Source organism: Lissotriton vulgaris, chromosome 10 (assembly GCF_964263255.1).
Source record: "Lissotriton vulgaris chromosome 10, aLisVul1.2, whole genome shotgun sequence".
Classification (NCBI taxonomy): Eukaryota; Metazoa; Chordata; class Amphibia; order Caudata; family Salamandridae; genus Lissotriton; species Lissotriton vulgaris.
Genome location: NC_141698.1, coordinates 629,999,560 through 630,071,648, shown reverse-complemented (window position 1 = coordinate 630,071,648; position 72,089 = coordinate 629,999,560).

Below are 72,089 nucleotides of genomic sequence, written 5' to 3'. Positions count from 1 at the left end.
GAAAATCGTCCATTGGACCTAGCAGTTTTTCTCCTATCCCGTTTTTTTTGGGTTTTCTTTGCTTACTTGATCTCGTGTTCATTTTCAATTGCAAGTTTATTGGAAGAACTTTAGTTGGCAATTGTTGACTATAGAAAGCTTCTGAGAAGTGATAGATACCTGTGTTTGAATGTCCAGGATATAGAGCTTAGGGGAGTGGGCCGGACCGGACTCTCACGTTCTCGAACGGCCTCAAACGGCCCGCTCTTTGCCCGGTCTTCGTCCCGGGCTGCGACCCGCGCGCGTCCCGCGTCGCGGTTGAAATGCTGTTGTTAATGTACTTGTCGGCGGTGGGCGTGTCCGTGGCGTGGCCGCCGGGGGAAGAGGAACCAGCTGAGGAAGGTGGAGGATGCTGGTCCTCGCAGTCCCCCTGCTAGCTGCTGGTAGTTCGCCCAAGCCTCTACCCTCGGGTCTCAAGCCGGGAGCGCTAGGCTAGCTCTGCCGATTGCAGAGCTCGCTCCCACCAGCGAGTCCTCGGCAGGGGAGGCAGCAATCCGCGATGCAAGGGACTTTGTGAAACGGACCTTCAAAGCGTCCTAAGCACAGCAGGCAACAGCGTTCTGTTTGGCAAGTGAGTGGCACCCGCGAAGCGGGTGTCACGAAAGGTTTTGAAGGCAGTCGGCGGTGGGCGTGTCCGTGGGCGTGGCCGTGGCCGCCTGGGGAAGAGGAACCAGCTGAGGAAGGTGGAGGATGCTGGTCCTCGCAGTCCCCCGGCTAGCTGCTGGTAGTTCGCCCAAGCCTCTACCCTCGGGTCTCAAGCCGGGAGCGCTAGGCTAGCTCTGCCGATTGCAGAGCTCGCTCCCACCAGCGAGTCCTCGGCAGGGGAGGCAGCAATCCGCGATGCAAGGGAGTTTGTGAAACGGACCTTCAAAGCGTCCTAAGCACAGCAGGCAACAGCGTTCTGTTTGGCAAGTGAGTGGCACCCGCGAAGCGGGTGTCACGAAAGGTTTTGAAGGCAGTCGGCGGTGGGCGTGTCCGTGGGCGTGGCCGCCGGGGGAAGAGGAACCAGCTGAGGAAGGTGGAGGATGCTGGTCCTCTCAGTCCCCCGGCTAGCTGCTGGTAGTTCGCCCAAGCCTCTACCCTCGGGTCTCAAGCCGGGAGCGCTAGGCTAGCTCTGCCGATTGCAGAGCTCGCTCCCACCAGCGAGTCCTCGGCAGGGGAGGCAGCAATCCGCGATGCAAGGGAGTTTGTGAAACGGACCTTCAATGCGTCCTAAGCACAGCAGGCAACAGCGTTCTGTTTGGCAAGTGAGTGGCACCCGCGAAGCGGGTGTCACGAAAGGTTTTGTCGGCGGTGGGCGTGGCCGCTGGGGGAAGAGGAACCAGCTGAGGAAGGTGGAGGATGCTGGTCCTCGCAGTCCCCCGGCTAGCTGCTGGTAGTTCGCCCAAGCCTCTACCCTCGGGTCTCAAGCCGGGAGCGCTAGCTCCCACCAGCGAGTCCTCGGCAGGGGAGGCAGCAATCCGCGATGCAAGGGAGTTTGTGAAACGGACCTTCAAAGCGTCCTAAGCACAGCAGGCAACAGCGTTCTGTTTGGCAAGTGAGTGGCACCCGCGAAGCGGGTGTCACGAAAGGTTTTGAAGGCAGTCGGCGGTGGGCGTGTCCGTGGGCGTGGCCGTGGCCGCCGGGGGAAGAGGAACCAGCTGAGGAAGGTGGAGGATGCTGGTCCTCCCAGTCCCCCGGCTAGCTGCTGGTAGTTCGCCCAAGCCTCTACCCTCGGGTCTCAAGCCGGGAGCGCTAGGCTAGCTCTGCCGATTGCAGAGCTCGCTCCCACCAGCGAGTCCTCGGCAGGGGAGGCAGCAATCCGCGAGGCAAGGGAGTTTGTGAAACGGACCTTCAATGCATCCTAAGCACAGCAGGCAACAGCGTTCTGTTTGGCAAGTGAGTGGCACCCGCGAAGCTGGTGTCACGAAAGGTTTTGAAGGCAGTCGGCGGTGGGCGTGTCCGTGGGCGTGGCCGCCGGGGGAAGAGGAACCAGCTGAGGAAGGTGGAGGATGCTGGTCCTCTCAGTCCCCCGGCTAGCTGCTGGTAGTTCGCCCAAGCCTCTACCCTCGGGTCTCAAGCCGGGAGCACTAGGCTAGCTCTGCCGATTGCAGAGCTCGCTCCCACCAGCGAGTCCTCGGCAGGGGAGGCAGCAATCCGCGATGCAAGGGAGTTTGTGAAACGGACCTTCAAAGCGTCCTAAGCACAGCAGGCAACAGCGTTCTGTTTGGCAAGTGAGAGGCATAGAAAACAGGCCTAGTTCTTAGGGAATAACCACGTTTTTAATTTATTTCTGAAAGCAAGAAGATCATCATGTTGTCTGAGTGCAATAGGTAGATTATTCCACAGCCTGGCCGCAGCGACCCCAAATGATCTACCCCCGCTTAGCTTTTTTGAAACGGGGGACTTTTATAAGCTTGCCCCCAGCGGAGCGAAGCATTTTGTTGGGAACGTACCATTCAAATTTTTTCTGAAAAGAGACCGGTCCTTTCCCATGTAGAGCCTTAAACACTAGGCATAGGGATTTAAATTTAATTCTTTGTGTCACGGGGAGCCAGTGCAGCTCCGCCAGTGCTCCAGAGGCAGAAGACCTCCTCGGCCAGCCTAGTACCAGTTTGGCAGCGGCAGATTGCATCCGCTGTAACCTGTCTAAAAGGAATGAGGGGGATTCAAGGAGCAAAGCAATACAATAGTCCACCCATCTAAGGATCGTATGGCTTGCTATCAGGACGCGGGCTTGATGGGGTAAAAGAGGAAAAATCTTCCTCAGTGAATGAACAATAGCCAGGCAGCAGCTCAACACCTTCGCCACATGTGCCTCCAAGGAGAGGTTGCAATCAAATGTTACCCCCAGGTTGCGCACTGTCTTGACCGGCTGGCCAGGATTGGGGAACTCTGGGGGCCAAATGTTCCTGGGCGGCCCTGCTGTGTGCCTGCGCACCTCAAAAAGCATTATCTCTGTTTTGGCTATATTAAACAGTAATGAATTCTCCCTCAGCCACTGTGACATGTCTTCTAAACATCCTTGAAGCCCTTCTACTGAGATGGACTGGTCTCCCTCCAGGGAGAGAATGAGTTGCGTATCATCAGCGTAGTTGATGACCTTGATGTTAAATTGCTTGATGATCGCCAGCAAGAGTCTCAAGTAGACATTAACAAGAATAGGGCTGATGGCCGAGCCCTGACGTACCCCATGTAGAACCTGAGTGGAGGCAGATTGGTAAGGGGGAAGAGAGACCGCCTGCTGTCTCCCTGAGAGAAAAGAGTGAAACCACCTAATGGCCACTCCAGTCACTGCCACCTCTCTCAGCCGGCTCAGAAGGATGTTGTGGTTTACCGTATCGAAGGCGGCAGACAGGTTCAGCAGAATCAACACTGCTGCCTAACCCCTGTCTGCCCGCCCCCAAAGCTCATCCATTACGGTCACCAATGCCGTCTCAGTACCATGAGCCGGTCGGAACCCAAACTTCTCCTCCTCCAGATGTTTAGCCAGTTCTAAATGTGCGGACAGTGTGCCACTTACTACCCGCTCAACTATTTTGGCCAGGAAAGGGAGAAGAGATATTGGTCTAAAGTTTTTTAGGCATTCTGAGTCAAGGGAGGTTTTTTTTAGCAGTGGCGTTACCAGCGCCTGCTTCCATTGGCATGGCACCACCCCATCTGCAAGAGACTGATTACAGATCTTACACAGTGGTGGAAAGAGTTCTGCCCCGAACTCCTTCCAGATTTTACAAGGCAGTGGGTCCAGGGGAGAGCCAGACACCATACTGTCTGCTATCTTGTAAAAATCCTCAATCTGTAGAAGGGGAAATTCCGAAAGTTCCCCCATGGCAACCTCTACCGTGCTGTCATTCTCTGCTTGTTGATGGCTTTGGGGTCCGCCTTGGGCGTCTTGAATAAGGCGTTGATCTCCGTGTCTTTCCAGCTCTCCGGGAAGGTCGCTGTCTCGAAGGAGATGTTGATGGCTTTCAGGGGGTGGGGTGCCATGGTGCTGCTGGCTTTGTTGAAGATGTGGTGTGGGCAGGGGTCTTCCGGGGATCCGGAGTGGATGGTGCTCATGATCTTGATGGTGTCAATGTCGTTGATGTTGGTCCAGGCGAGCAGGCAGTTGGTGCAGGTGGTGGTCGTGGGAGTGGGGGTCTCGTGGTTGCCGGGGTGGTGGCTGCGTCGAAGCTGTCGTGGATGACTGTGATCTTGCAGTGGAAGAAGGTGTCCAGCGAGTCTCACAGGTCTTGTGACGGTGGGATGTCGTTGGTGTTGGATCTGGGATAGGAGAGTTCCTTCACGATGCTGAAGAGCTCTTTTCTGTTGTGTGCGTTCTTGTCTAGGTGGTCTTTGAAGGAGGTCCTTTTGGTGGATCTGATGAGGTGGTGGCGCATGAGTGGCGCGTCAGTCTGCCAAGGTTGAGAGACTTCAATTGGGCTTCGATATGTCAAAACCTACAGCCAAGATCAAAATTGAATTAAAAATCCAAACGCTGATATGCGAGGAGGTAAAAGCGTTGCAACCCTGACTAAGGTGGTGCCTTACCTCTGGAATTGCCAAGTGAATTCTGGCTCGAATACTTAAGGGAGCGCGAAGGCTTCAAGAATAACACTGGTGCGGCATATGTCGTGAGTCACTCTCCCGGGGTTAGGAGACGTCAGTGGGGCTTGGGACCGATCGGTAGTTTTGTTAGGCACAGAAAAGATCTTCAACACTATTTTGCGGCAATATCTGTTTTAGCAGGGGTATTGGTGTGAACTTCTCGGATGGGTACCGTTGCTATATGCTCATCCCCTAGGTAGGGTATGAACAAGGTGGATGTTCTCTGAGAAATAGTTCATACAAAGGGGCAGGTGACAAGGGTGCCCCCTATCTCTGCTCTTATTCCCCCTGGCCATGGAACCATTGGTGACTAAAAAGTACGAATCTGTTCATTAGAGATGGAGCAGCTGCTTTTTGCTCATGTTTGCTCCCTTCTAACCATCCCCTGTACTCTGGTGTAGTGTAGTACCTATTTCTCTAATAGTATCTGCGCATTGGAATAATATACACTATAGGTTGGGCATAGGACTGAGGTCAGTATGCCCCTATCGAGTATATTAAACTTAATTACTTTGTGTGCCAGCTAACTCAGAGCCCTATAGAAACTCCTTGTAAATAAGAAGGGAGTAGTTTCTGGCAACCGCATAAACATGACAATTTTGCTTCCCTTTAGAATCGGAACACTCACAATAATGGAAATAATAGATAAGTTTCACTCAGCTAATTGTGCATGCTTAGTTTCTTCAGAGTTACACAGAAGGAGTAGACAGGCATTTCAATAAAAAGGATTTATTTATCAGTCTTATTTTTCGTGTAGGAGATATGAGTTGTTACTAGCATAAGACAGTATGCGAGATATATTGTGTACAGCGTAAGAAAGAAATAATACTGCACTAGCATTATCTTTTAGCTATGACACATATATTCATATACATAAATAAACATAGGTTAAAATGTGAATACTCATAAGAAGCGTTCTCTACTAGTTCTACCCCAGTTTACCTAAGTGTAGTACAAGGTAAGAAATAGGTGCTGTATTCTATAGTATGGTAAGCTATAGTTTGTATGCTAAGTGTAGGAGATATGAGTTGTTACAATCATAAGACAGTATGCGAGATATATTGTGTACAGCGTAAGAAAGAAATAATACTGCGCTAGCATTATCTTTTAGCTATGACACATATATTCATATACATAAATAAACATAGGTTAAAATGTGAATACTCATAAGAAGCGTTCTCTACTAGTTCTACCCCAGTTTACCTAAGTGTAGTACAAGGTAAGAAATAGGTGCTGTATTCTATAGTATGGTAAGCTATAGTTTGTATGCTAAGTGTAGTGTGCCAAGTGTGTATGCCAAGAGTCCCTGAAGGTTCTTGTCAGCTCCATACCTTGAGAATGAGAAAGGTTGGAATCTCTTTCCGGGTCTCGAACTCTAACACCCCGCGAAGGGAGTCAGAACACTGGAAGCTGGATTCTCTGCGAGCAGGGATGACAGCGTATCAAGAAAACCTATATATGGACACCTAAAGCGGATAACAACACTGGGGGCTGGTCTGCTTATCCCTTTCATTCTCTGTGCCTCTGACGGCAACACAACTGTCATTGGGGAACATCAGCTCTCCCTCTCCTAGGAGACAACATGCATGTCAATACCGCAGCAGATACCCACACTAGCGCTGCCCTCCTTTCCCTCCTTACATGGCCCTGGTCCGTGGTGGGGTTGAGAGAGTTCGGGCCCACTCTAACATCCCCACTCAACCAGATGATCTTTTTACCTTCTTGAGAGGTAAGAGGGAGGAAATAATCACAATTTAAATTTCAATACAGTGTAAACAATTTAGTCACACAATAACCCACTCTACTCCTAAATCTGAGATTAGTAAGGTTTAATTATGAATAAAAAAATAGATTGATATAAACCAATCTCAGCATCACAGTATAGAAATACAGGACAAACAGAATGAGTCAAAATCTCCTAAAGAGATTTACCATATATAACAAAAAGCATACAACTAATTCAGTTATGATAATGCAGGTAATAAAGAAAAAGAATTGAACATTAAATTGCATCAAAGAATGTGCTCAAAGTATTACGTGATAACGGTGAAGGATTATCAGCGTACGTGCTCGACTGTGATTGTGACAATGGATGGGCCAGGGGGTATCTCATTTACCTAGAACCGGTGGAGCGGGTCGAATGAGGTCCCAGAAGCGAACAACCTATCAGTAAGGTTATGCTACCGTGGGGCGTGATGAGCCTGTGGAAATTAGGACATGGTAATTTTAGGGTGAATGGTGAGCCTGGTGAGCCTGGAGCGAATTAGGAGACTGGGGAGAGGAGGCTTACTTTGCCCGTCAATGGTCAGCCTCAGCGCGATGGTGATTACGAGGACTGGTTATGGGACGAGGTTGGAAGAGCCTGTAGGAGACTAAGGAAATAGGTCCAGAGTTGAGTAGGATTCCCAACCACGGATGGGGCTGAAGTGACTAGTGAATAGAGGGGCATACCTCGCGGCTTGGGTGCCTTGAGGGGCGCGAGGGTAGAAGAATTATTGCAGGTGGCGCATGAGTGGCGCGTCAGTCTGCCAAGGTTGAGAGACTTCAATTGGGCTTCGATATGTCAAAACCTACAGCCAAGATCAAAATTGAATTAAAAATCCAAACGCTGATATGGGAGGAGGTAACAGCGTTGCAACCCTGACTAAGGTGGTGCCTTACCTCTGGAATTGCCAAGTGAATTCTGGCTCGAATACTTAAGGGAGCGCGAAGGCTTCAAGAATAACACTGGTGCGGCATATGTCGTGAGTCACTCTCCCGGGGTTAGGAGACGTCAGTGGGGCTTGGGACCGATCGGTAGTTTTGTTAGGCACAGAAAAGATCTTCAACACTATTTTGCGGCAATATCTGTTTTAGCAGGGGTATTGGTGTGAACTTCTCGGATGGGTACCGTTGCTATGTGCTCATCCCCTAGGTAGGGTATGAACAAGGTGGATGATCTCTGAGAAATAGTTCATACAAAGGGGCAGGTGACAAGGGTGCCCCCTATCTCTGCTCTTATTCCCCCTGGCCATGGAACCATTGGTGACTAAAAAGTACGAATCTGTTCATTAGAGATGGAGCAGCTGCTTTTTGCTCATGTTTGCTCCCTTCTAACCATCCCCTGTACTCTGGTGTAGTGTAGTACCTATTTCTCTAATAGTATCTGCGCATTGGAATAATATACACTATAGGTTGGGCATAGGACTGAGGTCAGTATGCCCCTATCGAGTATATTAAACTTAATTACTTTGTGTGCCAGCTAACTCAGAGCCCTATAGAAACTCCTTGTAAATAAGAAGGGAGTAGTTTCTGGCAACCGCATAAACATGACAATTTTGCTTCCCTTTAGAATCGGAACACTCACAATAATGGAAATAATAGATAACAGTTTCACTCAGCTAATTGTGCATGCTTAGTTTCTTCAGAGTTACACAGAAAGATTAGACAGGCATTTCAATAAAAAGGATTTATTTATCAGTCTTATTTTTCGTGTAGGAGATATGAGTTGTTACTAGCATAAGACAGTATGCGAGATATATTACGTGCAGCGTAAGAAAGAAATAATACTGCGCTAGCATTATCTTTTAGCTATGACACATATATTCATATACATAAATAACATAGGCTAAAATGTGAATACTCATAAGAAGCGTTCTCTACTAGTTCTACCCCAGTTTACCTAAGTGTAGTACAAGGTAAGAAATAGGTGCTGTATTCTATAGTATGGTAAGCTATAGTTTGTATGCTAAGTGTAGTGTGCCTAGTGTGTATGCCAAGAGTCCCTCTAGGTTCTTGTCAGCTCCATACCTTGAGAAAGAGAAAGGTTGGAATCTCTTTCCGGGTCTCGAACTCTAACACCCCGCGAAGGGAGTCAGAACACTGGAAGCTGGATTCTCTGCGAGCAGGGATGACAGCGTATCAAGAAAACCTATATACGGACACCTAAAGCGGATAACAACACTGGGGGCTGGTCTGCTTATCCCTTTCATTCTCTGTGCCTCTGACGGCAACACAACTGTCATTGGGGAACATCAGCTCTCCCTCTCCTAGGAGACAACATGCATGTCAATACCGCAGCAGATACCCAAACTAGCGCTGCCCTCCTTTCCCTCCTTACATGGCCCTGGTCCGTGGTGGGGTTGAGAGAGCTCGGGCCCACTCTAACATCCCCACTCAACCAGATGATCTTTTTAACTTCTTGAGAGGTAAGAGGGAGGAAATAATCACAATTTAAATTTCAATACAGTGTAAACAATTTAGTCACACAATAACCCACTCTACTCCTAAATCTGAGATTAGTAAGGTTTAATTATGAATACAAAAATAGATTGATATAAACCAATCTCAGCATCACAGTATAGAAATACAGGACAAACAGAATGAGTCCAAATCTCCTAAAGAGATTTACCATATATAACAAAAAGCATACAACTAATTCAGTTATGATAATGCAGGTAATAAAGAAAAATAATTGAACATTAATTGCATCAAAGGATTTTCAAAGGTAAGCATGAGCACGCTATCTCTGCCTACACTACTTTGAAAGGGACATCCCTAAACTAGGAAGCATTGAGAAAGAATGAATAATAGAATGATTTCATCTGTCAGAGTTTTAAGTAGAAGATACTTTAACCAAAGGTCATGTAGCATGAAGTCACACAAAGCAGAAGAGGTCTGTACCTCATGAGGTCCTAAGATATCTCTCTGCTCCTCACTATGTTACAGCATAAGACATTAGTTGCAAGGTAAATCACATGATCATCTTCAGTAACTGTCCAGAATTCTAGTACAAATTGGTAACTAGAACCACCTTTCCCACATTGATAAGTTGTTGCTCCATTCGTCCTTGGTTATTCTTCTCTTCCTCTATGAGAACTCGCCTCCTTGCTCGTTACTATATTTTTCCTTGCCAAGATAACACAAAAAAACAACCATTTGATAGAGACTTCTAGCTGCAGATCCCTTACCTTTGAATTTCCCAGGCGTCTGAATGGACCCAGAAGCTTTTGCATGAGCAGTACCCCTGGGCGCTGTTGGGTGGGTCTGTTCGGTTCTCCCGACTTCGCTGGCACATTGTTGGCGTTTGTTTTTATGACATGGTCACCTATATAGGCGCTACCCAGGTGCACAGATGTCAGTTTTTTTCTTTGTGCACAAGTTAAGCACTGATAAGGAGAAGAGCTACCCCTCTGTTTCTTTTTGACAGACTTTTTTTTACATTTTGTCGAGAGATTTTTTTCTTGTGTGTCAAATAAGGATAACCTCTAAGCGTACAGGGTTCAAGCCGTGTGGCGCCTCTCACTGCGCCATATTGGGAACTGACCCCCATCTTGTGTGTTTATGGTGTCTTGAATGCGACCATGACTCGAAGTTGTGCTCGAATTGTCGGCCCTTTCTGCCAAAGGCCTCGCTGGAGCGATCTTTGAAGCTCCTTGTGGCCCGGCAGTCAACACTTATGAGCATGACTCCTCGGAGATCCCGGTCCAAATTGAGGACGAGAAGGTCATTAGGTTGCTCCAGGACCCCCAAGTCCTTTTCTTTGCACTCAAGGTCCTCTTGACACTCGGGGAAGAGGCATTTGAAGAAGTCAAAACAGACTTTGACTCACCTCGTCTGTCATCCGTTGATGAGACAGTAAGGAGCATTAACGCTCTAGTCACAGGTCCACGGAATTGTTGTCGGGTTCAACTCTGTGCCTCTCCCCATTTCTGGGAGCTGGAGCGAACTGCGCTCAGATTAAAGACTTTTACAAGGCCATGCACTGCATACTTGAGTGGGCCGACCCCCCTGGTGCGACTTTGGGCCCGGCAAGGTTGGAGGAGGCCCCACCTGGTTCCACACTGATAGCTCTTGCCCCGGCAAGGTCTCATGGTGTCAGGTGCCCCACAAGACTTACCTCTGCTTGTGAGACAATTTCCGCAGAGATAACAAGAGCACCCGTCCCTGTACCCACCTGACCCTCGTGGAATGTAGAACCCAGCAGGGATGAGATGGATGCAGGGAAGGGAGCCAGTATGTAGAGGCTTGGTGTGGGTGTGGAGCTTGCGGGGTATCTCGGTGCCAGCTGTAAACCGGAAAAGAACCAGATCAGGAAAAGAACCACACCTCCCGCCTTCTGAGCATGAGCAACCCCTCAAACACACACAGAATTAGTCCCACTCCGGGAACTCACCAGTGCTTCAGGAGACTACGGTACCCAGACATCACTACTGCTCCAAGGAAGGACAACTGAGGTGAGGCGCTCCTGCGCAAAGTACTTTAGCAAAACCCAAAGGAAAGCGCTCCTGCGCGTGTTGCAAATACATACTTAGTCACTGCTAAACTGTGGCATCCCTGGGAACCAAGGTGAGCTAATGTACAATACCCCCAAGCAGCGCTCCTGCGCGATGGGGAACTAACAACTAAAAGGAAAAACCCAAATGTAAGCACTCCTGTGCCAAGACCCTTTAACCCCAGTACAGCGCTCCTGCGCGGCAAGGGTTAATGTGGGCAGAAAATGGATTGCCCTGGATAGCGCTCCAGCGCGGTGAGAACAGAAAACAAACAGCGCTCCAGCGCGGCCTGAACAGTTTCAAACAGCGCTCCAGCGCGGCGTACACAGCATCAAACAGCGCTCCTGCGCGGAACAGGCCAGCTGGGTCCTTCCGCGTCTCAGCACCGGGAAACGAATCTCGCGTCTTGGAGATTCTGGAAAAGATTCGAAGCACGGAGCCGGCGGGAAACGCGATGTTTAAGCGTTTCCCCCGGAAGTGCTTCCGTAGGCCAAGGTCAGCTGCCCAGAACTAGACCGGGACTCCACTTCCGGCCGGAAGTGAGTATCCCGGCATTTCTGTGTGTGTTAGCGGGGATGGCGGGGAGCGGCAAGCGCCGCGAACCACGACACATGGATCCGATTCCCGATCCGCGCCTGCATCTGTAATGCCAACACAACATTCTCCATTACCAAACCCAAAGTTTATGCCTCCGGCACCGCCAGGGCCCACTAGTGGAGCCAGCCACATTCTGATACCCAAAGACTCGTAGTCAGATTGACAGCATTGCTTGTTCATTTTGAAGAGATTTCAGGCATGGTTAAGGAATAGAAGGGGACCTTGGACCCTTTAGAACACTAGTTGGCCCCTTATGAACAACTGACTGGTATGAGAACTTTGGAGAAGCCAGTGGACTGGACACATCTCCTGATACTACCATGTTCTTTCCACCTAGTATGGCAATGGAGGAAAGGGCATATTACGCATTGGTGGTGAGAAGGGGCGGCCGAGGTGCTTGACCTGGAGCTACCCTCGGTGCAGGCCAAGACTAATCTCTTGACTGACGTGCTTCAACCTGAGGCGTCCTTGTGCAAATCCATTTTGCCCTTTAATAAAGCACTAACAGATGTCGTTCTAGACACATAGTCCAAGCCTATCACAGGGACTCCTGTGACAGTACAATAGCACACCACCATCGCCCTGCACCAGGCGATCCAGGTTTCCTCAGCCAATACCCCAACCCTGAGAACTTGGTGGTTCAGGCTTCAATGCCCCATGGCTCGTTCCCTCCCTCTACTCCAAAAAGGGAATCCAAGGGGCTTGATGCACTTGGGAAGAAGATGTTTTCTTCCACCAGCCTGGCATTGTGGTTGATGAACACTGCTGTTTCTCGCTCACACTTTGGGAGAGGTGCAGCAAAAGTGTTGCTCAGATACGACTGACTCACTGGGTAGATCCGGTTTGTCAACAGTGGCCTTATGGTGCCATGCCTGGCGGAGAACATCTAGCTTCTCGGGTGACGTCCAGCCTGACCTTTTGGACATGCCTTTTGATGGGTCTTTTTGGTGAGAAAGCGGATTCAGCTTTAGAGAGCTTCAAAGAATTTTGTGCCATAGCCAGATCCTTGGGCCTCTCAGCTACACCTCGTGGCCTGTCTAGCTTTCCCCCCTTTCGTGGCAGTTGAAAGGGTTATCAACCGCGTTAGTCATATCCCAGCCACCATCCTGTGCAGACACTCAAAGTTGTACGAGGACATGGATCGGTTCATTGCGACCTCGTGGGAATGGTAGCCAGAAGTAATCTGTCACCTAGCCCCCGGCAGCTGCAGCCTCCAATCCTTCTAGTTTGGTTCTGCAAGGCCACCCAACTCCAGTTGGAAGGAGAATTGAACACCATCTCCTCCACCGGTGTCCATAACATCAGACAAATGGGTCTTGCAGATCATTTTGGATGGCTATTATCTTCCCTTTCTTTCTTTTCCTCCTCCTTTACTGCCAATTTAGGAGCAGCCTGTGGAGTATCCTCTAGTTATACTCCAAAATGAAGTTGAAGCTCTCCTGGCTAAGGGAGCATTAGAAAATATTTCAAAGTTACAAGTAGGCTGTGGTGGTTACTCCTGCTATTTTCTGATACCAACAAAGAACATTAGCTCATTCTGGACTTTTGGATCATCATTCTCTTCCTCAAAAAGGAGAAATTCAAAATGTTCACGTTGGCTAAGGTCTTGTCTGCCATAGACCAAGGAGGTTGGCTGGTAGTGCTGGTCTTGCAGGATGCGTATTTTCACATTCCCATCCTGCCTGCCCGCAGGTGTTTATCTGTGATTCTTTCTTGTGTGAAAAACATACTGGCCGACTAAAGTGGTACATGCAATTGCTTTACACCCTCCTGGATAAGCCTTGGCTGCTCTCCACAGCTCCTCATTGAGAGCTTTGGTTTTCAGGGACCTAAACACTATCACTAAGGGTTGCCTAGACTCAGTGCACAGTGCCTCACTATAGATGTACACTATATACTGCGCCAGCCTCCTAAACACAGCCTCATCCTGCTTGCCCACAGGATTTACCTGAGGTTCAAGGTAGGCCATGAACACTTCAATCCACTGTGCTACCACTTGGCCTTAACAGCACCCCTCAGGTGTTCACCAAGGTAATAGCGGTGCTTGTAGCTCATCTGCGCAGGATAGGGGTGTCAGTCTTCCCATACTTCGACGACTGGCTTTTGAAGGCGTTTTCACCACAGGCTGTCATCTTCCACATTCAGACAATGATGGACCTCCTGTATATGCTGGTGTTCACTATAAACATGCTGAAGTCACACCGCACAGTTTTGTGCACTGGAATTTTCAAGGAGGCTATCGCTTGGCGACACTTTTCATCGTTAGTGGTGATCAGGCCTCCTGTACGCCTTTCCGCCCATCCCACTTCTCTCTATAGTTCTCAAGAAGATCAAGAATGACTGGGCCTAAATCCTTCTTGAGGCTCTGGACTGGACATGGAGGTCCTGTTGTCCAGAGCTTCTTCGTATGAGCATTGATCCTCCGATCAGGCTGCCCCTTTGGGAGGATCTTCTGTTGTAGCAGCAGTAGTGGAGGGTTTCCACCCAAACCTATCAACTCTCTGCCTACTTGCGTGGAAATTGAGCAGGAAACATTGACCTTCCTTCCATAGTATCTAATGTTATTTTGGTGGCCAGGCATCCCTCCACTAAGACAGTATACGCCTTCTGTTGGCAAAATGTGTAAAATATTGCACAGAAAGGTCCATTGACACTCTTTCTGCTTCTATATCTAATATTTTTCTTTTCATTCTTACCCTTGCCCAGCAAGACTCTGCTTTGGGTGCTCTTGAGAGTTAGCTTTCTGCTCAGTCTGTTTTCTTGCGACCTCCAGACCAACCCTCCTTGTTCAAATCCCCTATTGTAAATAGGTTTTTAAAAAGGCATGTACATATGTTTCCACCTATGCTCTTTAACATGCCACAGTGGAATCTCCAATTGGTCCTCCCATATCTTATGTATGCTCCCTTTGAACCTTTGCACAACTGTCCCCTACAGCTTCTTACCATCAAGACAGTCTTTGTGGTAGCGATAACATCGGCCCGAAGAGTAAGTGAATTGCAGGCTTTGTCATCATAGCCTCCCTATGTGATGACATTTTTGGATAAGGTGGTGCTTCGCTCCCATGCCTCACTCCTTCCAAAGGTGGTGACCCCATTCCATCTGGGTCAATTAGTCACGCTGCCCACCTTTCAAGCTCCCCCGCATCCCTCTAAGGAAGAGGAGCACCTCTACCGCCTGGCTCCAAAAAGAGCATTTTCATTCTACCTTGACAGCACAAAAGAGTTTCAGCTGGACGACCAACTCTTTGTGGGTTGCATGGGAACTAAACAATGTTGGGCAATGCAGAAGTGAACTATTTCGGACTGGGTCGTTATCTGCATTGAAATCTGCTACACCCTGGATGGGAAGCAGCCCCCTTAGGGCCTACGAGCCCATTCCACCAGGAGGAAGGCTGTTACCATGGCATTGTCTCATGGTGTTCCAGTTCTGGATATCTGCCTGGCAGCAACGTGGGCATCTCTGCACACGTTTGCCCTAGCAATACTACCTTGACAGTCAGGTCTGTAGGGACGGACATTTCGCCCATTCAGTACTGCAGGTGTTTTTAGTCTAGCAAATCTGTCTGCAGCCCAACTTCAAGAGGGTATGACTTGGGTATCTATTCAAAGTTAAGGAATCTGTAGCTAGAAGTCTCTATTAGATAAACAAGTTACTTACCATCGGTAATGCGTTCTATGGTAGAGACAATATCTAGCTGCAGATTCCTTATGGACCCATCTATGCCTCCTACTCTGCGACTCATTCATAGGGCTAAGATTGCTCCCTTTGCAGGGCCCTAGTTGTGACATACACAAGTCAGTTTACTTCACAGCTCTTTGCTTCTGGCGTGGCAAAAGTGAAAAGGAACTGATGTTCACCCACCTGGGTGGTGCCTAAATAGGTGATAGAAACATCACAACCGGCGCCAGATCCAGTCTGATGCCTGGGAAATTCAAAGGTAAGGAATCTGAAGCTAGATATTGTCTCTACCAAATAATGCATTACAGAAGGTAACTTGTTATTTTTTACCATATAATGAAGCCTTGTACGCATCTGCAGTTAAAACAAAAATGCAAGCAAACACATTGTACATTGAAGGTTAAATGTAGATTAAATGTTAGACTTAAACATGAGTTTGTGCAGAAACTTTGCCTGAGGCCGCAAAATCATGGCAACTTAATGGTACACAGGGTTACAAACACATGCACCTTTCTAAAAACATAGAAAATGCAGTCCATTAACAAATGAATAAAATGCAAAGATTATGAAAAAATGGCATCTCATAATACACCGACATGAATATAATTTCTTGTTACTTGTAGAAACGTCTAAACACTAGTCTGCATACATATCATACCATTAACTTTACATTGAGACACCTTATGAGCTTAATTTTCTCTCAAAGTATTAATATATCAGTATTGTAGAAACTCTAGTAGTCACATTTCTAAGCACATAGTTTATATTTCTCATGAGTTTTCACGTGGAATACTCAAAATATACAATACCTTATCTTCAATTTATAACGTTAATCACACAGAATATATTAGTGTAAAAGTCTTCAAACATTTTGATGTCAAGACCCCACTGTCAAACACCTTTAGGCGTGAGGACCCCCTCCTGACAAAATATTTCCAGAACTTGGGCCTCCTCATCATTGACAACTATTGACAACCATAAACTCCCCCAATTACCACAGCCAATCATTTATACATTGATGAAATAAATTAAACAGTGTTTAGCAAACCAAAGGTACTGGTTTGGGGCGGGGTCAAAGGTCTGGCTAAAAACAAAGGGCCTAATTTATGAGGCATTGGCGTAGCGCAGCGCCGCAAGTCTTCTTGCGGCGCTGCCCCACACCAATATGAAAAGGCAGGAATGCACCTTATTTATGAAATATGGTGCATTTGAGTCCTTTTCCCCCTATGTTGTCACACAAATTGCTGCCTAGCACCAACATAGGCCGGATGATTTTTGTGCAGGAAGGGGCACCGTCATGCTCAAAAACAATCCTGAGAGGGGTTTTCCTGCAGCACACATGGAAAGAGGAAAAAACAAGGAGAAATGAAAACATTTCCCCTCGTTACGCCTGCTGCGGGGAGGCATAAGGTTTGGCGCTGCCACAGGTTTACATGGGTTTGTAAATCTGGAGCAGTGTCAAAATCCATTTGCGTTGTGTGGGAACACCCAATGCAACCACTATGGAACGCTTACCTAGAGTAAGGCAACGCTGCCACTTGCGTTGTTTTGTCTTACTCCATATCTATAAGGCCATGCAAAGCCACAAGGGTGACTTAGCCTCGCCTCATAGAAATGATTGAGATGCTTGTGCCACCGAAGCTTCAAAAAACACTAACGCTTCAGTGGCGCAAGCCTCTCATAAATCGGCCCTAAAATATTTAGGTCATTTTTAGGTCTTCCATCATCAGGTAGCTAAATATAAAATAATGGGTAGCTTAAATGAAAAATGCTTTTAAAAAGTTGTTAATCTGTGGGAAATGCTCTATATAGTACACTAGCTTACCCTTCGCGCGTTGCTGCGATCTCAGAAGAAAGGAAATTTAAGGAAACTTGTTATGATAACATTCAATTTACATTGTGTCATTTTTATTGAAACTTATTCATTTTAATATGGAAAACATTTTAAAGTGTTGTTTTAATTCTGTTTATTTATTCGAGTACTTGTGGATACACAGTATTTTTTGTTTTTCCGTCTGGTGCGTACACGAATAAATCAGAAGGTTTTCCGACGTGTGAGCTGGCCACATACAGTTGTCCATGTGAGAAGCACGGATTCTCCAAATCTAGTCCACACACTTGCAGCGATTGTCCTTGTGCTTTGTTGATGGTCATTGCAAAAGCAAGTCGCTCCGTAAACTGTAAACGTTCAGTATTGGAAAGATTATGAGGGCCCTGGGCGGCCGGGGGGCCGATATTTAACAATTTTTTTTTTTTTGCCAGAAACCTTCGCAGGATTGTACTCAACAACTTTTAACAATATTTAATTTATTTATTTATTTATTTATTTTATTGCCAGAAACCTTCGCAGGAGTGTACTCAACAACTTCCCAAAGTTTCATGCCGGATGACTGGTGTAGTAATGCATAAAGGACAAACAGACAGACAGACATACATCGTTTTTATATAAATAGATTATAAAACCTCTATTATTTAATACACTGCATAGGTCTGTGTGTAACTGGAGAGACACAGAATTAAAATTGGTTGGTGCAGTGGAAAATAGTGACTTGTGTATTTTTGGTGCTATGAGTTCACAGCCTGTGACAGAAAGCACTGTGAATGTGTTAGTCATTATTTTATACTTGCATTACACACATTACAAGATAGACTGCTACAAAATGTGCAAATAGTTTTAGGATAAAATGGAGCTTCCAAAAAGTAGACTTGTGTAATATCAGACCATAAGAAATGCATTTTTATTTTTTGCATAACTATCTCTTCAGGGGTACAAAGCGCTTTGTAAATACAGTTATCAGTAAAAGCACACACTTCACAGCCCAGTTGCTAACCACCACACAAAAAAACATATCTTTGCCATCACAATGGTTGAAGTGAGTCGAGCAAGTAAAGCCAGAGCCACTCCCAAGCATCCTTTACATTTGCAGATGAACTCCTAGGGTACATTTGCATTTCATTCAGGCAAGCAGGCACCCTGGCATGAAGGCTTAGTTGAAGGATTGTTTTACCTGGCTGTTGGGCCTCTTATTTTTACAGCACATGACACTCAATTAACCTCAGCTGAAGCATTTTAATAAACTCGTTGTGTCTGGCGTGACTCCCTTCCTAGGACTCGAGGGCCCCACTGGGGGTCACGCCCCATAGATTGAAGACCTCTGCATTAGAGTGATGACTACACATGATTATAATGCACTCCTACAGTATTTAGGAATCAAAATGACGTTGCTCCAGGCGCAATAAGTGGTCTGCTGGCCCCTACCCTCCCTGGCAAAGCAATGCCTTTGTGACCTCTAAGGCCACCTCGGAAGGTGCAGACATGAGCAATGACCTTCCCATTTTTCCTACAAAACTTCCTTTGCACATGCGTCCTGTAGGGATGAAGTTGTTTGCCTCACAAGTGAATCAAAGTGGTATAAACAAGAATTGCTCCGCGACGTTTTCAGGGCTGGGAATAGATACAAGGAATACACAGACTATCCTGACTTACTTCATGGTTTTACAGATACCATTGGAACCCTACATTTGGGTCTTGAACTTTCTTTGAACGACTTAGATCCTGGTGTCTTCATGTTTCTGTATTTCCATCAACACGTAACCAAGATCCACTCACTTTTTAAAGATGAATGCTTAACTTTCTTGAGCACGCATCCTCTCTGTTGAAATTGGTCGTTTCACACTCAACTTCACCTATTTGGGCATTCTTTATCTCACTTATACGATTTATTTTGTGTTCCACTGTTTGTTCGAATTGGGTTTCCACGTGTTCATGAGTCACTAGAAACATGTGCTGAATAGGGTTCAATTAGGAGCCCCCGTTTTCCATTGTAAATACAAAGGTGTTTGTATTACCTGTATTCCTTGTATCTATTCCCAGCCCTGAAGAAGTCGCGGAGCAATTCTCCTTAACGCGACGGAACACGTGTCAGCTGGTTTATTCGCCGCTTATTGAATTTCACAAGGAATTAAAAGACTGAACTGTACATCAACAACTTTTGAGGATTGTTCCTTCCATCTGGAGAATACCTGACTGTATTAGCTACACTCTTGTTTATACTACTTTGATTTAATATTTATGTGTGCCTAGGTGCTTGGTCTTTGATGCTTTTTGTATGCTTTTTGTTTAAAATCAAACGAGGGGTTATAGGGCTTATCCCCTTACCTAGTTATGTTATGTTATGTTAAGGGGAGTTTTATAAAAATGCTCAGCTACTCGGGCAGAGTGTCCCTGCGCTAACAGACCAAGGAGGCAGAAACCACGAGACCGTTGAGGTTATTATCCAAACAGCCATGTTGTAAGTTCCTTCCTAAAGGAGAGAAGGCTATTCGACTTCCGGTGAGACAAAGGCAGTTTGTTCCAAAGTTGGGGTGCCAAAAGTTTAAACAAGTGTCCCCCAATATGGGCTTGCTTGATTGCAGGCACAGTAGCCAATGCTAATGAAGCAGATCGTAGACATCTGGAAGGAAAGTAGAAGCCAATTATTTTCCTTAGATATAGCGCGCCAGTGCCATGGAGGGCTTTAGACGCCATGGTATGGGTCTTAAAAAAGATGTGTTTTGTGTACAGGCAGGCAGTGAAGTGTTCTAAGAAGAGCAGAAGGTTTGGACCTGCGACTGAGGCCAAAGATCGCTCGTGCGGCTGAATTTTGAACGTTTGAAGACGTGAAAGAAGATACTCTGGAAGGCCCAGGTATAACACATTGGCATAGTCAAGCCGTGAGCCAATCAAGGCCTGAACCGTAATTCTCCTATGGGAAAAAGATAGGAAGGGGAGACATTTCTTCAGAGTTTTTAAAACACCAAAACACTGCCCCACTAGACCCAGGATCTGAGATTTAAGAATCAGCCCATTGTCCACTTTTACTCCCAGATTTTTTGCCACATACGTGGCATCGGAGGGAGGAACATATCCGCCGGCCACCATGACTTCCAGTGGGGGTTCGGGGGACAGCCAAAAAAGAGAAATTCTGATTTATCCGAGTTGCATTTTAAATGATTCAATTAGAACCAAGAAAATACGGCCCCTAGACAGCCCTTGATGTTCTCGCCATTGAAGACCGCATTCTCTTCACACGTGAAAAGAAGCTGCGTGTCGTCGGCATACGATACAATCTGGGCTCCATAGGACTCAGCCAGTGCTGCCAATGGGGACATATAGACATTAAAAAGAGTGGGGCTTAGGATTGACCCCTGAGGAACTTCCACCTCCAGTGGAGGCACTAAGGCTGAGTAAGGAGGGGCCCAGATTGTTTGTTGGCGGTCAGATAAAAAAGAGTCAAACCAACTGAAGGCCGTCCCCCTCAAACCAATCTACTGGAGTCTTAAAAGAAGACGGTTGTGGGGGACGGTATCAAACACCACCGATAAGTCCAGCAGCACCAGCATTGCCTTTCCACCGGAATCCAGGATCTCCTTAATGGATTCCGAGACATCCAACAGCGCTGTTTCAGTGCTCATATTTGAGCGGAACCCTGACTGAGTATGATGGAGGATGTCATGCGTCTCCAAAAAATTAGAAAGGGAGGAATGGACATGTTTCTCCACGACCTTAGCAAAGGCCGGAAGAAGAGAAATAGGTCTGTAGTTTGCATGGATAAGGGGGTCCAGATTAGGTTTTTTTAGGAGAGGGAGAATAAGAGCCTGTTTCCAGGAATGAGGAACGATGCCCGTAGTGAGGGATTGATTAAGAACCGGGTTAATTATAGGGTTGATGACATATGACATGCGCAATTTTAGCGAGACACTTAGCAGGACAGGGATCCATCGGTGAGCCCGACTTTAATTTAGATAGAAGTTCCAGTGAGGCCTGAGGGGAAAGGGAAGGGAAATTCGTGAGCAGAGAACACTCGGGGAAAGGGGAAGGGAGAAGGGAGATAGAGTTAGGGGCCAAAGCAGGCCCTGACAACATAAATGAAGCCTGGATGTTTTTGATTTTGCTAGCAAAAGAAATTGCCATTTGTTTAACCCATGGTTCGGAAGGAGAACACTTGGATTTTGTGGATGAGGGAGAGGTGAATTCCTTGACTATGGTAAATATTTCCTTACTCGTGTTGGCCGTAGCTTCGATTCTCTTAGCAAAATAAGATTTTTTCTCCAAGATAATATCTTTGTGATAGATCTTAGTGCACTCCTTATAGGCCTCCTTAAGTAGCCCATCATAAGTTTGACGCCATGCCCTCTCAGCTTTCTTACAGAGCCTTCTACTTTCATTGAGTGCTGGCATAAACCAGGGAGCAGAAACACGCAAATTGTTTTTGCGGCCCAACGAAGGAGGTGCCAGCTCATCAAGGCGCTGTGAAAGCCAGGTCTGAAAGAGATCTAAATCAGCCTATAAGTTGCCTGTGAGCTGGCAAGGATGTAAGGCCTGAGACTGGGCTAGCATGTCAAGTGACAAGCGATGAAAAGCGCAGGGAGCAGGGAACTGCCGACTAGCGCCACTTTTTATTGTTCCGGCCACACGTGAGATATCGAAGTTCACTAAATAATGGTCTGACCACAACACAGGTACAGGTGAGGCAACAAAAATAGGAATAGTGGAAAAGATTTGGTGCAAGGTGTGACCTTTGTTATGTGTGGAGGTGGTGAGATAAGGAGTCAAGCCCAGTGGATTAGTGACATCCAAAAGCTTGATAGTATCTGCTGCTTCTGCCACCTCCATATGGATGTTGAAGTCACCCAGGAGCAGACAGTGTTTAAACTTCATAGTTGGTGAAGAGATAGCAATGTGAAGCTCCTCATGGAAGGATCTAACCTGGCCAGGATGTCTATAAACTAGCAGCCCGGCACAGGAATGATGAGGTGAGAACGACAGGCAGAAGCCCAAAGACTCCAACCCATCAATGTCTTCAGAAGGAACAATAGAACAGGTGTAACGTTTATCGACCACCATTGCAACTCCACCTCCTTTGCCCGTCACTCGATCCTTCCTTAAAATATAATAGTTGTGGGGAAGGGCATTGGCAATATCGGGACTAGAAAAGTCTCCAAGCCAAGTCTCTGTCAGAAAAAGACATGCAGGCTTATGAATGAATGAATGATTACACATTTCTATAGCGCATGGTTACCCTAAGGCATCCCAGCGCTTATGTGGTCAAGTCATCTCCATTAACTTTAGCAGAATAGGAAGGTTTTCAGCATTTTTCTAAACCTGAGATGGTTCTCCTCCAAGCGGATAGCATCTGGAAGATTATTCCAGAGCTTTGCAACCTGTAGAGCGAAACGTCTGCCCCCGGTGCGCGATCTCCTGATCCTGGGGATTGCCAGTAGATTCTTATTGCTGGATCTCAGGGTTCTGCATGTTTGATAAGGAGTAAACAAGGGTGCAAGAATGTCTGGTCCCGAGTTATGCAGGGCTTTGTGAGCAATAGTCATTGCTTTAAATTGAATTCGTTGTTGCACAGGCAACCAATGTAGTTGCTTCAATGCTGGTTTGACAGAGGTTCTGCGTGGGATGTTTAGTAGTATTCGGGCAGCACAGTTTTGGATGGTCTGAAGAATCTTGATTGTCCCTTTAGGGGCCCCTAGATAGACTGCGTTGGCATAGTCTAATCGTGATAGTATAAGTGATTGGACTAGGATCCTTCTAGCCTCAAAGGGAAGTAGTCCTAGAATTTTTCTGAGTGCTCTCATGAGGGCGTAACCAGTCCCTGCTACCTTCCGGGCTTGGACCTGAAAGTTAAGGGCTGGGTCGAGCCACACTCCCAAGCTTTTAATTTGCTCCTTGGGGGTTGGAGGCTGCCCCAAAGAGTCCGGCCACCACATATCCACAGAGGTAGGTGGTTTATGTCCTAGCATAATGACCTCTGTTTTAGCTCCATTAAGCTTCAAAAAAGAGTCATTCATCCAATCCTGAACTTTACTAAGACAGGAGGATAGGTTGTTATAAGTCGTCTCCTGCCCCGACAGGGAGATGATAAGCTGAGTATCATCAGCATATGTTACCAACTGTACTCCCCAGGGTTGCACCACCTCAGCCAAAGGTCTCATGTAAATATTAAATAGAGTAGGGCTGAGGGATGACCCCTGGGGAACACCACATTGGAGCTGTATTGGGGCTGAAACTATATCATCCTCAAACACTGAAAAGGTCCGATTGGACAGGAAGGAGCTAAGCCAGTTCAGTCCGGTCCCAGTGACACCTATATCACTCAATCTCTGAATGAGAATCGTGTGATTAACGGTATCAAAGGCCGCACTGAGGTCTAATAATAGTATGGCCGCACATTTCCCTTCGTCCAGAATCTTCCTGGTTTCCTCAATTACAGCCACCAGGGACGTTTCAGTACCCTGTTTACATCTAAACCCAGTCTGGGTGTAATGTAGCAGATTATTAGCCTCAATGAAGGTGGATAGAAGAGAGTTAACATGTTTTTCAGCAATCTTGCTAACAGTGGGCAACAGGGAAATAGGACGGTAGTTGGAACAATCGTCAGGATTGAGGTTGGGCTTTTTTAATAACGCTCTTACTCTTGCTTGTTTCCACATGGTTGGAACTACCCCTGTGGACAAGGATGTATTAATCACATTCTGCATCACAGGGGCTACTGTGTTTGAGACAAGCTTGAGGATGGTTGGTGGAGCTACATCACTAGGTGATCCAGATTTCAAATTGCCCAGAAGCAATTGGGCCTTGTCGACATCCAGAGGGGAGAATTCATTAAGCGTAGGTAGATCTTGTGCCAAGGGGGGGTTAGCCCTATTGCAGTCACCTGTGGCAGTCGCTTGAAAAGATGCATAGATATTTGCTACCTTTGCGGCAAAAAAAATTTGCCAAGTCCCTGCAGCGCGGGAGTGCCATATTTGAGTCCATAACGGGGGTAGGAGGGGTAACCAAAGCTTTAAAAATTTTAAAAATTTCCCTGGAGGAACTAGCAGCTAAAGAGATTTTTTCCTGATAATAGTTGGACTGGGTCACTTTTATAGCCTGCTTATAATTGCGTAATGCTAGTCTGTAAACATTTTTACTATCTTCACCATAGTCTTTCCTCCACCTTCTCTCCTTCTGTTTACATATCTGTTTGAGAGTTCTCAACTCAGGTGTGTACCAAGTTTTTTTATTCGCCCCTTTCCGATGGGAAAGTTCAGTTTTAGGCAGGGTCACCTCAAGGGATTCCTCTAGCCAATGATTAAAGCGCGCATTTGCCTCTATTGGGTCATTATTATACTCTGGTTTTGTTTTCCTAAGTTCCGATGTCCATTTGTCCACAGGGAGTTTGGACCAGATCCTACACATTTTTTTAGAGACGTTGGTCTGTATTGGTTGCTTATAGTGGGTCAAGGAGAAGGACAAGAGGTTGTGGTCCGACCAGGGAACCACTGTTGAGTTTTCGAACTTCAGAGCGTTCATATTGGTATAACAATGGTCAAGAGTGTGACCTGCTATATGTGTGGAACCTAGAACAATTTGTTTGAGTTCAATCACCTCTAAAGCTGTTGACAGTTTTTGACAGGCATGGGAGTCTCCTTCATCCAGATGAATATTAAAATCTCCCAGCATAGTAAAGTTAGGGGCATTGCAGGAGAGGTTAATAGCGCAGCTCACAAGCTCGTCACAAAATTGGCCGAGGGGTCCAGGGGGCCTATACACAAGGAGCCCTGTGCATGTACAGGTCGGGGACAGTGTAATGAAGAAGGACAGACTTTCTGAACCTTCTATAGAGACCTTCTCCTGTCTGCAAATCGCTGATGTTTTATAAATTATAGCAATCCCTCCACCCCTTCCATCAGTACGGTCTTGTCTCAAGATTGCATAATTAGGCGGTAAAGCTCTTACGATATCTGGGTCGGAGCTCTCGTTGGTCCATGTCTCCGTTAGGAAGAGTACCTCTAGGTCTCGTTCTTCCAGGAGTAATGAAATTTCCAGCGCATGCTTGCGCAGGGATCTGCAATTTATTAGTGCTAGTGAGTAGGAGCCTACATCAGGGGTAACAATGTCAGCAGTAAACTTAAAATTGCAGCCATTACATGGGATATGGTCATTGACATATGGAGAGAGGAGATTACAAGTAGGCTTGTGCTCACTTCTGATTGCCAGGAGTTGGTCCCTATTATATGTTCTTAGTGGATTATCGGGAGTCCTAGATGTTAGGGGGGTAGCCCCTAGTCCCGTACAGGCCCGGACGGGCCCAGACGGGCTTACCTTTGGACTCGGATAATAAATTAAAGAGGTCTAAGGCATGCTTGCCTAAAGAGTGTGTATTAAGGAGTACACAGCTAAAGGTATTAACCCCTTCGAGGCTGATGACGAGCTGGGCTCGTCATGGTGTAGCCTCCTCAAACACTGATGACGAGCCCAGCTCGTCATGAACAATGGGTTTTTTAAAAAGTCAGCATGACAGCAGAAGAACAGCAGCGCGCATGTGGTTAAAAGAAATTCCCCCATCCAGATCCGGATTGAGGGGGTTACCAGAACCGGGAGAGGTCTTCCTAGTAGACCCACCAGCCAGTGTCCAGGCACAGCTAGGACAGCAATTGGTACCCTTGGAGCTATTCGGGAATACTGGACAGCAGCTACTGATACTGTCCCTTAAAGCTATTAGATGAGCTGATGCATATTTAAGCACCTTACCAGAAGAATAGGTGGAGGACTCAACCGCCAGACCGCGGCCCATATTGACTTTTTGAGCAATTACACTTTTTTGCGTAAATTTAGCTGAGCGCCTGGTTGAATCCCTGACCTAAAAACCCTCCATTGTGGTACATTTACCTCACGAGTGAAAAAGTCACACACTTTTCATGATCTGTTCCCCCTTTCAGTAACCCAGTGTGGAAAAGGTGGATCCCTCCCAGTTGCTGAACACTGTTATTGCTCTTCTGCTGTGCAGCGCCATTTTACATACAAAATCTGTTCTAAGGTAAACTTGCAACTAATGATTCTACAAACAAGTTCTGGAATGCATAAAAAAGCTTTGTAACCGGTAAGATTGCAAGAAAATATTTTTCTTATTATTTCTAGTTCAGCTGGGTTTGATTAGAATGAAAAGGAAGGCCCTGGTCTTTGGGGAGAAGCAGGGAATGCTCAGCTTAGTCTTGGAGAAAAAATGTGTACTAGTCTTGAATTATTTCCCATTGTTTGGCCACTACAGTGACATTAAGAGCACAAGCCCAGTGCAAAAACTGATTTGACCACCACATTGTGACCACCCACCTGTTTGTGGTTGAGCTCCACATCCGGGGTCTAAGTCTGATTGTGATGTTTGACCCACAGCATTGATGAGAGTGCTTTTATATATTTCAGTTGGAGCCTTTACTCAGGTATTACAGCTGTGACCATACCCATGAAATACCCTTTACCTGCTTCGGAAGCTTGTAACTCATCTTAGCTCTCAATGACTGATGTCAGAGATTATATCTTTACTACAGGTCCAAAGAATTCCTAGTAGAGCTCAAGTGCCAAATGATTGGTCAAATTGGCAGATTTACCTCCTCTCAGCTAATATAGCTGGCATCCCGTTGAGACTCCTAGTAAGGTACTGACATTCTCCTTGGTACCTATCAGAAGCTCACGTCATTGAAAGAGGTGGGCCCTTGAGCAGTTAGCTGGGATGCCTACAAGAACACCGCACCTCTGCTATGCATTATCCATCATTACTCTCTTGGCTTTAAGGATCTCCACCCAAGTGAAAATCCACACAAATGTACTTGATGGCGCTATCTGGGATATTGGTTGGCAAATGGATCTCCATTTTGATGTTTGAATACATTGAATACATTTATATGGGTGTGCCATACATGGGGATTCAGAAACATGGAGTAAGTGAGTTTGATGGTCCCTTGGCACTACACCTACAGTAGAAGAAGAGACAATTCATGCCTGTACACATGTGCACAATTAATATGTGCCATTATAAAAAAAAACAAATCAACAAACTTTTAAGAAGCACTAGTTATTGCAAAGAACGGCAAGTATTGATACTGTCACAATTGTTCCACCTTACACAACCCATCACTTAACCAGGTTGTCCAGCAATGCACAAGAGTTTGAGGATACCGAAGATGATGTCTTGGGTGGCAGAGTATGTGGCACACAGAGCTAGAAGGAATAGTTAGATGGTAGAGTAGACACAGTGGTGTTGTTAACCCCCGCTTTAGCAGCTAAACACAATGTCCTGGAAAAATGTTTATTAGTTTCATTTTGGATTATGCAGACAAAAGCTCAGAAAAGTTAAGGGTAAAAAGAACAAAGAAAAATAGGAAGCAAAGATGGATGCATTGATGGATGGATTGGTGGATAGATATATTAGCCCCTTCCACGCTGATGACGAGCTGGGCTCGTCATGGCGTAGCCTCCTCGCACGCTGATGACAAACCCAGCTCGTCACGTAACATGCGCTTTTGAAAATCTCAGCGTACGAGCGGAATTCCGCTAGCGCGCATGAGGTTAGTAAAAGGATGGATAAATATGTGAACAGATGTATGGAATGGTGAAAGGATGGATGGAGGAGTGAGCTAATGGAAGGATGGATAGGTCAAAGAATGCATGAAAAGGGTGAATTGAGGATGGGAAGGTGAATGACTAAATGGGGGAATGTAGTGTGAATGTAACTATTCTAGGAAGGGTTGCTTCGCTCATTAGAGGGTTAGTTCTAGGTGGGGAGTATTTTAATTGTCTGGCTACTCCCTTGATTATGGACCGAAAGTAAGAGCAAGTGAGAGGAAATAGTAGGTTCATCCTCCACATTAAATCTCACGAAAAAGGAACCTATCTCTGTTTAGAAGTTTGACCCTCCACTGGAGAAAACAACGTATTCTGTTGAAAACCTCACCCACCAGGGTTACCTTCATCAGCGGGTCCATCCTGTTCCGCTGCGGAGCGCGGTGTATGCGACCTACGGACTACGTGAGAGCGCTTTCTATATAATGATAAAGACGATGTTTAAGAAATAGGAGAGGGGGGTTTAAGTGTAGGGAGAAGTTTAAAAATACTTGGCTAGTTGGTGTGACTAATCTAATTTGACCCCTAGACAGTAAATCTAAAAAGGGGGAGGTAGAAAAGGGAGAAATTATGAGTCTGCTTTCCTTCAAGGGGGGCCTTGTAGGAAAGCAGACTCATAATTTCTCCTTTCCTACCTACCGCCCTTTTTGCAGACTGGAACATCCTATTATACTTTATTTATGTGATCTGAAATAAGTTCCTACTAAGATTTCTATCTAGGTAACTGCACCATGACAAAGCATCAGATGAATGTTCTTCCTTTGATATATATACATGATATTTAAATATCATAAATGTTTGCTTTTTAGGGCAGCTGGAGCAAAAGACGCAACTCTGGTGAGTAGGAATATATATTATGGCAATGTTTTGAGTTGAATGTTCTTCAGATATTGTAATTTATGTCTGTACTTTCACTTTAAACTACCTTTGACCCATTCCAGTTGTAACCCAAAACATTTCTATTATTAAGAACAAATACCTCCTCATTTTCTATCATAAACAACATATTCGTAGACATTTCAGCTTTGAAATGGAACTCATTAAGGCAGATGTCCACCATTGGTTTTCCACACTTGTAACTTCATAGTTAGGTGTGGGAAGAAGTGAATTTCTAGGGTCCGTAATAGGAGAGTGGTCCGTAAAGTCATGACTGCTTGTTTATTCACATACTTTGCTAGTGGTTTTTCACACCCATTTAGAAACTTGACGTTAGTGTCAATAAAGGGTTGGAGTAATGGAGCAATCTGGGTTTGTACAACCCTTGGAGCTACCATGCCACATTTTACAAACCGAAGCGACATGAAGCCATCACTTCCCATCAAGGAGTGCTATCAGACCACTCTCTCCATTTTCAAAAGGAAGAAACACAAGATACACAGCTAGAAAACAATTAGACCTCAGAGAGCGCATCTCTGAAGAGCCATCAAGATGAACCTGTTGAAGAGCTCTTTTCTCTAACTGCTAATCAACTAATCAACACTGGAACCATCCACCAGTCATCGACATCCTCAACAAAACCATGTTTGGCAAAATTTTATGTGTTCTATCAGATTCTGAGCATTAAGTCAAGCCACTACAAACCTTCATGCGCAGAGCAATGAAATACCAAATGGTTACCAGAATATTACTAATCCGATAGGCTAAGATGGTGGTTCGTGGCTGAGTCGGTACAGATGCCGCTCCCTAGGAATGTGCAGCATGACCGTCTGATTCCCCCACCATCACCCAACTTCGGTCTTGGTTGAGACTGCATCTCCAAACCTCCCCCCTCCGGGTTTGGGTGAATTTACGAGGCAGCCGGCATCGGGGAGAAGAAATGCAGGGCATAGAGCGGAAGCGTACTGCCACAGCCAGCAGAAATCAAACTTCCTTTGGCCTTTTGACCTCAGGTGGACAGTGCTTCCTCAGCCCCTCCACTCTCCTCAGCCAGGGTGAACCGCTTTGAACAGAGGGAGGAGGTAGCCGCGAATAGGCGCGGCACACCATGACCACCACTGTGTCAGGTCCTTGAGTCCTCGGAATCGTGCGATGCTTAAATGGTTTCCACCTCCAGACAGCCCCTAGGTCTGAGTAAAACAACAGACATGAAGGAGTGGTCAGGCGAGGGAAGGAAAGGATGGGGACAGCTGGGAGGGAGACCTGGAACGAGAACAAGGCACTATGAGACAAAAAATTCACCTCATATGTTTTGATGTACGTTGCTATACATAGACACACAGATATTTTGCACAGTAGGAATTAATAATACCTGTAAAGAAAAAAGAACGTACAATGCCTGGCAACCCGGTATTCTGAAAAGAGCAACCAATAATGACCTAATGGAATAACAGTATATTTAGAATCAACTACTAGTGTCTCACGATCACAGTATTCATGCAAACAACTCCAATCATACCACAAGGTGATAATAAGACCTCTTCAACAGGGGGGATTGTAGGAAGGAGCTGGCCAGGCGGAAGCTTAATCAACCCCTGCTGCGTGAAAGAAATAAAATATGGAAAGTTATAATACTGTTAAGCTACAGCATTAACTTTAGACCTCCTGGTTCACGTCACCAATAGGAGAATCTTTAAACAAGTGCACAGCGGGGCACTAACCAATGCTGTACCCTTAAGACTGATTGCACAACAAATCCTTGGAATACCTTTTCCCCTCACGAAGAGGACTTCTTCAGTACACAGTGAAATTTACAAGATGCGTTAATAACAAGTTCACGGAAATTCACCCAGGTGAAGGCTAGTAGCAATGTCTCACTCAGGGTAAGTTCCGATAACTCTGAAGCCTTCTTAACCTTCAGAAGGCAAGTAGCAATCCATGAGCCAGAGCCGCCAATTCAATTGGCTCAAATATCCATAGTCTTGCAGGAACCAAGAAGGCGGTTCCGGCAAGAAACAACACAACAAACGGTAAGAGTTAAGCAGTAGTCCCGCAAGAACCTACAGGAGGTTCGGCCAACGGGACTACCACAAAAACAGTCTGAGCAAGGATAAAGTACAGCAGTCCTGCAAGAACCTACGGGAGGTTCGGCCAACGGGACTGCCACCTCGGAGGTTAGGATACAGACAGTGCAATCATAAGTAACAGGGGGAGATGCAGGAAACATCTACCCTCACAGGAAAGAGAAATGGCGGTGAGGGCACCCCTACCAGTCCTCACTTGGCGGCGATTAATGAATCAACGGCATCGCGCTGATTTCCGGCAACAGACTTTGAGCACAGGCGTGCTGACGTCACACGCGCCTCTGACATTTGCTCCATGGGAAATGTAGTTTCCTATATAGCGTCTCAGGAACGCGAGTCTTGGCACATGGCAGTGTTCTAGGCTGGCCTCCGCCATGTGATGCAACGGACTGATGGTCTCTTTCATGCATTATGCCTCCCGGCATAGTCTGCCCGCTTCTGGAATCAGCGGTAATTGTCTGTGCAGCAAAACCGCCCATCTCTTGCAAAACAGGGAAGACAACGTCCGCCGCAACTTTGTTGCAGGATTTTCTTTTAAACCAGTCTGGATCCCATTTAGCCTCTGGCATTCACCCGGGTGGATACTCTGTTGCAGCTGTTCTATCATTCACTGTTTCACCTCCCAGAGAGCAGCCAATAAAGGCAGAAGTGATGCTGGCTGTTAGGGAAGCTCCACTATTAGTGCTGGGAACATTTCAAGTTGTGGACAATGCTCCAATCAAGATGCCGGCAGGGGGTACAAGGAGAGATGGGTGACCAGACGTAGCCAGCTCTCATATTTCCTCAAAAGTGGAGAAGAAGCAACTGTTGCTTAGTAAACAGGGTAACAGAATAATGGCAATGGCAGTGGGCTTAGGGGTAAAAAGAAAACCGCACAGCCTATAGCTGCCATCCCAAATATCCTTGAAAGGTTGGATACCCCGGATGTGACTGGCATAGATATAGATTCCGCATAGAAGTTGTATGGGGATGCCACCCCATTGGTGAACGGTTCAAGCAGGACGGGGCATTACACTACCCTGCTCACAGCAAACATTGGATTTTTTCATGGCTCCACTTCCATGCTCAGCCTCTGTTGCCTTGAGTGATGACCTTGGCTTTGGGAATTAGATGAATGAAGTTCATCTGATAGCCCAGACTCCTCTTTTGTTCCTTTCCAGCACAGCCCCTAACAGGCAGTAAGCAGTCTAAGACTTTGACTGACATCCTTCCTGTCCAGCAGAGTCTGAATCAGGTGTGTAAGGCAGAAACAGTGATATGCCGGCTCATACAGTAAATTGGAACAACCTCTTTAGCCCTCTCAGCCTGTTCGTCCAGATCGCTTGGAACTGGTCACTGTTGGGGGTGACGATAAGGAGGCATTTTGCTTTCTCTGACTTGTCTGACAGTGACTGAGATGAAGATGTTTCCGTCTTAGCCACTAAGGCCCACACCAACTGCTTCGAGCTCTCAAAGAATTCATTGATAAGCTCCGATCTCTCTGCCAAAGAAAAGGAGTGGGCCCGGGGCATTACAAGCTGCCCACTTTGAGGTCAATGTATCGATGGCTTTCGGTCAAGGTGCAATCAATCTTATCCCTTTGACAAATGAGGTACAGAAGCTTTTATGGGATCCAGTTGGGACAGAGCTAACACCTACTAGTTGCTCCCCTCTGGTTTTGGTGCCCCCAGTTATTCCATCTATTGTGGATCAGTCATTATTCAGTGACAGAGCTATGGGAGGGGTCCCACTCCTTGTCTGGACCTCAACTGGCAGTTCGGGCACAGGACACCCACACTCTGGGTGCTAGCTACCATATTCTCTTGCAGCATAGGGAAGATTATCAGAAAGACTTGGTTGCATTGAAGGCCGCTCTTCTGAAAACCAAGTTGTTCTACGCAAGATGTTGAAAAACATGGATATCATACAGTCCCGACTGGGGGCCATGGAATCGTTCCAGTCGCTCCTCAGAAAGACAGTGGAAGAAAATAGTCCAGAGATCACTCAACATAATTCACAGCTTACTAACCTCTCATCCAGGGTGGATGCTGTAGAGAATAGGTCATGCCGAAATATTCTGTGGGTACTATCTGTCCCTGGAAGTACAGAGGGTGATGACCCTAAAGCCTTTGCTGTCTGCCTTATCTGAGAGGCTTTCCCCACTCAGAGTAACTGAGATATGGATTGTATGATAAAGAGGAGTCATCGCTTTCCATTTTGACCTCCCAGTAAGCCCTCTCAGTAACCTTGGGCTATCCTTATTAATATTAGGATCTTTATTTTGTGACAAGAGAGTTACTGACTTGCCACTCCTAAGTTGCTGATGCTGAGGCGTGGAATTTCTTCTCAGCTCTGAGTTTTGCCACCAAACTGTGATGAGATGCTGGTAGCTGCGGGAGAATCTCCCAACACACCAAAGGTTTGAGACATCTGTCTCTCTTATGGAGCCCACAACTCTGTGGATACGAATGGAGGGTCACACTTTTTATTGTTAGGACGGTCAAAAAGTTCAGGAGTTGTTAACCAACTGGCAGCTGCGTGGCTGAGAATGTTTTGTTAGCTGTCTTGTCATCGTCTGATTAAAGGATGGCTCCCACTCTTCTAGATATAAGGGTCTTCAAATGGGGTGGTATTGACTGAATCAGGTTTTTCGTTGAGTTTGAGGGGTGGAGGAATTGATGTATGAGAGCTAGAGTCTTTTTCTCTTTTCTTTGGAGGACTGCCGGGTCAGTGGGGTGGACAAGAAGTTTGCCCCTTTCCTCCCTGTTTTTTCTCTTTCTTCCTGGTTTTCATCTTCTTCTTGTTTATGTTCTTCTCAATAGGGGGTTTATTATTTATGTTTGGTCATGCTTATAAGCCTATGTGCATTCTGGTGAAAGTCAGCCTGTGATCTGACTTTAGAAGAAAACACAACAATTGCCCGCATCCTCCTTATTTATTGTAACTAAATTAATCCAATTGAGACCAAACTAATACTCAATTTCGTTTGATCAGGTACCTTGATTTGTACCACTTATTTTTTTATTTTTAGCAAAATTTCAAACGTGTTTTAGGCAGAAAACAAGATACACCTTATCATATAACGCATATATATACATTTCATACATTTACATACATTACATATAAAACAAAAGAATTGTTCACAAATTGGAAAAAAACATCCAAATAATATTTAAATAATAAACATTACAATTATCATTTTCAAACAAACATCAATTTCATGGCTTATCATAAGACAACGTCAAAAGCCCAGGAACATTGAGAACTTTTTCATTAATCCTAATGCGTACTCAATATATTAATCTGTTCCCGTTGGAATGCCGACACGTTTCGAGTTAGGGCCAGAGGGGTTCCCGAACTCTCATCAGGGCCTTATGAATAATCTGTGTGGGATGTAAGAAAAATAATGCCTTTTAGTTAAAAGTCCAAGGGCCTCGTCTGTCCCTTATGTCATAAATTATTGCATTGGTTATGATGGAATCAACTCTCATCTAGTTGCGCACTGTGCACATGGTGTTGTCCTACACCTTAATTAATTATGCTCTTTCAACTTTGTATACAATTGTCAATCAGTTATTTATTATCATAATCTGATTATCTTCAATCAATCAACTTGTGTTACATTCCATAATCTTTGTACAATTATGATCAATAAATTTCCACAATATTTTTCAATACATTACACAATATTTACTGTAATAACACTTTATAACCAATCATGATTTTTAACATTTCACATTTTATCAATTCCTGCCCAATGCATTTCGGCACTGAATAGTGCCTTCATCAGGGGCTGATCTGAAAAAAAAAAATAAACAACATAATGTGTAAATGTGTTTTGTTTAACGTGTGCCATGGGAGTGATTATTTGTGAAATAATTCCATTTCATACCTCTCTATGTAATTTGCGTGATCAGTCAGCTGAAATAAAAACCACGACACCTAATGTTATATTTTGGGAAATACAATGTAAGGTCTAAGTCATAAGAGCCATAACTTCATGCTTACCCAATGATTTCTGGGACTTGATGTTCTTTTGGAAGAAGTTATATTAAAGCCCGGCGGTTAATTGTAATCATTCTTTAATGTCAATGAATGAATAATTTTAAAAAATAAATGACAGGTCCTACCTTATCTTGACTGGTTATAACGACCTGAAAACGCGTAATAGGACGTTTAGATATTTGTATGAAATCACGAATAGATATTTGTCCTGATCGTCAGGTAAGAAAGACATATCTGTTGAATGAATATTCTCTTCCTACAAAAAGAGTAAACGAATTACTATAAGTATCGGATTGCTGTTGTTACCGATTCTATCTAAAAACGGGATAAGTCAAATGAAGTAAAAATACCTGTAGTTACTGCCGTTGCTGTTCTAAATCAAATGCTCGCATTCAGTTCTACTGGTGTAGTTAGCGATCTCACGGCGTCTCACTCATATTTACCATTCTATGGGTCGCGCCACGTGCTAGACACAAACGACGTACTCGAGCCTGAATATGTGACTAAAACGGGTGGTGTTTCAAAGCGCCATTTTGTAGTGTACAATATTCTTAAAGAATTGTTCTTCTCTCTACGGAATATAACGTTATGCTAAAATTTAATAAATAAGAATACGAACAAGTATACTCCTGGAATGATTTATACGTTATGCGGGAATATGCACCTTAACCGGGGGATATTTTCAAGCACCATTTTATAATGTGCAACGGTCTTATGATATGGTGCTGATTTTTACATAATATAACGTTATCCTCTGATAATACTCCTGGAATGATTATACGGCACCAACTGCTCGATCTTAATTTTATATATAGAACGGAACGATGTTTAAAAACAAGTGTAGTGTTCATGCTTCATATTAGTCAAAAAGGCATAAGGCTCCGGGTTCTATGTAAATAATTGGATAGGTGCAGGCTTGCTGTGTTACTAAGGTTCATTATCAAGAATTAACATTTATCATGTGCTCCCCAATATTAACGTATGTGCAGCTGTATGTTAATGTACTAAAAAGATTGACAATAAAATTGATGTTAATCTATGTACTAACATATTTTCAACGTTAGTGTTGTGCAGTCATATAAAGTATAACATGTGTGATTCACATGTGTGATTCACTGGATAGAATGTACAGTTAGAGATCACAAAATCCCATCTACTCTGACTATCTTAATGATGATTTTCATATCCGTAATGCTGTTTCCAAGGTAGTAATATGAGTGGTTGAACTGTACTAGACGCTAGGTCACTAGACAATCTACCTCATTTAATCTAAAGATAACACGATAGATCATATCTATCATTTACCCCGTTGGGTGCATTGTCTGCAATTGTTTTATCCAATATAGCTCTTGTTGTAGGAGTCTCTGTCTGTTGTCAATGCCGGGTTTAATCTCCTCTTTCTCTATGATGAAGAACCATAGTTGGGAAATCTTATGACTGGCTTCCTTCCAGTTCCCCTAAACTGTTTGATAAATTATTGCATGCCAGATTGTACCTGCGTTTTTCAGTCAGAAGAGAAGCGGTATGTTCTCAAACTTCCCAACTGGGGGGGGGGGGCAAGTGTTTAGTCCGCCCTTAGGCCTTGTTAGACTGCTGCTGCTCCTAAATCAAAAGGACGACTGTCACTATCAGTTTTAGTTTATCTGCACTGAAAGTTGAATGCAACTGCTAATACAGAGGATAACATACCTCGTTTCTAGTATTGTGTAGTCCTACTCGGATGGTCGTACCGCTCGCGGCTTACGTATGTTGATTATCTGTTGGAACAGATATGTATCAATCTACGGTCGATATTTAATGATTAACACAAAGTGTGTTTAGTAGCTTAACATGGGCTTCATACCTTTGTTCATTCGTGGTCTTCGTAACGCACTCCATCCCTGTTTCGTGACTCTCTTGGTGAATATACGTAAGTGGCGGTCCAGATTGTATACGCTGTATGTTGTTTCTAAGTAAAACGCGAGGAGAGAGGGTTACTACCTCGCATGGTGAAGTAGTGTGGCTCACTGGTTAGAGGCGGCAGACCCGAGAGCAGAGGACGGCCCGGGACCAGGGTTCGATTCCCGGCGCGGCAGGTTTCTGGACCAGGGTCAGCGGACTCGATAATTCTCTCGCCTCGGTGCCCACTCTGATCAGCGATCACACTCAGCAACTCTGGGCATTAGCTTGCCTCATCTTCACTAACGGCCCCACCAGACCGCCGGGGATGCCTGGTCTCACCCTGGAGATACCCATTAAGGGACCATCTCTCAGGGAAGCCAGGAAGGGTTTCGCAGCGGTCGAAGCGCCTTGGGACCCTCCGGGTAAGTAGTGCGCTATATAAATGCCTATACATTACATTACATTACATGGGTTATCAGGCTCTAATTACAGTTTTGAACGATCGAACAAGAGCTTACTTGTTGGCTGATTCTTGCCAGGCGCACAGTCGTCTGCTTCCGCATCGAGTCGGGAGCCGTCTGGTTGAGTAAGGAAGTCATGGGTTCCATTTTAAGATTGCATTGTGGGTGCAGGCTAGGACCACATTGGTTTTAATGGATATACACATTGTGGTGTTACTGAGTACGGGTGTTAGTTAAAGTATTATAAGCACGCAGCAGCCGCATGGCACGGGCACATTTATCAGGAGCTATTATTAAGGATAAATTAATTAAGTTTGCAGACGCTATCACACTCTAGCTAATTCGGACATACTATTTAACCCAGTTAGGGTGGAGTTGAACTTCAAGATAAGGTATGCTTCTTTCTGCAGCAACACCTTGTCAACATCAAGAGGGCACTGTGTATTGTTTATGGTGAACAGTACAGACCATTTAAAATCGTTGTCATTATGTGATTTTTTAATGAAGTGCTCGACCATAGGGGCGGCGAGTACTTTCCTTTTTAGCCGGGATTTATGCTGGCCTATGCGTGCATTGACCTGTTGGTTCGTTTTCCCGATATAGATCTTATCGCACGGACAAATGATTACGTAAACTACGTTTCTAGTCTTACAATTAGAGAAAGTAGAATGTTTCCATTTCACATTCATATGCTGAAATTCCTTTCCCTCAACAGTGTTTGCACATGCAACACAGTTGCCACATTTATGATGTCCTTCCAATGGTTTCATATACCAGAGGGAGAGGAGATCATGTTTTTGTTTTGGTAATGAAATGTCTGCGCGGACAATTTGTTGCCGTATGCTTTTATTCTTTTTATAAGCAAATATTGGACGGGGGAAGGGACATTCCAATCCCTCCAAGAGATGCCAGTTCTTCAGCACTGTTTGTCGCATTTTATGCGTGTCTGGTCCTGTCTAAGGACCTAACTCCCTTGTGATCTGACTTTAGCCATGAGCCTCAATAAATTACACACCTTACAATTGGTGCTAATGACCTTTTTTTTTGGTTGGGCATAGCTTACTGGGGTGGGTAAGTTCGCCCTTGCCGGAACCAGGGTGTGGGGTGGGGATTTGGGGGGTTCAGGGGCTGATAATTGTGAATGGTTGTTTTTTACACAGAGCTTAGATGTAGAAATTGTAGGAAATGTAAATTTGAAAAATTTGGCTAGGGTGGTACAATGATACTTATTTGTGTCTGACAGTATAATCAAACAGCGTGTGTGCAGAAATCTGTATGATGGAGGAGTAGCCTGTGGATTTGGAGATACAATTTCAATAGATGGTAATGGTGGGTGTCCTGGTCAGCAGCTGTATATTCTATCCTGGAATATTAATGGAATCAAGTTGCCACACAAGCACAAATTAGAATGGGAGGAACCGAATACTTTTAAGCCACAAATGATATGTCTTCAGGAGATGCATTTATTGCAGGCAGAAAGTTCACTGCTAAAGGAGAATGGATATCGGGCATGTCTATCACACTATTGGTATGGGTGAGCAAATGTGGGGTTTTGCATCAGAGGATGGACTCAGGAGCCATTGGCGACGATCCAGAAGGATAGAATTAATTTACCATTTGTGTTGTTTATCGGCTGAATACAGATTATCAAAGGATTTTGGATTTGTTTGTTTATAAAGGTTTATCTCTGGTCACCACCCTGTATCATCTGTGGTGATTTTACCATGACGCTATGTTCTATCAGAGACTCAGCATCTTAGTCTCTGACTACTGATCAGGTCTATGATGGTTCTAGACTTGTGGGGTTAAGCATTGACTCTTGGGGGGGGGGGGCTTTGCACCAATTAATTTCCATATATGCTTTGGTTGATCTTTGGCATTTTGAGCGACAGCATACCAGGGTTTACGTTTTTTCTGCCCCCTTTAAAGCATTGTCCCAATTAGACATGTTTTTAGTCAGCAATACTTTGGTCTCTTCTTCAAAGCTGGTATTGAATCCGAGTGTCTATCTGACCACAATTCTCTATCTCTGTTCATCCAACTCAGTGAGCCCATTCAGACGTCAGGGTCTTGGGGCTGGACATTTAAACACAAATTACTAATTGAGGATGGGTATGTCATCTCCAAGAACTCCCATCTACGTGACTTTCTGGAGTTAACATTGGCTCAGCATCACTTCTGGGGGTCTGCGGTGCTCTAAAGGCAACTTGTCATGGGCAGACTCTTCAGTTTTCTTCTCACCAACAGAGGATGGCAATGACAGAGGAAACGGATGCTCACCAGACTCTCAGGGCCAGATGTAGGTCGCCAAATACCGGTCGGTAATGGCCGATTTCGGCCGTTACCGACCAGTAATTGGTTTTTGAGATGTAGGGGCCATTATTTTACAGAATCGGTAAAAGGGTGCAGGGGGTGTCACTTTGACACCCTCTAGCACCCCAAGGATAGGCTTGTGTGACATGTGGCACACATACATGCCCTAAGGGCATGTCTGTGTGTCACATGGCACCCCCCTTTTGTACCGCTTTGTTCACCATAAGTTGGCAGGCTATGGTCAGACGTGAGTCCCTTGCTCACTTTGCCACTGGATTCAAGCAAGCCTGGCTGAAGACGGCTGGAATGCCAGAAACCGGTCCTCGGAAGCTTGTTTCCGGTACAGGGAAGGCATGGCTTGGCAGTTCGAGCTGGACTGTTCCCATGAGGCACAGGGTCAGACTGATTTTCATATAGCCATGTCTGAACTGGGGTGGCAGAGTGGGCTAAAGAACGGTGATGGATTAAACCCAGATCTTTAGACTGGGTGTGAGTGTTTGATTGGTTCAGATGCTCCGTCCATTACCACCCCCTTTTGTACCGCTTTTTGCCGCCATAAGTGTGGCAGGGTATGCTCAGACGTGAGTCTCTTGCTCACTTTGCCACTGGATTCAAGCAAGCCGGGCTGAAGACCGCTGGAATGCCAGAAACCGGTCATCGGAAGCTTGTTTCCGGTCCAGGGAAGACATGGCTTGGCAGTTCAGGCTGGACTGTTCCCATGAGGCACAGGGTCAGACTGATTTGCATATAGCCATTCTGAACTGGGGTGGCAGAGTGGGCTAAAGAACGGTGATGGATTAAATCCAGATCTCTTGACTGGGTGTGAGTGTTTGATTGATTCAGATGCTCCGTCCATCACCACCCCCTTTTGTACCGCTTTTGGCCGCCATAAGTGTGGCAGGGTATGCTCAGACGTGAGTCCCTTGCTCACTTTGCCACTGGATTCAAGCAAGCCGGGCTGAAGACGGCTGGAATGCCACAAACCGGTCCTCGGAAGCTTGTTTCCGGTACAGGGAAGGCATGGCTTGGCAGTTCGGGCTGGACTGTTCCCATGAGGCACAGGGTCAGACTGATTTTCATATAGCCATGTCTGAACTGGGGTGGCAGAGTGGGCTAAAGAACGGTTATGGATTAAACCCAGATCTTTTGACTGGGTGTGAGTGCTTGATTGGTTCAGATGCTCCGTCCATTACCACCCCCTTTTGTACCGTGTAATTATATCAGAGCTGGTCTATCTGGGCAGCATCACTTTATTCAAGTTTGTGACACAACTTCTCACATCAAAACTGCAATTACGGCCCTGGACGATCTCTTCTGGGGGGGGTCTATAGGCATGATTCTTCAGAGAAGGCCTTTGACTGGTCTCCTGGCCCTTCCTGTAGGGGGGTCATGGAGACCACAGGAAGGGCTCAGCCTTTGTCTCTAGAATCCATTACCTTTATTTAATAGCCGGTATAACCCTGCTACGAAGGGCTATAAGGCTATTAGAACCATCTGCCACTAGAGGACAGAATGTTCTAACAAACTAAACAAAGGCTTCTCGAAGCTCAAGTTGATTTAAATCCCCTCGAGCTCCGAGGTGCCTTTGTAACACATTAGAATGTTGCTTTGCAGGCCTTTAGCGGCCGGCAGAAGCAGAGAGCACTCCATTGTCTTCAGTGGAGCTCTCAACATTCCAATGTTCTAATGGTGAATATGGTGCCTCCAGCCAATGCACCCATTATGAACATTCACTCTTTCTAGCCTCAGACCAGTAGGCTCATTAAGAATACTTAGGTGGATACACAGCTTTATTCCAAAAGATGATGCGCAAACAAATGATGGACGGAATGCTGAATAAATCATACATTAACCCCCAGTCAAAAGATCTGGGTTAAATCCATCGTTCTTCTGCTCACTACGCCACCCCAGTTTGGACCCAGCCATATGCAAACCAGTCTTGACCCTGTGCCTCATAGGAACAGTCCAACCCGAACTGCCAAGCCAGGTCCTCCCTGGACCGGAAACAAGCATCCTGGGACCGGTTTTTGGGTATTACCCTTCCTGAGCCAGGATAGCTTGAATCAAGTGGCAAAGTGAGCAAGGGACCACGTCTGGGCATACCCATCCCACTTAGGGCGAAAAGTAATACGCAAACAAATGACGGACGGAATGCTGAATAAATTATACATTCACCCCAAGTCAAAAGATCTGGGTTAAATCCATTGTTCTTCTGCTCACTACGCCACAAGTGATGATGATTGAAACATGCACAAGTGACGATGATTGAAATACGCACAAGTGACGTTAATTGAAAAATTAACCAGTAACGATGATTGAAAAATACGCAAGTGACGATGGGGCCGGCATGCGGCGCTGAGTGATCGCAGAGGAACTTGCGGGCCCAGCACATTGGCACAGTACCTTTGCAATCAACTACAGTCATGCTGGTCTTTGTCCTATGGCATTAGCATGGCCTCTGTAGCCATGTGGTATAAAGGAATGGGGTTGCTATGGCAGCGCGGTTGCGGTGTGAGGAGAGCAACCTTCAAACCAGCAGTGACCTCTCGTCAGTGAGTGTGGCCCTGGGGCACACACGCTGAATTGGATGAAAAAAGGGAGAGCTCAGCACGCGCTGGGTCAAAAAATACAAAGCAAGGAGAACTCGTTCATGGCTCCTGGTCGGGGGGCACCGCTATAAGACTCACAAGAAACAGAGTCCCACAATAGTGGTGCGTCAGTGAAATCTTTAATGTCCATGAGATTTCAGAACAGGGGGCAAGCCAGCATGCCTTTGGAGTCATTCTGGGGGTTAGACTTTGATTATCAAGCAGGACAGAGGCCATTTGGCAGCAGGGCAGCTCTACAAAGCAAGAAAGCAGTTCCTTAGAACAGTCAGGCACAGCAGAGTGGAAGTCCTTCAACACAATAGCCATTACTCCAGCAGATTTCTTTTTTAGGTCCAGTAGTGTACTGATTTGATTGGGTTGGAGCCCTGGTATTTATACCTAAAAGTTCCTTTGATGTAGGGGGTGACTTCACAGAAACTCTCTGAAATGTGCATCGACCACTTTCAACCCAGCCCTGGCTCCAGACTACCAATAGGAGATAAATCATCCTTTTGTGTGAGGGGCAAGGTACAGCCTATTAAAATATAAGTGTGCACGACCACTCCCACTCCCACCTCTCCCACTACCTGCCCCGGAAGATTATCAATATGCAAATGAATGCAGATTCATCCCCTGTCACACCCAGCTCTTTCTGTGTTGTAGCTGTCACCCAACCCAGACGTCAATGCGCACTGCTACCAGACTCACGAGTGACAGAGTTCCACTGTAATGATGCACCAGTGAAATCGAAGATGGCCCTGAGACTTCAGAAAGGGGGCAAGCCAGCAAGCCCTTAGAGGAATATAGCATGTTCCAATGCATGCTTTTACTCTGCGGTATTTAACAATGCGGTCATTACAACGACCTCGTTGTTACAAAGCGATTCCATTACTACGCAAGTCATTACATCGACTTGCAGTAGATGGCGTTGTAACATTAGGAAGGTATAATTTACTTACCATCTCCAGCCTACACAACAGTAGGGAAGGTGTTGGAATAGTAAATTATACTATACCTTATGTTAAAGCGCCATCTACTGCAAGTCGATGTAATGACTTGCGTAGTAATGGCATGGCGTTTTAACACTGAGGTCGTGGTAACAACCGCGTTGTAAAAGCATTGTGGTCTATGACCGTGATGTAAGGTTGTTTCACCCTGAGAGTCACTGTGGGGTTTTTTCCTTGATTTTTATGCAGGCCAGAGGTCAGCAGGCAGAAGGGCAGCTCAACAAACCAGGGAAGCAGTTCCTTAGAAAAGTTAGACACAGCAGAATGGCAATCTTTCAGCACAACAGCCTTTACTCCAGCAGAGTTCTTTTTCAGGTCCAGTAGTGTACTAATTTGACAGTGACAGAGCCCTGCTACTTATACTCAAAGGTATTGGAGACAAGCTGCAGGCACACAGAGCAAATTTAAGAGCAGAGAAATGTCCACTTTCTAAAAGTGGCATTTCTAAAATAGTAATGCCAAATACAACTTTACCATCAAAGCAGATTCACCATACCAAATGTAATACAGCTGCTCCTCTCTGAACAGGAATTACCACTTAAAGATTTATTAGAGAACTCCCAGTGTAAACCCATGAGAAGAGCAGGCCTCACAGCAGTACACAGTGAATGTAGCTGTTTGTCACTACCAGGACATGCACATCTTAAAAGTATATGTCCTACTTTTTAGTTACGCAGCACCTTGCCCTTAGGTTCATTTAGGGCCTAACTTAGGGTGATTTAGGTGTATCAAAAGGGGCTTATAAGGCTTGGCAAGGTGTTTTAAGTGCCAATTCGAAGAGACAGTACACTGCACTTTCATGTCCTGCAATGCCAGGCCTGAGAGAGGTTTGAAAGGCTACTGGTGTGAATTGGCACAATCAGTGCTGCAGGCCAACTAGTAGGATTCAGATTATGGGCCTCTGGGTATATTGTTTACCACTTACAAGACACTTAGCAGTAAACTAAAAATGGCAATTGTGTACACACCAATGTTACCAACTTTACCATGTTTAACACCTTGGCTGCTAGAGGTTTTCCCCCCCGCTGCTGCACTCACAGTTACCATTGTTCATGACGAGCTCAGCTCGTCATCAGCACAGCTCAACCGTGCCTCATGACGAGCTCAGCTCGTCATGAGCATCGAAGGGGTTAAGGGAGCAGCACATGCACTTTAGCACTAGTTAGCATTTGTAAAGTGCTCAGTGTCTTAAGGCCAACAAAACGTTCCAGTAAATGTTTTTTTATTTTTAAAATTAAAATACCAAAGTGTGATTTTCTTTTCAAAAATAAAACAAAGACAATGATCCCCTCACCATGGAAGTTTCATCCCATGGAGTGAGGGCCATTTTTACGGTTTTCACTGTCCCATACAGCTAGGTTTTACATGGAGCTGACGGACAGTAAAAACTGGCCGTTTGTCTGCCCCCTCTAAATAAGGTGGTCAGACAAGTGACCAAACCTCCGACAGCTCTTACTCTGTCGGGCCGTCATAGGTGTATATCGACAACGGAACAGCGTGGTATCCACCTTCGACAAACTGAAGGCCCACCTGACTCAAAATGAGGTGCGTGGACCTTTGGTAGGGTCAAGAGTGTCGTCTCTGCCAAACTACAAATCAGACATAAAGCCTGATGAATATATGAATCCAATAACATATGTTAACGAGCAAAATTGAGGAAGGGGTTCACAGTGCTTGTCATCTTGCTTTTTTTAGGGAGCATTCTCTAAAGCTTTATGTCCTGTAACCATTATTGTACACCTTGATAACTTCTGGATAACTGAGATGCCTCCGCTTGGGCTACCTAGTAATGTTTCTGGCAACCCCACTTTTAGTTGGATCTTGTCTCCCGTTATGTTCTTATGATGCACTTCGGAGTAGTGTCCCTTTATGACATGTATCAAGCAGATGTCTAAAGGCCAATCTCTGTTCTGAACTCACAGTGAGTTAATTCAGTAGCTCCAGAGTATTGAAGAGCCTGTGCCTCAGAGCCAGAGACGTGGCTATCAATAGTGCTGCAGGTGCAGTGTCACCCTGGTACAGGCATGTGAACCACCTGCTGGACCCCAAACATGGGTGTTTATGGGGCCCACTTTCAGTGTATGATGCCTTAGCTATGCCAGTGCCTTGGAGCCAGAGTCATTTGCCAGGATAGGACATGGCTTTCATACTTTGAAATTGGCTGAATATTATTTGTTAATTGTACAATTGCGAAAAATAATGTTTTACATGCTGTGTTTTCTTATGCTTAGAAGTTAATCAGAAAGCTGCATAAAGGAGAAAAATATAAAACACATTCTAATGTACAACCACATTTTATGTGCATCGATGCAAATGCTCTTTAAGGGGCACATCACTTTTTGGAGACAAACACAGATTGTTCCTTTTTGTGTTGACTCGTTCCAAAAAGAGTGGCTCATGGAAAACGATTCCCAGCTTTCCATTATTTCTTCACCTTTTCCCTTCTCCCCGTGACCAGGGACTCCCTGGTTCAGTGAATCAACTGTAGATACTAGACTGTTGTATCATAATTATTTACTATTAAACTAATGTGTAACCTGCTCTATATTTCAGCCAACGGAGACCTGCTTGGACCACTATACGCAGGATGGAGAAGGGGAGAACTGGAGCGACTTCTTGCAGGGGGCGCTAGTTCTAAAGGACACTGCCATGGAGGGCAGAGAGGACCAGGGGGACTCTGAGGGGGAGGATGAAGCCAAAGAGTCCACTAAATGGCATTGGACAGAGCAGGGCCTGTCTGTTCTTCCGTATAGGGAGGATGGGCACACAGAAGCTTCATTTACCCCAGAAATGGTGACTAGGGAAAAATACACCGGTAGTACAGCCACCACAGTATTATTTACAGAGAGTGGTGACTCTTTAAATGTGTCACCTCGGGATGGGTCAGTCTTTTGCCATTATCCTTGCAGTTTAGATCTGAAGCTGGGATGGCTGGGTGGTTTTGGTGGAGAGCGGGGAGGCAGTCTGAGTGGCGGTGAGCCCCATGGGAGGAGTACAGAGTTTGTCGGTCAACTGTGTTTGGGGGAAGGAGAGAGCACAGGTCTACAGGCAGGCCTGGCTGTGGACAGTCAGGATTCAAATGGAACTGCAGTAGGGTTCAAGCAGCCGTTGGACAGCGGGAGGCTGGTTAGCTGGGATCAGAGGTTTGCAGGTGCCGGTGAGGCAGGGGAGATTGAAATGGCTGAAGACGCAGGACAGATATTGGGGGCAGAAGGAGTGAGCCAGGGATGGGGTTCATGGGAAGAAGAGTCAAGGCACCGGTGCGACTGGAAGGAGCTGTTTGGTTGGGAGGAAAGTTTTTGCGGTGCAGGCATGGGAGGAAATGCAGAAGAGGCAGGATATAGGAGGAGGGTAGAAGTAGTCAGCAAGGGATGGAAGTTAGGACAAGATGGGTCACTGCTGCTGTGGGCTGGTAAGTGGCAGTTGACCGAAAGTGGGGACACTGAAGAGGATGAGCCATCTATTATGGATAGTGGAGATGCCTTCGAGGAGCAAATTCAAAGGGCGGTGGAGTTACATGGACAGGTCCTTGTGGATTTACCTGATGAAGATAGTCTAGAGAGCCAACCCTCAGACGACTGCATTGAGGTAACAAATATTTTTTATATTCAAATGTGATTTGTCAGTGTATGCACACAGTATGTGGAACAGTTGTATCACGATAGGATTAAATTGTCCTTTAACAGACCACATTCACGTAGAGGCATGAACAGAGTGGGGAAAATTACAGGAATTGTGAGCTCCCCCGTTTGTAAATAGATTTGCTCCTAACCCCCACACCCCATGCCCTCAAGTGACTCCACCTGAAAGTGCCAAAGGGAAGGAATATTGAGTCACAAATGAGACCAGATAAAAACGATCACCCAGTCAAGAAGGCCCATGTCCAATCACTCATCAATCACCATCTCTCTCAGTTTTGAAATAATTTTACAGTTGGGACTTATAAATCAAATGGGAAATCCATCCATTCTGGAATGTAGTGCAAAACCACCATTCCCATGATCCTTTGCATACCACAAAGACTCCAGACCTTAGGTTGCAGTCACAGCAGAATTAACACATGAGCAAGTGTGGGTACAACAACTGTCAATGAGGAACACCCACATGTTACCTTTAGGATGTAACTCGTGTTTAAAAATGTGCATATCGAACCATAAAGCCTTTGCCCGTGTTGTTAGACAAATATCTCTCACGTCGTTTCTGAAAGCATCACATTTATTCATATAGAATATGTTCTGATTGGCTAAGAGCCAGCCTTAGTTATATATTTTTTCTTCATCTACCACTTGAGTGACATAAGTATATGAGACTCTTTTCGCTTACTTTTCTGGCTTTTTCCAATTTAATGTAAGAGAGGTTTAGGTTCTTAAGAGGTACAGGGACATAAAGTGACACATTCATACAGATTCTGTTCCTCCTCCTATTTTCCAAAGTCCAATCGAGGAGGTCAACATGGAGCATTTTTCGGAAGAGTGTACATGGAGGCAGTGTCAGATCGAAGGCACCCCATAAACCTTGTATTCATTATTTGCTGAGCCCTTCATTCTTCTAATAATCTGCATGAGTACAGGTGTTTCGTGTCAAAGGGGTCAGTGGTGGCAGGAGAGGTCAACTCATTAGAAGTTTGAGTGGACATCAGTGTGCATAGAAGTGCAATCCACCTTTGGTAGCCAATTCCAATTGCCTCTTTATTCATCTCTTTTCAGCAGAGTATTGATCATGAATGACGGTGGCTTTTTCCACCTTTTCCACTCAAGGTTTTTAATTTTTTGTATTTCAGCTTTCTATACAGCTCTTCTTTCGTGTGGACTTTAAGGCACTAACTGAGTTATTGGAAAACTCAATAGTATCATATATAATGCATTTATTCAGGAGCACCTAGGTGCAGAATTTTCACCAATGAAACCTGTTTTTTTTATTTTCTTTGCCCCACGTAGAACCTGGTCACCATAAAATGGATGTGAATTGTGAACAATCTGTGATTTCTGCTAGAGATTCTGCCTAGTTTTAGATTATCATTATGTCACTATTTTACATCAGCTTGTTTGTACCCTCAGAAGCACCTGACTGTGGGAAATTCTCCCTAAGGTCAATAAGCATTTATCTAAAATGTATCTTTAGTCTACGTATTCTCTCCAGTTTTTGATTGAGAGAGGTGCTTGCTGTGCAATAGTGGTGTCTTCAACTTGCGGCCGCGGCCCGTGCAGGTAGGAGCGGTGGGGCCGGCTGTGGGGGGGGATTTCGACTGACGATGATGAGGGAAAATTAAATATATAATGAATTTTCCCTTGCCATTGTCCATCAAAATCCCTCCCCCTCCCGGCCCACCGCTCCTACCTGCACAGGATGCAGATGCCAGCATGAAAAGCGTCACACATAGTTGCCATAGCAGCCCCTCTGTAGATTCAGCAAGGCTGACTAGGGAGCCAGAGTGCTTTTTGGGGGAATTGTAAATCTTTGCACCTTCTCTCCTAAATTACAGTTGGAAATGGAGGATATTCTGTTTCTGATCAGTGGCACCTCAGATCCATCACTGCAGTTGCTTATGCTGAGTCTTCAGACATGGAGCAGAAAAATCAATGTCTGTGTTTTGAAACACAATGGTGGGAGGTGGTGCACCAGTTGGTGCCAATCGTTGAGGCAAGACATACTGGTGGAGCTGTGCGGGAGTCAGTGAGTAGTCTGGCAGGTGGGATGTTCAAGGACCGACCTTAACAGTATTCAGGGGCCAGAGCCCTTACGTTGCTCTTGCATTATGCAAGGCTTGGCTTAGTAAATCCAGAGTAGCTCAAGGTAAAGTAAATCCAGTGCTTAATTTGTAATAAAATAATTGCAAGGGCCCTTGCCAGCAGGCCATTGCAGCTCTCACCACACATTGCCCCTACCAGCGCTTCCAATGGCAGTACAAATACACCTACTAACCATCAAACTCTGACAAGTGTGACAATTCAGACTATTCCTGTCCCCCAAACCTATAAGAATGGCACAGGCAGCAGTGAATAGTCATTTCTAATGCATAGTGAATTAATAAACAACTGCGGTTGTGCTCATCTTTAAATTAGACATGCAGAACCACCATGTGTCAGACTGTTACAAGCCCTGTGGTTGACAATTAAGTGCCTGTGCCCAGCCCTGGGAACCCCCCCGGCTCAAATTAAGCACTGCGTAAATTGCTGCCTTGCGTTATTCTGCATTCCGATGGCATTCCATAGGTGGAGCATCGGCGTTCCCGTGCAACCACCATGGTTTTTGACGCAGTCCCAGATTTACTAAAGATAGCAAACCTGGGACTACGTCAAAATGGTGCACCTTCCCTTCCCAATGGAGGCGTAAAAAGGAGAAATATCCTTATTTCTACTCATTGTTTCCTCTTTCTGAGTGAATATGTGGCACACATAGAAATAACACAATGCCTCCAAGGAATGTTTTTGTGCAGGGACATACCCTTCCTGCCCAAAAACATTCCTGCCTGTTACCCTTGCACCATGGCAGAGGTGTGCCTGCGAGAGCAGGCATGCGGCATGTCTCAGTAGATATGGTGCATTCCTGCTGTCTCCATGCCACGCAATGTAGTGCAGCGCAGCAAGTTGTCTTGCCCCGTTGCATTGCCAGATATTTTGGTAAATCTGGCCTTCTGTTTCTAGATGGCAGACATGAGTGTAGGGCTGTTTGTAAATCACAGTAATAATTCTTGTTGTTGACTTTACAGGAGCTTGGAGCTGATGCTTCGGATGAAGGTAAAGACTGCATCTTCTAGATGTGTTTGTTATTGAAACATTTGTCCCCAGTAGATTTCTATTTTTTTTTCAAAATTAGCAAACTACACATATTCAATGAATGTCACCACAGTTATAGATTTCTTGCCCTTCTGAGCATTTTGTAGAGAAACGACCACAATTTGTGCATTAACCTTCGACTCTCATCATCTCTTTGCGGTATTAACATAACATAGTTCTACCAGTGAGGCAACGTATATTCAGACAAAGAGAAAAAAACAACCGCCCTCCCCCTCCACAAAGGAGTGAAATGTGACATGTTTGCGGATCATAATTTTCATTGCCACTGACCTGATCACAGAAAAGAAACAAACTAATATTTTCACCTCAATGTATTATATCTCCTCTCCGGTTGCACCAATACTCAGCACGTATAATTCCAAAATACATAATGCCAACCTCTTCACGGGGGTCGGATGCGTGACTAGCCCTCAAAGTTTCCCAAATAGTCATCCTACTTTGTGTTTTGTGTGCCCCCCCTCCCACCCCAGTTGGAGCCCAATAGTGTATCAATCTCTTCCCAGGCGCACTTACGACTGGCCCTCAGCCAGTCTCTAATCGATGGTGCTGATGCTGCCTTCCAGGCTATTGCCATCTGCCTCTTCCCTAGATAAGACCATCAGCTCAAGTAAGCATGAAGTCATGTCCTTCGGTGTCAGTCGACCCGTCAGTTCAGCCAAATATTTAAGTATTTCATTCCAAAATCAAGATATTACCATACAGGGCCATACTATATATACAAAATCAGCATCTTGTTCTGCACATCAGGGGTATTTAGTTGAAGCTCCCGGATACATGCGGACCAATAGTTTAGGGGACAAATAGGTGTGGTGTATTTATTTATTTATATGAAGTTTTATATATTGTGTGAACGTGACCCTGGACGGTATTGGAGTGCTTTACAAATGACCAGGTAAGAAGAAACAGGCAGAACAAACATATACGATAACAGTACGCAGTGTAACTAAGGTAAAGGCCAATAGGTCAATAAACAAGGTCATAGCAGGAGAGTAATAACCATGGGTGTAGGCAATGCACCTATTGGCACCCGGAGAGAAGAGCCAGTGGGTTCTAGGGTAGACATGTATTCATGAGAAGCACATTGACTTCATTGAATGATGTAATTGAGGGTTCAATCTGATTTCAAGTGGCAGGGAGATCCATATTCTCGGTTGTAGGTTCTTGTTATGAAATTTCTGAGGTTTCAACAATAAGGTGCTGGTGATTCTAGAGGATCTGCAGGTGCCAGTAAGCTCCAATCTTTCAGCTAGGTACTTTGGTGTGCTGAATAGGAGTGGGCGAAGAATTCCGCCCCACCGGCAGAGTTTGCAGAGTTTTGCTCATTCTGTGTGGAGTTCCGACAAACTCTGCGAAGTGACACAAGTTTTATTTTTCCCGAGCAGGCTCGGTAAGAGTAATTTGGCGAGCCCTGTGAAAAAAAATGACACGCTAGACCTCCTCCTGGCAAGATTTCTGATTGTGGGCGGTCATGGAAGGTCGCGACCGCTCGCGTTGAGAAATCTCCTGTTCGCTTTGAGAAAGCTGCCGCTCGAGTAGGATGTGTACTCGAGCAGTAGAAAGCAGCAGCGCCCTCTGGTACGACATGTAGTGCTGTTCACACATATTTACCAGCACAGGACAAACTCCTGGAGCTAAAAATCTGTGTGAGTAGCGCGACTTAACAGACTCCGTTGCTGGCGGACGTCCGTCGAGCACGGCAGTTTTTCTTGCACTTCACGGAGTTCTGTAGAGTAAAACTCCACAAATTCTGAACCCGGCTTAGTGTTGAAGTGTATGGCTTTATGGGCCATACAAGAAATTTTCAGCGGAATCCTTGCCTCATACGGGAGCCAGGTTATAGATTTCGGATCAGAAGTGATTGCCCTTCAGTTATCTCAGCCCTCAACAGTCCTTCCCATCATTGTTTTGGATTCACAGGACCAGATTTATCACGGTTTTGAATTGTGCTTACATGATGCAAGCAGGCGCAAGGGTGACACAAAACCTAAGTGAGATTTATCAAGTCAGGCAAGGCCATCTTTCGTGGGCCTGCATGGCTTGACAAATCTAGAGTAATGCAAGGCAGTGCAAATCCCTGCCTTGCGTTCATCTACTGCAGGGATGCATTCCATGGGTGAAGGGTAGTTGTTCCCATGCATCCACCCATGGATTTTGAAGCATTCACAGATTTACATTAGTAGTAGACTTGGGAATGCAACAAAACTGTAGTCTTCAACAGATGAGGCGTAGTGAGGAGAAATATCTTTCTTTCTCCTAATTCTTTCCTCTTTCGGCAGCACACATAGAAAGAGGAACATACCTCTCAGGATTGTTTTTGTTTTTGTGGAGGAAGGTGTCTCTTGGTAATAGGAAGCCAAAAGAGCACCAGCGCTAGAAAAGGACGAGAATGTGCCATATAATGCTAAATAGGGTGCATTCCTGTCCTTTACCTCTCACACAGTGTAGCAAGGTGGCTTACTGCGTTGCGCTGCATGAAAGAATGATAACTCTGCCTCTTAGTCTTCAACCAAAAGTGCTGCAGGAGCTCCATGTACAAGGAAGTGACTTAGTAGTTAGTAATAGCTGTAGTGGCTGCAATATAGTATGCTCATCGTTGCCTGCATCCCAAATGACTTCATCACCCTGCTGGCCATCAACTCCTAAGACTGCCTCTTTCTCTGGAACCTGAACTTCCACCCAGAAGACCCCAATGACACCAACACAACAAATTTGTTTAAAAGCATGGAAATTCTCGGCCTCTCCCAACTGGTCACCGACCAATAGCACATTGGTGGACACACTCTTCACCCCATTTTCAAAGCCAGCGAATGGATCAGGTAGAGCCACGTCACCGAAATCACCTGGTCTGACCACTCCATTGTCCACTTCCATATCTCAACCACCCCTTCTACACCGCCCCCTCAACTTCCCCTACCTCCGGGCCAACTCCCTCAACGCCTCTTCACCCGATGCCCCTACCTACATTGAGGAAGCAGTCAGAAACTAAATTTCATGGATCAACAAATGCGCTGACAAAGGCGCACCTCTCAAATCCACCAAATCGGACGATACTCCAAACATCGTAACTGGTTTAGATCAGAGCTCAAGTTCCACAAACGCACCTGTAAGTGACTTGAGAGGATCAGGCACACCAGCAAGACAAACATCGACCGTGACAATTTCAAACTAGCTCTCCACCAACTCAAAATCAACCAAAAAATGCCCTGGCTTCCCACCTAGACACCAGCTTCAACTACAGCAAGGAACTATTCTGCATCAGCACAGGATTCTCCAACCCCACAGCCACCGAGAACACTCTCGACGATTTCTTTTCACCAAAATCACCACCATCTATGAGAACTTGAATTCCAACCACGGCAACCAAACTCAACAGACTATTCAACAACACTGACCTCCACAAATGTTCACTAAGCACATGGGACCCCCTCTCTAAAAACAGTGTCACAAGCTGGAGCTGGATGCAAAGTAGATGCCTTAAGCTCAACACAGTTAAAACAGAAATGCTAATCTTCGGGAGCAACAACTCCTTGTGGGACGATTCCTGGTGGCCAATGGAGCTTGGCTCCACACCCACATGAACACTCACAGAGCACGGTAGAAACCTTAGAATAATACTCGACAGCAAGCTCTTGATGAGAAAACAGAGCAACTGTCTCATCCTCCTCCTGCTACCTCACCTTGCGCTTGCTCAAAAAAATCTTCAAACGGCTCCCCTTTGCAGTCAGATGCACCATCACCCAGGCCCTCATCACCAGCTGCCTAGACTACAGCAACTCCCTCCTTCTCCCTCCAGCATGCAGAAGCCAGGCTCATCTTCAACCTGTGAGGCATACCCACATATCCCCCACCTCAAAGCTCTACACTGGCTTCCCATTAGCAAATGGTACCAGTTCAAACTGCTCACTCATGCCTACAAAGCCCTTCACAACAAGGAAGCATCAGAGCGGTGGACATGCCTTCTCAAACCTGGCAGCCAGGTCCTGGAACAGCCTCTCCCTCCACCTTTGCACATCCTCCACCCTACAGGAGTTCAAGAAGAACCTGGAGACTTAGGGGCAGATTTATGTTAACTGGCGCATCCCCAGGGATGCGCCAGTTAACATGCGCCACAGTGCGCCACAGCTTCGCCAGCCATGGTGCGCGGCATTTATAATGCGGCGCACCATGGTGCAAAATCTGCACAGATGCGTGACGCATCTGTGCCGGAAATGTGGCGCATTGCTCGGGGGTGCCCAATTTTAACAATGCTGCTTCAAGACCTACGCCTGCTTCAAGCAGGCGCAGGCTTTTGACGCAGCATTGGCTTAAAAGTGACTGAGTGAAATCTCATAGATTTCACTCAGCCACTTTTGCGAGGCGCACCTGCCCCGGAACGCCCACCCTGCGCCGGAACGCCCACAAGCGGCGCAGGGCTTTACAACGTGACGCATCTGCCTAGATGCGTCACGTTGTAAATCGTTCGTAGGGATGCGCCACGTTTACGCCGCGTTGCGTGACGCAACAGCGGCGTAAACGTGGCGCAAGGGCCTCATAAATCTGCCCCTTAGCTCTTTCAATAATTCATCTGGGCAGCAACTATCTCCATCCCCCCTACCCCCCCAAGCATCTGGATACTCTCATGGGTGATAAGTAAAGCTTAAAAAATCCTGTTTGATTGGTTGATTGATGTAAAGTGTCAATGAACAGTAGTTAGAATGAAAAGGATATGCTCCTACAGTGCCATCACAACTGCAGCACATTCATCATTGTCCAGATCGCTTTATGTTTCCAAGTTGTCTCCTGACAAAGTCTTTCTGAGGCTACATGATCATGGATGTTTCTTTGGCTGCCTGTTCCCGGGTTGGGTGGTCATGAAGTTTCCAGTTTGCTCACCATGTGTTCCGTCCTCACTGTATCCTTGCTACAGGATGTCAGTTTCTCCTTCTGATGCTAGCCAGGTTTTTCCTTTTATCGGTGTGGCAGAGAAATGCACCTTGTTGTCGTCCATAACGTGTAGTTCGGCCAGGAACGGTAACCAGTAACAAATACTAATTTGCCTTTATTGCTTTTTAACATACAGCAGTGATTCCTTGGATGTTATACTACTGTAGCGCAGTCTGGAACATTTTTCACTTTCCATTTTTGTACTAGCCAGAGACTCTTGGAATGTTAGGTCTGTAAGAAGGGGTCTCTATCACTTTAATTAAAAAGTCACCACACCACTGGTGTGGAAGGAGCTCCTAGGTTTGGTGGTGTGCGTGGGCCTCTATTGGCTCGTTCTATTGAGAAAAAGTTGGATTGTTTTCCAGCACGACTGTGTCAACAAACCACAACACAAGAAATTGTTCCATTCTGGGGCCTTCCACACACTCAAGATCTAGTGACACCTTATGCAAACATGACACTCTTGGGCCAATGTGGATGTTTGTTGTATAGTAGACAAGTGAAACATTTGCTTCTTTTACTCACCATCGTGCCTGTGGGGGAGGAAAAAGCTAAGAGTGTCCCCCACCTCAGGCCTATCTCACACTACTGAGAGGTCCGAAATCTGTTGATGATGAACGACTACATTAAGGTTCTGTGCAATCTCTCATGTTCTTCCTCTTCCCTACAGTTCACATAACATCACAATGCAGTGACAGTGGTGGAGAATTGTTTTTCTCAGAGGTTTCACTGCATAGAGACTAGTGATTTTATTAAAGACAAAGAGGCTAGCATTAAGGATAAACCTTTATTTACCGCTTCCAAGCAGCACCTTTAAAGAAACTCAAATAGGAGGTCGTTGCCAAGATGTCGGTCGGGTGAGACGGCCTTTCTGGTCTCTCTGACACAGAATAGCTACTTTCAGCACTGTCCTGCCCCGCATCCAAGGTAAGAGAGCAGTACCGGAGTGTGGGGAGAGTCCCCCCCCAGCGGCAAGTGTTCAGACGAGCCTGGAGATACCCAACGGCAGTTGTCGCAGCTGGGGCCTACCGACCACAAGGCTGTGTGGTTGTCATAGGGAAGAGGAATGGCGGCTGCCTGAAGTGAAAGTGGAGGGGAGCCTGCCGGCCGCGTTCACCTGGTCTGGAACACTTTGGCCAGCATGTGGGCACCCCTGTCATCAGAGGACAACCTAACTGTCCTGGAGGTGGGGCGGGGCTGCTGGGCCACTGCTGTCACCTGTGTTGAGAGTGCCTTACTAGGGGGTTTCCTGCCAAGACTGAGGGGAAACTGCCTGTTTGGGGTGGAGCACTGCAACAGCATGCAGTGCCCCCCACCACCTGGGGGTGCTGCCCTGAACAGGAAAGAGGCATTCCCACCGGTACCTGCGAGGTCTGCAGGGGTGTGAGGGCGCCTGGCTCCCCACCAGACCTGTCCCTGGAGAAGCAGAGCAGGGCATGCAACCCGCCACCATGGGAAAGGAATCCATAGCAGTGGCCTGGACAGACCGGGCTAGATGGTCCGTGGGCCCCCGGCGGTAGTGATTGCAGCATTAGAGCCAGGGCTGTGAGTGGTGTGGATGACACATTGCGGATCCTGGCTCGGTGAACTCAATCTGGATGGTGCAGGGGGAGGAGGTGCGTATATATGAGGAAATCGCTGAAACTTTTAAAGATTTCTACAGTGCCCTGTACGTGGCATAGAGACACAAGCCACTACGTCCAGAGGATTCCGCTGACCCGGTTGTCGTCAGTGCTCGTGTCCCTGCTGGAACAGCCATTACTGGTTAAAAAAGTGATTGCAGCACAGGCTTATGGCCCAATTCTATCAAATCTTTTGCCAGGAGTTGGCGCACCTTTTAACTTGACTCTTTAACTCATTCCGCGACGCAGGCACGCTGACAGATTCGATGATGGAGGCATCCATATTCGTGATACTTAAGCCATCGAAGGATTGAATATAGAAAATGGGTTTGAATTGAGAGGACAGGAAGATGTGGCGCTCAAGACTGTGTGATCGCTGAGTATGTCTGTTGGTGTACCAAATGCGCGGTGCAAGACAGGTCAAGGGAAAACAAACCCAGACGGCAAACAGCCTCTGCACTGGTGTAGGAAGGCCTATACCAAACAGAAGAAAAACAGATCCTGTGCACACGCTTATGAGATAACTGTTCCTGAAGTTTAGGACTCGACAAATAGGGGAGAAATCTCTTGAGGTTGAAGTGAAGGTCAGACACAACGGTTGTGAGTGTGAAGAAGATTTATAAGTCAATCATGGTCAGTACAATTATTATAAGCCAGCCGACACGTGTTTCGTCACACCGTGAAGGAGATGTGACTCATCAGGGCTGATAGTGCTTGAAAAAGGTCAATAGCTTGGTGGAGATTGAAAACTATATTGCCAGCCACGTGTGCACATTGAAAGCGATACATCCACGTGTGCCCTGCTCGTAGTGACGGGAGCAATGAATCTAGACGGGTGCGTAGTTCCACTACCCGGACCGAGAACGCTTCCCGCTCGCAGTAACTGCGTTGGTTTCACTGCCCGGACTGTGAACGCTTCCCGCCCGCACTGAGGGGCGCGCATTTCCTTTCCTCGGGTCCCTGTTTGAATCTGGGATGCACCCGTCTAGATTCACCGTTCCCGTCACTACGCTATGGCTAAGAAGGAGACACCTGAAGGTATTTGTGCTCATTCTACCAGAGCTAAATCTTCATCTTCTGCTTTGGCTGGAGGTGGCCCTGGGATTGACATCTGCGAAGCAGCAACTTGGGACTCCTTCCACACTTTTGCTAAATATTATTGCTTGCTTCGGAAGTGAGGTGGGATGGCCATTTTGCTTGTTCTGTATTACAGGATTTTTTGATATACACAGGCTGACATCATCCTATGGGACTGCTTGGGATTCTATTCAAAACTTGAGGAATCCATAGGAAGATTTATTCATCAGACGAACAAGTTACTTATCTTCGGTAATGCTTTTTCTGGTGTATACAGTATCTGCCTGTGTAATTCTCACTGACCCACCGCCTCCCCGTTGCCTGTCTGATTATACAGGAAATACATTTGTATATATCTTTCGTATGAATGTTTCCTGTGAGATTTTCTATTTAAATCATGAGGATGCTTTGATTTGGAATTTCTATAGCATGTGGTTATTTGCTTATTAGATTTTGTACTGTATACTATGTATACTTATTGGAAATGTTGTTGGTTCACCTGTTCACCTCGAATGCACAGAGAAAAATGGGTGGAAGTGACTTTAGCATGCCAAAGGGTCTTCTTATGGCTCCTATGATGTCACGCGGAGTCGAGTGTGTAGCCAATGAATTGTAACGTCCTCGTTGACGTGGGGGAGCTATGGAGAAATGTTTCCATGGAATGCTATACATGGGGATAATTCAAAAGGTGAGGATTCCACAGGCAGATACTGCATCCACCAGGAAAAGCATTACAGAAGGTGAGTAACTTGTTCATCTGCTCAGAAGCAGAAAACAAAAGAAGAAGGAGATGGCGGGCAGGAGGCTTAAATTAGACTGTAGTGTTCTATTCCATTGTTTGGTTGTTAAAGTTCTTTCTGAGATTCTATAAAGGGGCCGCCTAGAACTGGTAAATAAAGGCTTATGCATAACATTAGCCTCCTGTCTTGCCATAAAATCAATCACATTCCAGTCAATCAGTTCTACAACAATATAGGCACTGACAGTGGGAAGGTGTGGGCCCTTCATATCGGTGGTTGTAGCTCTATCAGGACCAGGGACAAGTGTACACCTTTCAGTACCAGGTGAGAACCGTGGATGAGCGCTCCTCCCAATGACACATCCCCCACACTGCACATACATCAGCATTTTATAGTTGCTCTGTCGGGAGCAGAAAGTGGGGTGGTTGGGAGAAAGAACAGAGTCTCACCCCTGATCTGATCACTCCTCCCACTCAAATCTCTAATGTGGGGCCCCTCTCACTACACTTCTTCACAGTCCCTGGGGTGGAGCGATACTGCTAGGCCCCACTGTATGACAGGCTTCTTATATTCATTACATATATATGGTGATGCTCTGAGCATCGGGCACCACGGACTAAGCAGGATTATGTCCCAAGCTAGTCCACAATTTGGACTGACGGTGGTAGCAGCCTAATGTATAGTGAGAGCCAAGATTTGTTACCGGTCTCCTTCAAGGAGCCATAACTACATGCCTCTCCTATCTAAAAGATTCAGCCAGTGTTACTGTTTCTTTTTCTTATTGGCTGTTTCTATTCCAGTAGCGGCTGGCAGGGAATAGGGGTGGTTAGGTTTGAAAAAAACAAACTAAACACTTCCCTCTTCGGCTGGCCGCGTCTCTCCTCTGCTTCCCTGCGGATGTCCCAGAACAAAGCAGGGAGCACATACAGGCTCCCCAAAGTCAATCACAGTGCTGCAATGCAGTGTTGTGATTGGGGAACAACCTTCACAACGCAGTCATTACATCGCAACATCCTTTACATCGCATGTCATTACAACACAGCCTTTACATCGCATGTCACTACAATGCATGTCATTGCAATGCATGTCACTACAATGCAGGCATTACATCACAAGTCATTACAACGCATACCATTACAATGCAGAGTACCCTTACACTATCGGACACTTACCCTACTGTTGCGCTCACTGGAGTTAGAATAGTACATTTTACCCCTACACTATCCAACACTTACCCTAAATGCGATGTAATGATATTCGTTGTAATGGTATGCGTTGTAATGGTATGATGCAATATAATGGAAAGCGTTGTAAAGGTAGTTTCGAAAAATGCGATGTAATAGCATGCGATGTAAAGGAATGCGGTGTAAAGGATGTTACGATGTAAAAACTGCATTGTAAAGGCATTTGTTGTAAATGTATGTGTTGTAACGCCATACATGTGAATGTTCCCTACCAGGCTGTGCATTACAACCTGGTGGGGAACATGCAAAGTGCACATGACTGTTTGGCCGGCCCAAGACGTCATGCACACTTAGAGTGTGCCCACCACTCCACCCCCTGTGACCCCAGCTCTGCCCTAACCCTGCCCAGCAGGTACCAAAAATAAAATTAAAATAAGAAAGCTATTATCATTTTCTTTTTTCACTGCTTTGAAAGCAGTGGGGTCATTCTACTGCATCTCAGCGGAGGAGCAGCCCCAGTTCTTTCCTCTGTTTTCTTGCTCTCTTGCTTTCTCTCTTTCTGTATCCCTCCTACCTCTACTTAATCCAGGCTCTTTATCAAATTCTATTGTTTTTTTTTTTTGTGTAGGCAGTGAGACGCTGACTGATGCAGTGTCTAGGTAAGTACTCCCGATAATTAATTTATTAAATATTTTTGGTTGCGACCTTGAACTGTTGATTGACAGAGGTAGTCTCTGTAGCCTAGTGGCATATGATGGGAGGTTTTCTTAATATGACAAAAGCAGAAAGATGTCTTGAAGCCTTTCAAATGAAGTACAGGTGTTGCTGTCAGCGTCTCCACCCATATTCCCCTATGAAATCTTTTTACAGTTAATTAGTGTCAAAGCCATTAGTTATTAGCCCTTAATTACTATTGCTAATCAATGTAAACCAACTTCAGTCCTCATTTTACCTAGGCAGGCACCAGGTTACCAAAATGATTGACCAACACATTAGCAAATTTGCAAGTTTTTCAAAAGGCAGAGCTTGCAGTATTTTTTTAAACAAAAAAATTGGATGCTGCAGTAGCACATCTTGGTACTGATGCAAGAGTAAGAGGGTGACCTGGCTGCCGCAACTTGTGCGCAGTTCCACTTTTTAGTTTTCACCCCCAGCATATTTGCTGTCTCACCTACTGCCTCATCATGCTCCACATTCTCCTCCTTCCTTCATCACCAAGTTCTCTATGAAGTAGATCTACCGTTACACCCCTCACAGGCAGGATTGTAGTATTGAAAAACATTACAGATAAAATATAAATAATAATAAAGAAAATGGGCCTGGTTTAGAGTTTGGCAAACAGTATAGTCCTTTACTAACATGGTAAATGCCCCCTCCAATGTATTTCAAGTGCATAGGCACTTGTAATTCGGTGGGGGAGATATCCTCCATGGGTGGAAGGATTATCCCAACCACCACACTCTAAATAATGGCCAAATTATTTATTTTACTTACTTTGTGGTTTTGTGGTTTTGTGGTTTTGTGGTTTGTGCAAACCACTGCAACTTGTAGCTACCCCACATTTCTTTTCAGGAAAAGCAATATATAGCAGTTTGGGTTTGCAACATATACATAGTTCTTAATTGAATCAAGTAAAGCAGATCAAAGAATTTGATTGGATGCCAGTTAAAGGTGATAGGGCCTGCTGAGATCAGATTTGAATAGAACGTGCCTGCAGGCAGGTGACACAGTTGCTTTTAAGCGTTCTTCTATCACATTCTGCATAGTGACAAAGGCCTTGAAGGTAGTGACAAAGTGCATAAAAGTCTAGTAGGACTTCAGTTCCCCATTGTGCCAAACCAGGATCTTGAAGAACATTTAAAAAAAAGTCTAGATGATGGCTAGCTGAGAAGTGGAATTTTATTAATTCTTCTGTATGCGAGATGGTACCCTGATTCCAATAGCACTAATTCTATATTAGGATAGTGTCTCCCCTTTAGCACCCCTGTTGCACCCAGTGGGCTTCTAAATTTAGTCCTTCAATCCAAACTAATTCATCATGATGAATTAATCATTCGTAATCCATTTATAATCAATTGAATCAACTGAGTTCCCAAATGTTATGTTTCAGTCAGCTAAGAAGCATTGTATGTCATTTACGCAATACATTGTTGTTCCAAAACAGCAGTGTTCTTTTTTGTTCCATAGGAGACCCCTGACGAAGGACCTCTGTTCATCTGAAATCAATTGGGGATTTTGATTTTCACTAATTCACACAGGGGATTTGGAATGCACTTTTGGATGTGTTTATAATGAATTTATGAGCATAAACACATGGAATAACCTTTGGGAACTCAGTTGATTCATTTATTTATTTCAATTTATATAGCGCGTTATAACCCAGGGGTCTCTAAGTGCTTTATCAGGATCCAAACATCAAGTACCGTGGAGGACAACTGTTCATAAAAATTACAAAACGCCCCATGCTTGCTGGAAAAGCACAGTTTTTAGTTTTTTTCGGAAGGACAACAGATTAGTCTCCTTCCGCAATTCCATTGGCAGCTTATTCCAGGCTGTTGGGAGCAAATAGGAAAAGGCACGTCCACCTACTGTAGCCAATCTACAACGTGGTTGAGTAAGGAGGGAGGCGTCAGCAGATCGAAGCATCCTAGCTGGCCTATAGGGGATTAGGCGAGATTTCATGTTCGTTGGAGCCTTACTGTACAGGGCTTTATGAACAATGCACATCCCTTTGAACATCACCCTTTGCTTAACCGGCAGCCAGTGCAGTTCTTGCATAAGGGGGGATGCATGGGTATTCCTTGGCTTTTTAAAAATAAGCCTAGCAGCGTCATTCATGACAACCTGCAACTTATTCAGGAGTTTTTGCGGTAGCCCTATGTATAGTGAGTTGCCATAGTCTAGCCTAGCCAGGATCGTGGCGGAGACCGCTCGCCTCAGAGTGGAAATGGACAACAAAGGTGAGACTTTCCTAAGTTGTCGAAGGAGGCGGACACAGGTCCTACCACCGTCCTGACTTGTTTTTGCATAGACAGCCTGCCGTCCACCTGGATGCCTAGGCTCTTGACCACAGCTGCTGGTTCCGGAGGTGACCCTAGTTCTCTTGGCCAGAAATGCTCATTCCATGGGTTCCCTGCGATGGTAATTGGCAGTACCTCGGTCTTATCCGGATTGATTTTTAATGAATTTCTGGACATCCAGTTGGCTGTGTACTTCAAGATGTTTTGCAGTCTTACGAGGGCACCCAGACCATCGTCGAGTTGGATCACTATCTGGGTGTCATCCGCATAGTTGTATACCTGGCAGTCCATCTGGTTGAGCAGTCTAATCAGGGGTTGTAAGTAGATGTTGAAAAGGAGGGGAGACAGGGCAGACCCTTGTGGCACTCCGTAGGTGATCGATGTAGTGGTGGAGAGAAGGTCACCAAGCTGTACTCTCTGTGACCTCCCTTGAAGAAAGGAGGAGAGCCAAGCATGTGCCGTGCCCAAAATGCTGAAATCCATCATCCGCGACAATAGTTGTTTATGACAGACGGTATCAAATGCCGCGGAGAGGTCTAACAGCACCAGGGCACTTGGAGTTTTCTTATCTGCCCTGTTCCTCAATTCATCCAGAATAGACAGCATAACGAGTTCCGTGCTGTGATTCGCACGGAACCCAGCTTGATTTGGCTCAAATAAGTTGTTACTTTCCAGATGTTCCGACAGGATGGGGAGTACGTGTTGCTCCACCACCTTCGCCAGGAACAGCAGCTGAGATATAGGCCTGAAATTTTTTAGGCTTTTCACGTCCGCCCCTGCTTTTTTCAGCAGGGGAATCAGCCGGGCTTCCTTAACGGAAGACGGTACGTGGCCTGTTAGTAAAGAAGTATTCAATAGATTCAACACTTCTTCCTCTATGCCTGGCAGTGATAGTTTAAACACTTCTGGTGGGCACGGGTTTGCCAAGGAACCCGATTTGACCCGACCCAGAAGAGCTGGCAGCCTTTCCTTCGTAATCAAGGGTAAGGCCGTTAAAGGGCTAGTCATCGACGTTCTAACAGGTGTATCCAGCGGGGGACAGTCAATCTCAGGGGTCGCACCAATTTCAGCTACAAGGTCCGAGATCTTGTTAACGAAGAAATCTTGAAATTTTTGGCAGTCCTCTTGCGTGAACTCCGTAGTTTGTTCTTTATTTTTCCTGAGTTCCGTAAGGACTTTAAAGATTTCTTTCTGAGGGTTTCTAGCAGTAGTTATTCTCTCCTCAAAGACTCTGCTTTTCTAGCTATAATCGCCTGTTTATAGTTAGCGAGTGCCTGTGTATACTGGCTCCGGGAGTTGGAATCATAGTGCTTCCGCCAAGCTCTTTCTAATTTCCGAAGCCCTCGTTTCCTCTCCCTAAGTGATTTGTTGTACCAAGGGGCCCCAGGTCCTCTGTTCACTATATTCAACCTACGTATTGGTGCCACGTAGTCCACAGTCTTCCTAAGTTTGTCCAATAATTCCTTACAAAGGACCTCAGAATTTTCTGTCTGAGTGTTGGGAGATGGATAGGTTCGGAGATGATCTAACATTTTATCTCCGTTGATGTTTCTCCACTTTCTAACCGCCTTCCACCCTTCCCTAGGCTTCATTACTTGTTCATTCAGCAGGAACTCACCCCTCACCAAATGGTGATCAGACCAAACACATGGCTGGACCATCACCGTATCCTGTGCAGGAGATGTTGTCCAAATCAAGTCCAGGTTGTGACCCTTGACGTGTGTTGGACCCCTCACTTGTTGGACAAACTCCAGAGATGTCAGTGCCTCATCCATCTGAAGAGCTTGTCCTTCTTTCGGTACTTTCTCCCAGTGATAATTAAAATCACCCATGATGACCACTTTATCGTATCTTGAGCGTGTGTCTTGGGCCAATCTCAGGAACAAGTCGGGGAAATCCGGTGATCCCCATGGGGGGCGGTAGACTAAAAGGATAATTATACAGTCTGCCCCCAACTTCAGTCTAACACCCAACACCTCAGCGGCACCCATACTTTCGGCTAGGAGTCTTTCCCCCTGTAAGCGTGAGCTGTATAGAAGGGCCACCTCACCCCCTCTCTTGGTCACGGATTCAATTGAATATAAATGGATTGCAAATATTTTTTATCATGATGAATGAGTTTGGTTTTAAGAATTACATTAAGAAACTCATTTGGGACAGTGTGGGTGTAAAGGGGAGACACTATCCTAGTTTAGGATTAGTGCTGTTGGGATACAAGAAATTTGCACTTATGACCAGAAGGTGACACCCTATGAGCCCACCATTAACATTTTAGTACAAGATTGTTAATGTTACATTAATAGGAGTGCGCTGATACCCACATTTATATGGTTCACTGCTCAGATAAGGACAGTACTGTTCTTACCTGAGTAATCAGGAGAGTTTTAGAGGAAGGCCTTCCTTAACTTCTAGATTTCATTTCATAGGGCGATACTATTTAAGAAAGTTTTGCACTTTGATATATATGTAATAGTGTGCGTGTGTTGAAGAGATTTGTAAGAACAAACCCATAGCTGAACGAAAATTGATGCATTTTTCAACATTGTTTGTTTTATAGATCCAGTGAGACCTCTACTAGAAGAAAGTGGTGGCATAGGTATGCAATATTGTATATATTTGTAAATGTTTTATCTGAAGAGAGAAAGTGGAGTTAAAAACCATGATATTTCTTCATTCCTTTAATTAATGTGAGCGAGGTCTGAGATGCAGTTACCATAGTGCAAGGGTGCCTGTGATACAGCTGGATTGTTTTTGTGCCGGAAGGGGCACTTTTGTGCACAAAATCAATCTTTGAAGGCTTTTTGCTCTTTCTATGGGTGCTGCAGAATACAGCACGTGTAGAAAGAGAAAATATTATATTTTCCCCTTGTTATGCCTCACTTGGGAATATGTATATTTTGATGCATTCCCAAGATGACAAGTCTTTTTAAATCTGGGAATACACCAAAATCCATGCATGGATGCATAGGAAAGCCCATGCTCCATCCATGGAATGCCTCTCAAATTAAAATATACCATAATGAAGTTCAGGCAGCTGCCTTGAGTTATATTTCTTTACAAAGCCATGCATCAGACCTTGCATGGCTTTGTAAATATTATTGAAGCCTTTGCATTGTCTTTGCCTCACCTTGCATGATGCATGGGCATTGCAAAGGCTTTATACATTGAACCCCAAGGTCCAAAAACAGGCTAAACTAAAGCAGAAAATACAGCCTGACTAAATCAGTGGAATCCATTTCCAACAACGACAAAAAACAATAATGTATGCTATGGAAATGTACACACAAAATGGTATTCAAGGTGGGCGCTTTTTATGATGCACTAGCAAAGATTTGAATGCTGGATAGCTTGCCTCTTGAGGGAAAGGAGATTAGTTGTTGTTATCCACTGAGCTCCATAGGAGTTTGTAGACACACATGAGTACACTCGCAAAGTAACACACATCAACGCATTTGGCCAAAAGCTGCTATCACACATTGTGCTATATTCTGTGTAGCCCCAAGAACCCATAATAATCTTCTGCCAGAAATCATATGAACCATAAATCATAGAGCGACTTATTTACGACGCCGTTGCGTCACTTTTGTGACGCAGCGGTGGCGCAAATACTGCGCCATGGTCCGAGGTACTTACAACGTGACGCATCTGGGAGATGTGTCACGCTGTAAAGCCCTGCGCCACATGTAGGCGTTCCTGGGCACTTTGGGGGGGGGGGGCGTTCCGGCGCAGGAACGCCTCCTAAAAGTGGCTGAGTGAAATATACAAGATTTCACTCAGTCGCTTTTAGGCCCATGCTGCGTCAAAACCCTGCACCTGCCTGAAGCAGGCGTAAGGATTGACGCAGCATTAACTAGATAGGGCCCCCAGAGCATTGCTGGAGCTGCGTTGCGCTTGCGACGCAACTCCAGCAATGCCCCACTCTTATGGCGCGCCACTCTTACGGCACAGATGCATCATGCATCTGTGCCGTTTTTGCCCCAGGGTGTGCCGCATTGTAAATGCGGCGCACAATAACTGGCACATCCCTGCTGATATGCAGGGATGCGCCAGTTATTGTAAATATGCCCCAGAGTTTCTAAGACCTCTATTTACCAAATGTCACACATGATGAGTACAGTTAAATGAGACAGCTGGGTGTTATTTAAATCAAGCTTTTCTTTTACTTTTTGCAGACTCTTTTGTTGCTGTTTCCCCCGAAGACGTAGGTGTTAATTAGTAGTTGTTCCTTCAGGTGCGTAACATTCTTGCTTGCCATCCTGGAATAATGTATACTCATTACCTGTAGATGCAAGTGATAAAGAATCAATTCCTGCAATTACGGTCATACCATCAAGTGACTATCATGGATTTACTCTTTGTGGTTGTCTGCTTCAGTGCTGGTTGTTATTTTTCCTTTGCCAGTTTCTGTATTTCAGTATTTAGCTGGTTTGTGTATGGAACCCATGCAGGTGTGGAGCATCCCCTTTGTGCTAGCCCATTTGTGGCCTTGCATGAGTGTTGTTGTTGCCACCACATGCTGATCTTGCTACCTTAGTCCCTTCTGTCTCTAAGATTCCTTTCTCTGCTCTATGAACTGTTAATCCTGCTGTGGCAATTTCAGTAGATGAACATAACGTGTTAACCTTTGATTGCCTGATGACCTAGAACATTTGTACTTTGACAAGCAAGACAAAAAACAAAAAGCATTTGCTTAGAAGTGACCACAACTGACGCTAACCTTTCCACACTTCCCTTAAAATATTTTAGTCGATGGTTTCCTCATCTTGATCATATAGAGAACAGCCTTCTGCATGGATCATGCGCATGGATGTAGTTCAACTTAAACATGAAGTCTGTGACCCAATGTATAAAGATGCTCCTCGGAAATTGCCCTACCTTGTTGTCTAATTCAACATTAGGACAAGTCTGCTTTAGTAGAGCCAGTAAAAAAGAAACTTGTCAGCAACAAGAGAAAAACACTTTGAAGCACGAGCTAGCTTTTACTTCTCTTGATCCAACTGAAGTTTAGGTAAATTTGTAGGTCTTCCTAGATGCATAGTTGGGTATGCCTATAAGGCAAGACTATTATCTCTGGTTACTTAAATGTTTTCACTGCCATTTGCTTAACGTGCAATCAAACATCTACGTACTGTCATTTTTATATACATACAGCAATATGAGGCTGAGAATGATTTACATAGATTGAATATCAAAAGAGTTAATGAAGATTTTGACTTACTCTACTAAATGTGGCAAGAAGTAGAAAAGGCCTTGGAATTTATGATAGAAGACATCCTTCAGGGATCTTTCAAGCACCATCAAGACCATGAATTGCCTAATCAGTTCAGTTCAGTTAGCTTTATTCGAAAAGTAAAAACCTCTCCCGAAATATATTGCGGGTGATCTTGTACTTGTTAAATTTAGGAACAGACATGTCGTCTCATACCTTCAATCTCGACAGCCACAGCTAGGAGATGGGCCTATATCCATTTGGAGTTTAACTGATTTCTACCCCAGAACGTCCTATGCTCTGTCGTATTGCCAAAAAGAACATAACAGCCACTGGATGGCCAGAACTGGACATGTATTGAGTGGCCGATTTATTCCCACGCTTAATTAACTCATCTTACTCCCCCGCTCTTAATGATTAGTTGATTTATTTTATTGATTTAATCCTTGTTCAACACATGTCACTTTCTACAAAATGGAACGTATTGATGTATTTGTTTTTATTTATGTTTTCTTTTTTTTGGCAACTGTATTGTACATGCTTTTATGAAATGTTTTTACTTTTCGAATAAAGCTAACTGAACTGAATTGCCTAATCAGTTCTTCTAGAGAAGGGTGCTGCCATATTACAAATATGTGCTCACAAGCAACCTGGAAAACACCAACTTGGAAGTAATGCATTGTTAGTGCAATCTCTATGGCCCCTTTTTAGAGGAGACCATGCCCCCATCACCAGTGAAAATGGTTACTGTGATCCAAATTTCAGACTGGGTCCATCTTCGGTGAAAGATGAATTGGTAGTTTGACTCTCTTATTTCAGCATGCACAGGGCACACCCATAGAGTGGCTCACTGGCATAAACCAAGACTCTGCAATCACTCTGTAATCGCGCATATCATTTCTATCACCTAATTCGTTGTTTTTGTTTCAGGCCGTTTTGTGCTTTGTATCTCTCAATCTAATTGTATGTACCTTTTGTTTTTTTCTTCCAACAGGCTAATGATGGTTTACACCAGCAGCGGATAAATTGTTAAAAGCCCACTGACCCGACGAAACAGATATTCAACATATGCATATATAGTTTTTAATTCTGTATTATATGCATTATGGATTTTGCATTTGTTTACGATATTTTAAATATTTCTGTATAGTGTATAATAGTTTTAATATTTCATTCTCTATTTATTACATACCTTGGCAAATAGAAATAAATATGAAAAATTAATATTTGAAAGCACTTCAGTAGTTTCATTGTTATTTTGGAATATTAAAAATAAATAGGTTCCTTAGGGTATGCGTATTTATCTGAATTTCAGTGAATTGAAACTATCAAGCAGGTTGACATTTGAATAAAGAACATAAAATAAAGCAATGACTATTTGTGGGTCATCCCATTGTATAAGAAGAAGACATTTCCTCAAAGCCTCCGTACATTTTGGAAACACTTTCTTTGTTTTTAGGGCCATTTATTACCAGATAAGCATAGATGAGTTGCTATCGGATTCACTTTGGTGTTCATCGAAGGTAGAATATCTCTATGCACGTGTGAGGTCCTGGAACACAAATCTAAAGACCGTTTCTCATTTTTCCCATTCCAATCCAAAAAAGGAAACGTTGCTAGAACCGCAACATTTACATTTTTTAATCTGGTTAGCCCAAATGGTTACACAGCACTCCATTTGGCTGAGAAACACCTATTTAAATAGTTTATTTAACCTAGGGTCCGGTTTACTTCTAGGCAGACGGCCTGTTTATCCACCAGAGGGACAGTAAACGAGTCCGTCATCTGACGGCGATTACCTATGACCACCAAGCTGGCGGTCACTTCTCAAGCATCAGAATCATGGTGTTTCCTGTCAATGCGTTTCGCAGTTAGGTCCTTTGCTCTGTCAACACGATGGAGCCTTGCACCCAACTGGTTTCCTTTTGAAAATGAAAAATGCGAATGCCCCCCTAGCCTTAGGAGTCATCTCTTTCGGCGAGGGAGACATTTTTAGTTTTTTACTGTCACTACTTTCCAATCACTCTGGTTAATGGACAACAAACACTTTTTGATTTGAATGGGCTTTGGAATGGAAGCCTGTTCTTCATGTGTTGGTTTGCGTGCATTCTATTAGTTTGACTCAGCAGATCTGAGGAGGTGGAGAGAATGCCAGAAGTCACGACGTCTCTGGAAGATGGAGGCTCATTTTTCTCAAGTTCTGGGAGATGCCACGTCCTGTAAAGCCAGGAAGCACTTGCTGGTAGCACCCAGAAGTAAATGCTTTGGATCTTTTACCCATATGTTCAAATGTGCACGGTTATGCTTTTAAAAGTAATATTTTACATTTAAACTGCTTTAGTTTTTCCATTTGAAGTTTCATTTAGAAGATTCCAAAATAGCATTTAAAAGTGATTTTAAACACTGTGCTTATATCTGCTGTGTTTTACGTTTTCACACATGTGACATGTGCTTGTTACCGGTTTGTTTGTATGAGATTTCAGTCCTGTGACACTTCATGCTGAGTGGAGCAAGAGTTTTTATGTCTACTTAAAGAGATTTTTCTAAAGTTATCTTTTTTAAAAACACGTAATAGGTTCAAAGAACTTAAGAAGCCTTAAAAACATGCTGGAGCCTCGGACAGTGAGCATGATATGGAATATATATGCATATCTGAATTACAATCTGCCGTGAAAGAGAACATGGTACCCACGAACACACAGAATATGCACAAGCTGACATTGGCAGGCTTTCCTGCTCACTGCCGAACACCCCGAATGACCTGTGCATGGGTGTCTGTTGTTTGCAGCACTTGTGTTTTTTGTGTTTTTATCATGAAATGCATTCTCTCATCCAAAATAGAGCGCTTAATGCTGGTTTTGCCTTTTGCCAAATTTTGCACAATTTGTGTTGAATTTAATTACACCAAAGGAAAAGTATGTGAATTTCATCCACATATCACCACTAAATTTCTAGCATGAAGATATTCTGCTGAAGTGAGTCCCGTCTTTGCCCATAAAAATGTGCAGACTAAGATTATGGGATATTAAAATCTGCCATTTGTGGGTGCAGATTTACTAACGGTTTGCGTCACAAAGTGACATAAACCTGTGCAAAGTTTAACCTTCAAATTTACTTTCCAGTGCAAAACTTGCTTTGCGCTGGAAAGTTATCTCAAATGTGGGCAAAGCAGTGTTTTGCAATGCTTTACATTGCTGTGCTTTGGGGACATTCCATGTGTGATGCATGGACGTTACCAAGCAACTACCCAAAGGTTTTAATGCAAGGTTCTATTTACTAACACTAGTAGACGGGGTTTGGTGCCAAAAATTAACATCTCTTTGACATTGGGTTTAATTTGGAGAAACGATTTTATTTCTCTACAGTTTTCTTTGCATGTGCATTGCACTGCGCAGCAGATATCCAAAGTGGGAAAAGTTCTAAAGTTTGTCCAGGCATAGTATTTGACTCTGGAAGGGTTTCCTTCTAGTACAAACCTATGCTAGACATGATGAATAATCCTTTGCACTATGGTGCAAAGGTTTGTGTTTGGCACCAACCAGCCTGACTGGTAGCACTAGTAGCCCTAGTTCTAGGAGAGAGCAGGACAGTTCCATGTCTTAGTAGATATGGTACTTTAGTGCTCTCTCTCCTGTAATACAGGGCATCAACTTTGGTTCAATCTTGCATAAGTTATAAAGTGGTATTTGCACCACTGAGCAGATTTTGAAATACTTTGGTTTCTGCACTGCATTATGTGGTATCTTTGTAAATCTGTCCCGTGATGGACATGCAACTTTTTACTTGAGCACATTTTAGTTGCAAAGATGTAAAAGTCATATCCTGTGTTTTATTTGGTTGCAATTAAATAGAAAGTTGTCAAGATTAAACTGCCCATACAAAATGGTGTGTATGCATAATATCATGTTACAAACGTGCCTTGTATTTTATTGTTTGGTTAACTTTACTGGGACATTTGTAAAAATGTCCAAAAATCTATTACTTTGCTTGCACACTGTTGTATATTTATTTTTAACTGGTGAAATAATAATTGATAGTTAATTAATTTAAATTAATTAATTGGTTATTAATTAGGGTAATTGTGTTATTACTTCTAGGGGTGTGTTGTGGTGTTTATAGGAGTAAAGGGTGACAAGTAATTTGTGTTTAATTAATTATTATATAGTTGTTAATGTTAATTATTTGATAATCATTTTGGGTAATTGTTTATTTTTATGTGTGTGTTTTTTTTAAAACTTTTAAAGGGGTTGGGGTGGGTATTATTTGAATTTATTTATTTAATTATTACTTGTTATCGTCCTTTATTATTTTATAGTTTAATTTAGGTGTGTTTTGTAGATATTATAGTGTTAAAGTTTGTGTTGTAAAGTAATGTTTATTAGTTTTTTATTAATAATATTTGTTTTTATTATTAATTATGTAAATACATTTAGTTTGAATATTGAATATTGAAGTGTTTTGTTATTGGTGTGGTGTTATAGGGCAGGAAATAAAATAAATACATTTCTGTTTTAATTAACTTTTTGTTTGTAAATATGTTCTAGTATAAAATAATTATTTTTGGGTAAATGTATTAATTATTTTATTTTACATAAAATTTCTAGATTTTGTTATATATAATTAATATTTAATATGTGTTATTTTTATGTTTAGTATGTTATATATTTATGTTTTTAAATATTGTTTATTCATTTTTGTTTAAGTGTGAATAGTAGTTTTTTTCCGCTATCCAGCACTTTCCCTACTGTTACATTCA